This window comes from Nipponia nippon, unplaced genomic scaffold (assembly GCF_047370975.1).
Source record: "Nipponia nippon isolate SJK-2023a ecotype South Korea unplaced genomic scaffold, ASM4737097v1 scaffold_2, whole genome shotgun sequence".
NCBI classification, from domain to species: Eukaryota; Metazoa; Chordata; class Aves; order Pelecaniformes; family Threskiornithidae; genus Nipponia; species Nipponia nippon.
In genome coordinates this window covers 54,700,660-54,772,748 of record NW_028262336.1, presented here as the reverse complement: position 1 = coordinate 54,772,748, position 72,089 = coordinate 54,700,660, and the positions used below count along the sequence as shown (strand labels likewise).

The 72,089-nt window shown below is 36.8% G+C and overlaps 1 long non-coding RNA gene across 2 annotated transcripts; it reads left to right on the top strand.

The window, feature by feature from the left end:
- Positions 1-40,456: 40,456 nt before the first annotated feature.
- LOC148055787 (uncharacterized) lies at positions 40,457-49,768 on the top strand. Of its 2 annotated transcripts, XR_015705040.1 has the most exons (5): positions 40,457-40,481; positions 45,862-45,948; positions 46,232-46,331; positions 46,442-46,514; positions 49,231-49,768. It is a non-coding gene; the product is annotated as an uncharacterized LOC148055787 (long non-coding RNA). The 2 variants fall into 2 exon arrangements; XR_015705042.1 differs by lacking the exon at positions 46,442-46,514.
- Positions 49,769-72,089: the final 22,321 nt, after the last annotated feature.

Here is a 72,089-nt window from a genome sequence, read left to right as displayed (position 1 = left end):
CAGATGCAGTCTCAAAATTGTGGGGAAGGATCACTGCCCTGTACTGTTGGCTAGATTCTTGCTAATGCAGCCCAGGATACTATTGGCCAACTTTGCTGATAGGACAGCTTGCTGACTTATGTACAATTTGTCCACTAGGACCCTTGGACCCTTTTTTGGCAGAGCTGCTTCCTAGTCAGTTGGTCCTCAGTTTACACTGTTGCATAGGATTATTCCAACCCAGGGTCAAGACTTTGCTCTTCAGCTTTATGAGGTTCCTGTCAGCTCATTTCTCTAGTCTGTCCTGTCCCCACTCAATAGCAGCCCCACCCTCCAGAATATCAGATGTTTGTATATATTCACATATGGAGTGAAAATTTTTAATTAGAACTTCACTATCTTATTGATTTATTATCTATGTTATTTAAGAAAAAAAAAAAAATCTTTATTTCCTCAGTGCCTTATTCTAGAGATTTTGTTTGCTTCCTTACCATCAGAAAAGAGGACATACATTTCAGGCAAATTAGACTAGTAGTTTAAATTAGGTAAAAGAGGGTTTAGGAACTGGTATTGATCTATTTGCACCAGGAAAAATATTGTCAGAACAATGTTATCTGAATATTTCTCATAGATATCATCAACAAAATAAATTCCAAATTTCACCCTTCTTCAGCCAGCTCTGACATCTTCCTCTTCCTGGCCTCCCTTCTCTTACCTCCCTGAAGATTTAAGAAAAGGCTTTTTTGCTTATTTAAAAACAAAAAAAAAAAAAAGTGAAAAAAGCCTTCTTAGTTAGTTCTGAAGAAAAGCAGTATAACATAGACAATCCACAAAATCAAACTCTATTGCTGATCTTCCTTTTCTATAAAACAGTACTGCAGAAATTAGAACTTTTCTTTTGAGATACTGACAAATTGCAATACTGGAAAGGCCATCAGGAAAGGCCACCAACACTGTGACTTGTCAAAAGTGTTTGTATATTTTCATTATTTCTCCTGGGAAAAAAAAATGCTGGAACTCAATACAGAGATATAGACAAAACATTGCAATAGTTGCAGTTGAAGTCTATTTACATTTAAAGTCAGATGTCAAAGATTCACATGTGATCTGGCATAAGCTAGATGTTCTACTTGCCAGAATTGGCTAACCATGGTAGTTAACTAAATTTATTGTATACATCTCTCTTACCCTGGAATTTCCTTGAGTACTTAATTTGATATACTAATAAACACCTCTTCTGGACTGGTTTCTGGACAGGAAGTAGCCTCCAAGGTACCATGATATGATTCTATATAGGCAGATAGCCTGAACTCATCCTAATTTCTGTTGCAAACCTTGGAAAGGTAGATGCTGCCAGGTCTTCCGTAGCAGGTGGTAATTCTAACTTTTGTCTAAAACATTAGTGTGCCTAGAAGATTAGTGAGGGTACTCACTCAGAAAATGTAATCTGAGTCCTAAAACCTACTAAGAACTGAACACACATAATAAGGTCCTAAGTATATAAGGAAAAAAAAAAAAAACAAAAACCTTTCATGTTGTCAGGTAAGAAATATTCATGGGCTAGGTAAAGAAAATGTAAAAAAAGTAGGCTTAACATTTAGGGTTTCTCTGGCAAAGAACAAAACTGGGATTATCATCTTTCACAGAATCACAGAATCATTTAGGTAAGAAAGGATGCCTTGAGATCATCTGGTTCAACTTCACTGCTCAAGCAGAGTCATCTCAGGTAGGTTGTCCAGGAGCATGTCCAGTTGAGTTTTGAATACTTCCACAGAAGGACACTCCTAAACCACCCTGGACAATCTTTTTCAGTGTCTGATCACTCTTAAAGTAAAAAGTGTTTTCTTGTGTTCAGAGGGAACCTCCTGTGTTTCAACTTGTGCCCATTGCCTCTTGTCCTGTCACTGGGCACCACTGAAAAGAGCCTGGGTACCAGTTCTTTTCTACACTGCATCTGCTATTTATACACATGGATAGGATCCCTCGAGTCTTCTTTCTCCAGGCTGAAGAGTCCTAGCTCACTTAGCCTCTCATTGTATAAAAGATGCTCTTCCTAATGGAGCCCAGCCTTTAGCCTTGTAGAAATATTTAATCCAGTAATGTAAATGTATTTAAAATGCACATTTTCCTCCCAGGAAAGCACCCAAATTGCCAAAGTCGTATAATTTCCTCTGCTGTCTCACTTTCCTGCTTAACCAGAGGTTCACCTTCATGAGGACAGGATTGATGTCCAGTGTGCACAAGAAGGTTATGAAAAACAAGAGTTCAAGGCAGGGAGTGCTGGAAACTGTGGCTAAAAATCCTTGACGTGCCTTATTTCCTTTCTGTGTGCTCTGGCCACTGTGCTTTTAAGAAAATGTTAGCCCCCAAATACTTCAATAAACACGTATCTGAAGTCAATAAAGAACATTTACACTTCTTATATATTCTCTGTGTTTTCAGGGAATAGGCAGACCACATGTAGTCTAGTGCACTGCGTTACCTTCTTGAGGTGCTTAAGTTCCTTCTACAGCTGACAGATGGATGAGGGCTCCTAATTTAAACCTTGTTGGCTCTCTGGACATGCCCATCTTTTTGTCTACCAACTTTGTATTCACTTAGGTGGTTATATGCAAAAAAAAGTTAATTTTCCCAAAGTCATGTCAGTTTTGCCCACAACAATAATTGGTAAGCATTTTCCCTGTAATTATCTTGACCCATAAGCTTTCTCATTCCTGTTTTTCCTATTTTGTTCTTCTGTCCCACTGAGGAGGGGAAGTGAGTAAGTTTCTGGGTGGGAGTTTGGCTAGTAGCCAAAGCTAATCCACCACAGCATGAAACTCTACTGAAGGAAATAATGTTTTTCTCAGTAATTCAATTCCTCAGTCTGGAAAAGAGATAACTTCAGGGAGATATCCATCTAAGCTTCACCAAAAGCAAATGTTTTACATTTAATGTCATTATTTTATGCAGGCTTTAACACTGCTGATTAAGTGGCACAGTTTCTTATAGCATTCTATTTTTTCTCTGTCAGAGATCTGCTGCATTTTCAAGCAAAGGAACACAGTCACTTGAAGAATGTAGTGTTAACATTTAAATCAGCATACTGGTAGACAGACTTGTACAAAAAATTTAAAAGCAATCTTTTAACAGTTAAAATAATGAGTTTTACAATGGATTTTACAAAGAAAAAAAAAAAGTTTTACAATGGATTTTACAAAGAAAAAAAAAAAGAATCCAGGGTGTAGATATAGAATTTAAAACACAATTAGTTAGGATATTGTTGTAGCTGGGGGGGGGGGGGGAACAAATAGAGAAATCTGTATCAACATGCGTTCTCAAGTGTCTCCATCTGTCTTAAAATAACATTGTTTTAGAGGTGTAAGAGGGCCTTACTATGGTTCATGTAAGCACTTTGCCCCCAAATCCCTCTGCTCCTCAATTTCTTCTTCACTAGTTTTGGCAACCATGTGAAGTTACTGTATTATACTGAGAAAAAGAGAGTGAGAGGAAGGACCCTGCAGAACTGGAACCACATGAGGTTGTTTATAGTCTATTCATTAGTGTTAGGAACAGTAAAAACCAAGTAACTTAATTGCACTCTTCCAGTGGGGTCACTGAAAGCTCTGTGGTTGATCAGAACTATTTGTGTAACCAATGCAAATGGAAAGGGAAACATTACAGGTCATAGCCTGTGCATCAAAAAGTTACTTGCCTGGAGCAAACTTTCACACTATGCGAAAGAGATGTTCAGCCCTGATGTTGGCCATAAGGCACTGGGAGTGTGTGACTGGAAAGAACTCAGTTGTGGTGCAACAACACATCCCTCAGCAATGTGAAAAGTGAATGGAAAAACTCAGAACAGACACATACCAAGCCTGCAAGGTCAGTGGGCCCTGGCCTTAAGTCGGGGAATTACAGTAAAAAAAGTGAAGGTTTTAATACACAAACTGTATGGATAGCAGACAGAAAGAGTTGAGCACTGTTCACTGCCCACTGCCTATGACTCTCTACTATCAATATGTGAGAAAAGAAATTGGTATCTTAGATCTGGTCTTAGTTTTGAATAAAAAAGGAAAGATATTGACAAATGGGATTTACTGATTGGTGCGGTCACTATAAGTAAGGGAAAACAAAATAGTAATTTGCAGCAATTAGGATTAGCACAGAAACAGAAGTAAAAACATAAATAGTACCCTGCCTTGCTAAAAAAGTTGACATCTGGATCATTAGCAAAGTATTAGAAACAGAAGACGTAGAGAAACTGCTAGCTATTTTCTCAGTTCAGGATGGATTTTCTAAGCTATCACTATCAACACAGGGAAGAAAAGGGTGAGATCAGGATGACAGACTAAAAGCATTTTTCCGTCTTTGGAAACGAGCAGCCCAGTCCCTAAAGAGAAGAAGTGGTGGTAATACATGAGGAATAAACATCAAAAATCAAAGAAGGACAGGATGGATAAAAAATCAAGGAAGGATATCAACTAGCATAGGATGCCGCCCTGCCAGGAGCTGAACCACTTGCTACAGTAATTACCCAAAGTATTAGGAGTACAATCACTTTTCCAGTTGGAGACTTTGAAATAAAGCAGATACTACAAAATGAAGTATGCCAGAGCAAATATAAGATCATAAAAGACGATACAGAAATTATAAGGGCAATCAAAATTGGCTGTAATGGAAGGGAAACCAGGGGTTATTTAGTCTAACATGTACACAAACAAGGAGTTCAAGGGTGGAGAAGAACGTTAAAAAGGATTCTGCTTACAGAACAGTGATGAAACATCAGAAAAGATGACAGAATGTGGTAAAGCAACTCTTTGCATAGGTTAATGTGGTTACCTGTGTTAAAATCAAGTATGTTTGTTATCAAGAAAATAACTGGTCCATGGGCAAGAATTCAAACAGATTTTATTGTTCCATTACCTATAACTAGAGATGGAAAAAGTATTGCTTTGCTATAGTTGAGCCATATCGAGAATGCTTCCACAAAAACAGTGTGAAAAAAAGAAAAAACAACCTATGAAATTTAAATTGGGTGAGATCAGGATGAAATTCAAGGGGTTTTTTATGGTTACAGTTGTAGTATAGGTGGGAATCAGGGCTGTGCCTGTGTGAGTATCCAATGCACTCAGTCAGCAGTTCCCTGGGTGGTGGAGGAACTCCACAGAGTCTCAGCCTAGATGAGGCAACAGGCTGGTTTGAGACAGCAGACTAACTGGAGACTGACTGAAGTCCTACCCAGCTCCACAACAAAGTGTTTGACTAATTGTTGTATGTCCTTTTCAAGTGGGAGTTTCAGTTACTTCTGCAGAATGCTTCAGGCAGTCCCTACTTTCTACAGACCAGTTGAGAGACATTATTTATGTGTTTAAATGTGTCGATTACTACAGTCCCAGCAACTCCTCCAGACAGCTCCTGCTGCATAAGTCACCAAACTGTGCACAAGTACTTGCACACAGTCAGTAGAAACCGTTTTTTGCAGATACATAAATGGTCACACAGGACAGTCTTTTGTAGTAAGCAAGATATTTATGATATGTTCTTTACACAGTTTAAGATAACCAACAGAAATATTTTAAGATAACCAACAGAAATGGATCGTAGATCAGTTAGAGTGATCACATAGGAGCACAGGCTGATTGTAACAATCCACTGGAACAACTGAAGGATATGGCAGTCCAAAAGACATTGATTCAGATCAAAGTTCCTATTTAACAGCTCCATTAATCAAAGACTTTTCTGAAATTTTTGGTGTTAAAAAAGATGCCACACTGTTGGTCAAGCACATAGGTCCACGTAAGCAGGGAGATTTAATTAAACATTACATTAAGCTTAGAGAGCTTACATGGTCAGCAACCAAGGAAAAGACTGGGGTAAAGAATTCCTAGTCATCTTAATGTCTGCATGACTGATCCTGCAACATGTGGATTTTGTCCCCATATGGCAAAAACTGGCTAATAAACGAGAATCTCAGCAAAGGGGGAGTGATAGAAAAGCATCAGATGAACAGCAGATGTAAATAGGAATAGCTATCCAGATAAACCCCTAGTCACATCAAAACAAACAAACAAACAAACCAGAAAGAAAAAAAGACACACAAACCCACAAAGGAGATTTGGAAAATATGTAAACCATAGCATATAGGAATTTGAGGTATGTACAAACATTACAGTGAAACCTTCTGTGGACTTTCTAGGAAATGGCAAGGTACCGTTATATCTCTGGAAAAAAGCCAGTTCTACAACGTGTCAGGCAGAAATAACAAAACAAAGAATAAACCAGCCTTGGAAGACACAGTTCCATATAAGGATCTGGAAAAGTGCATAACGATTTTGGCAGGGCTTTTTCACAAGGTCTCACAATGAATCCTTATAAGCAACAGGGCATTTACAGCTTTGGCTGGGGGGTTGGAGCACATAACATACCAGGAGAGCTGGGAGAGCTGGGTTTATTCAGCCTGAAGAAACATGGGCTAAAAGGAGATCTACTTGTTTTTTTTGACTACATAGTGGGTGCTCATAGAGAACATAGAGACAAAATTTTCTCGGAGATGCACAGCAAAATATAAGTAAAAAAAAAATATTGCAGCAAGGGAAATTCTGTTTGAATATAAAGAAATGAATCTTCACCATGAGGCTGGCCAAATACTGGAACGGGCTGCCCAGATGGGATATGGAAACTTCTCCCTTGGAGATACTGAAAACTCAGCAGGACAAGGCACTGAGCAACCTCATCTGTCTCTGTAGCTGGAACTAACTTTGAAGCTGTCACTGCCTTGGCTTCCAAAGGTCCCTCCCAAATTAAATTTGCCCGTGTTTCTCTGGAATGAATTAAAAGAAATCAGAAACACAAGGGAAAAATTGGTGAAGATTCAAAGAAAGTGTGAAGAGTAAGGAATCATACATGTTGAAATAAATAAGAGTAAGAAATTAACACAACTGAGAAAAGGTTCCTAGCTGTAAAGAAAATAAAAATTCTTCCATGTCTACACATTTCAGAGTACCTCTTAATGGAAGCACTCGACCACTTACATGGTAGATTTTTATGTTAAGGTAGACCTTTAAATTTTATTTTAATGGAGCTCAAGCAACATCAGTATTTTCTATCTACAGTTCCTATATTTAAGGTGACATTGTTGTGGAGTCAGAGATACTTTGGAAATATTAATAACTACGTCTGTAAGACATTCACGTAAAGAAAGTGATGTTAACTTTTGTAAGGCAAAGGACCTCCTTTCATGTGCAACTCTGTAGCCTGTCACTTGTAATACTGCAACGTCTTTCACTTCTATTTTGTAAACTCACACCCTCCCTCTCTTTGGCTGCTGTGGCAGTGCTTTACCCCTGTATCCAAAATGCTCATGTCCTCATGACCCTGAACTTGCATAAAGCTTAGTAGATAACAAAGTAATTATTAATAAATAGCCAATAAACATTGTTCACATAAAATTTATGCACAAAGCTTAGTAGCCAGTTAGAGTATGCAACATCTGCACCCACTCAAAACATTTTCCAATCAGTGCCATCAGCGTAATGAGCAAGAGCAGCCAGTAGGGAGATTGATAAAATTCATGAAATCTGGAGAGGAAACACAGAAGACACTCATCTGTGGGGATCACAGCACATGTGTTCCCAGCTGGACACTGAAAAGTGTTTTCCTTTTTCTCTTCTATCTCTTTTCTTTGAGTTGTTGGACTTTTCGGGTATATTTTCTTGTTTTGGGCTTTTGTTGGGAGCAGGGGAGATGGTCCACAAAAGTAACCTAGGCTGTTACTTTCAATGTCTGCCATCAGCTATAGATATTCTTGGTCCTCTACACGTCCATCTTTTCTGTAACAGTAAGAAATAAATCCGTGTTGTATTAGTAATTGCTGGATGAACTAGTCAACTGCCTTTCAGATTTTATAATTGCTGTATGAGAAAGAGACTAAATAAGATCAGAACAAACAGATGAGTTTAATGTCCTTACCACAGATCATCATTGTATCTTGAGTAACTATAAACTTTCTAGAAGCTTGTTCCATAGTTTGATTTTCCTTAGAGCTGTGCATGTATTATTTAACATGAAATCTAAAATTTTCCTGCTTCTTCGTTTCTACTCTTTAGCCTGACGTCTTTCTGAGATAAATTTCAGTAATAAAGAACAGAATTTTTAGTTCAAACACCTATGCCCTTAATGAGTACTTCAGAGTTTAAGAGAGTGAAAAACTCCATTGTCACCTTTACAGTTAAAAAAGAGATTCACCTAATCAGCATGGGGATAATAAAGGTTATATGAGCATAATTAAATACTAGATTGAGTCTTGTGAACATCAGACACCCCAAATGAATTGCGGATGAAAGAAATGTGAGAAAATGTGATTCTCTTCTTGTATGGAAACCAACAACCAAGAGTTCCAAAAGAATTTATTTTTTTAAAAAATGAAAGGGACATTTTGTTATAGATGGCCTATAAACCTGCAAGGGAAACTAACTCCATAATTTCAGTAAATGTTGTAGTAGAGACTAATTATCCTTATTCACCAGTCATCCATTTATGTTTCATCTTGCATAACGTTTCATAGATGGAATATTTGCCTCGGTTCTTTTATAAGGGGTATTGCTTCACACTTTCCCTTCAGTAAGCTGGACTATTTTCTTTTGAAAGCCACAAAAGTTATTGCTATTGAATCCTTAAGTTAATAACATAGAGGGTTTTTGTTTTGGTTTTTTTTTAAGAATCTAAATTATATTAGGAATGCCTCATACTCATAACTGAAGCATTTCTAATTCTCTTTGTATAGCAGAAATGAAGGGTACCTGGAACATGTGTTAACCAGGATGGACTGGTTAGCCATGGACTGTTTCCAGACTCTTGAACTTTCGGAAATGGCACCATTTCAATAACAAAGAAAAACAAATGGAAAAAAATCATCAGTACAAAACATATTTCCTTTGGAAAGAATTTTCCAAATTTTCACATAGAAAAAAAAATCCTCTGGACTTTTTAAAACAGAATTGCTGGGGTCCTTGCAGGTGTGGCAAGTGACCTCTACTTGCTAGTAGACAGCTTATTACATACCTTTGTAGCTCAGGGAAATCCTGGTACTCAAGACCTTCCGGCACTCTTCTTAGCTGCAAGAACTTCAAGAAAACTCATTAATCCTGCAGCGGTCTGAAAGCATTACAGTTCCTGGGAGTGGGACTGATAAGTGAGACAAACTTTGAAAAAACTGCATGATTTTCACAGAATTTTTTTGCAAAATAAATATGTCCTCACTGAATGCTTTCATTTGACTAAATGACCAAAGACATTTTTGCACCAGGACACAGCTGATAAACATTTCACAAGCACTTTTTTTTAAATTAAAAAATAGCAATCAGTTTTTCTCTCAACAGTTGCAACTTCAAATACTGAATTTCAAATTCCTTTTCAGGAAAAGTATTCCCTCATTTTTGCACTTGACTTTCAAAACTGAATTCAGTGTCTTAGCTGGAAATCTGATTTTCTTGGATCAAAAATATGCCCAGTGGAAGTAACTGAGAATTCACCTGAGAAATTGGCATTTTGAGTACAATGAAATTGCAAGAAATATAAAATACCCTCCTTGAAGACCTTATAACATGTCTTTACCATGAACTCTTTTCAAAAACACGTACGTATGCTGTTCATCCAGTATATATTCACTTATGTTTAATAAGGATAATTATTTAGTGTCCATCTATGGCAGTTTGTTTTCTATCAAATGGTATCTCTTGCACATAGACAAACCAAACACAACAGAAATACAACTTTTTAAATTTACCCATTTGCTCAGCTTCGAGAGACACCACTCTGATAAGAATAACTTAGATAAAGTTTTAAAACATGTTTGTTCTTGAAAGGTGCTGTGGGTTTTCTACACCTGTATGAAATGATCTGAAAGAATTGTTGTATGATGACTTTTACAGGATATGGTTCAGTGATCATATCTCTGCCAAAAGTGCTATTCAGGCCCTCAGGCTAGGTGAGGTTATATCTGTTCTTAACTTTACCTTTCCTATCCTTGGCATAACCCAGCTCAGTCTCTGTTCTGTGCTGTGGTGCTGGATCAGTGCTAAGTGTACCTATTCCCTTCATTTGTTCTCACAGATGCTTGTGCATTAAAGTGCTCTCCAGATGAGCCTGGACTCTCTTTAAGCTCTGTGGTTCATTAAAATCTAAGACCTCAGCATGAGCCACACAGAACATGAGACACATCTGCTGAATAATCACGTTTTGAGCTCAACTATGTGAACTTGCCTTGGGCAATTGCAAAGCATGACGCTTGATTATGATAAATGGGAATAGAACAAGTTGTCAAGATGATACCACTGCAGTTGAGGTACACAAGTACACTCATAGATTTATTAGTTTAGACAGTCAATAGGATGGCAGAGAAGAGACTGCCAGATATAGAACCGTTATTTCAGCCTGACAATTCAGCCCATATCATTTTACTTTAAGGAATCTCATTCCCACATTCCAGCAAACCTGCTCCCAAATTGGATTTATTAACACAAGTCAAAATGTCCAACAGTATGAAATAAAACAGTGTATTCACAAGGCAGTTTAGCATAAGATAAGCCAAATTAACCAGCAACAGCTCATATCAGCCCTATTGGCTACTCATACTCTGGTGACTGATTCAATCCCCTGTTGACTGTTTAAGTCAGTTTGCCTCCAAAAGTACACTCCTAAATTGTATAATCCATGAATTCAGGGCTCTTTGGAAGCTGGCCCTATGGCTGTAAAACCAGTAATCATACAGATGTTGAAATGACAGGATGAACATTCGAAAAGAAACAGTTATGGCTAGAAGCTGGAAAAATCAATAGAAATGTCACAAAATGCAACATTTTTTTCAAATATGAATGTCTCCATATATTTAGGAAAAAAATAATAATGTGATAATTTAAGTATTCAAATCTACATTTACTTTAACATTTTATGTGTAAACAAATGTTAATGAATTTGGCAACATTTTATTTTTAAATGGTGTTACGACACCTGCTGGACTCTGCACCCATTTCTGAGACATCATTTGTATTCTTGTTCTATTGAGAAGAGTTAACAAACCTAATTTAGCTTGAAGCAATTGTTTTGTTGTTCCAGTTCAGTGAGAAGTTTTAAGTTTGGAAACTAAATTAGATTTTGGGAAATATAAAGTTCAAATACTGAACATAACAGATTATCAGCTTTCTGTGATACACAGCTATCTGGAAAGAAGAGCCCTGAAAAATAGATTCTAGAAGTTTGTCCATGTTTTCATAAAAAAAAAAAATGCCCAGATCTGATCACTATCACTGATTCTGTCTATACCAAACCCATCAGCAATATAACTTTTGGATAATTTACTGGAGCCATTTGTAAATCATGGATAAGTAATGGATTACCGCTGTGTGTATATGTTTGCATAGGTTGGCTGTTTCTTTTCATAGGTTGAATTTTGGCAGACATCTCAAAATCTTTTAATGTAATAGTACTTTCTAGAAAGGTTTACTAGGAAACATCCCTATGGAAATTGCGCCATTGATCTAAAATGCTTTACCAAGTATAAGTATCATCCTCTCTTCATCAGAATGCAAACCAACTCCTTTCACCTGTCTCTGTTCATGTTCAGGCCAACTGTATGAGATTCAACAAGGCTAAGTGCCGGGTCCTGCACTTGGGTCACAAGAACCCTGTGCAACGCTACAGGCTTGGGGAGGAGTGGCTGGAGAGCTGCCTGGCAGAAAAGGACCTGGGGGTGTTGGTTGACAGCTGGCTGAATAAGAGCCAGCAGTGTGCCCAGGTGGCCAAGAAGGCCAATAGCATCCTGGCTTGCATCAGGAATAGTGTGGCCAGCAGGACTAGGGAAGTGATTGTCCCCCTGTACACAGCATTGGTGAGGCCACACCTCACTACAAGAAGGACATTGATGTGCTGGAGCATGTCCAAAGAAGGGCAATGAAGCTGGTGAAGGGTCTGGAGCACAAGTCTTATGAGGAGCAGCTGAGGGAACTGGGGTTGTTTAGTTTAGTGAAGAGGAGGCTGAGGGGAGACCTTATTGCTCCCTACAACTACCTGAAAGGAGGTTGCAGCGAGGTGGGTGTCAGTCTCTTTTCCCAAGTAACAAGTGACAGGACAAGAGGAAATGGGCTCAAGTTGTATCAGGAGAGGTTTAGACTGGATATTAGGAAAAATTTCTTCACCAAACGGGTTGTCAGGCACTGGAACAGGCTGCCCAGGGAAGTGATTGAGAGTCTCCATCCCTGGAGGTATTTAAAAGATGGGTGGACATGGTGCTTGAGGACATGGTTTAGTGGTGGACTTGGCAGTGTTAGGTTAACGGTTGGACCTAATGATTTAAATGTTGATTTAGATGTTCCACTGATGATGAATGAAACAATTCATTCATTAGTTCTTTGTACTGAAGTTCCCTAAAACCTAATCCTACAGTTTCAGTCATTTCAGTGTTATTAAACCCAGAGATCAACAGACAATGGAAAATTGGAGAGATATGGTTTTGATGGATGGACTGTTAGGTGGATGAGGAACTGGCTGAACGGTAACATCCAAAGAGTTACAGTCAACAGCTCGGTGATGAAGGGGATACCAGCAATGAGTGGTGTCCCTCAAAGTTCTATACTGGGACCAGTACTATTTAATACCTTCATTAAAGGCATAGTGGGATTGAGCTGACCCTCAGCAAGTTTGCAGTGGCATCAAGTTGAGTGGTGCTGTCAGTTTGCTAGAAGGAAACGATACTATCCAGAGGGACCTTTGACAAGCTTGAGTGGGCCTATGCAAGCCTCATGAAGTTCAACAAGGCCAAGTTCAAGGTCCTGCACCTGGGTTGGGACAACCCCCAGTATCAATACAGACTGGGGACGAATGGGTTGAGAGCAGCCCTGCAGAGAAGGTCTTGGGGGTACCGTTGGATGAAAAATTGGACATGAGATGGCAATGGACACTTGCAGCCCAGAAAGCTAATTATATCCTGGGCTGCATAAAAAGCAGCATGGCCAGAAGGTTGAGGGACGTGATTCTCCCCCTCTATTCCACTCTTGTGAGACCTCACCTGGAGTACTGTGTCGAGCTCTAGCATCCACAGTACAAGACAGACATGGACCTGTTAGGATTGGTCCAGAGGAGGGCCATGAAAATCGTAGAGGGCTGGAACACCTCTCCTATGAAGAAAGGCTGAGATAATTGAGGTTGTTCAGTCTGGAGAAGAGGAAAGGGGACTTATAAGAAAAACAGAGACTTTTTACCAAGGTCTATAGTGATAGGACAAGGGGCAACTGGAAGAGGGTAGATTTAGCTTGGATATAAGGAAGACATTTTTTATGATGAGGATGGTGGGACACTGGAACAGGTTGCCCAGGGCTGTGGATGACCCATCCCTGGAAATGGTCAAAGTCAGGTTGGACAGGGCTTTGAGCAACCTGATCTAGTGAAAGATGTCCCTGCCCTTTGTGAGGGGTTGGACTAGATGACCTTTGAAGGTCCCTTCCAACCCAAAACTTTCTATGATTCTATGAAATATCTCAGGCATAGAAAAATTTCTAGTCTGATTCCTCCCCCCCGACATTTCCAATTTTAACTGTGAAAAACAAAGATTTAATCTTTTAAGATGCAAGTAATTAATTTTATTTCTTTTTCAAGCTATGACATTTTAGTTACCTATTTTATATAGGTACTTATCTAGTTACCTATTTTAGTTACCTATTTTATCTAGTTATCTTTTTAATTATAATATCTGAAAATTTTTAACCATAAATAGAAGGAAAACTGCTTCCAAAAATGTCTACAGGCATGTCTGTATATTCTTTTGTATTCAGAGTATTTTCCATGGTTTGGATGCAAGTGTTTACATTAAGTGACTGCTACCTGTGTTTCAGGATGGACCTTCACACCATGGACCTGTATGTCTTTTCTTCCAATAGGAAAAAACCTAGTGTGGAAGAGGGCAAAATTATGTATTCAGTAGGTCCGTTGAACTAGATCAATAGGGGACCAAAGCTTGGGATGCAAAATTACATGCATGTGCCCTACAGTTAGGAAAGTGCCTTAGGAGTTGCTGGCAGACTCATGACAGTAATTACCATCATACCTTCAAAATTCTTAGACTTTAAGATTTACGTTTCAGAGAAGAAAAAAAAAAAAGTCTTGTTTTTAATTAAAGATTTTAAAGAAAATGTCTGATTTCTTCTGTTAGAACTCAGCAGTCATTAGTGTAGTTCCACTGGAAATTAAGTTGGCCTGTTGTGCTCTTCCCTGGCTTAAAAGCTGGAATACTAAAAGCCAATAGATCTATTTTTGATCAGTCGGACAGTGTGAATCTAATACATTTCTATTAACTTCAGTGGTTTTACTGTATTTTTGTATAATGGAGATCAGAATTTGTCTTCTGGTTTGAATGTAATTTAAAAGAATTGCGCAGAAAGAAAAGGCAAGTAAAGATGCTGTCAAAAGGTTAGAAAAATCAATTGGCAGAGCAGAAAATGAAGTAGTAAAAAGGGTCTTAAGAAACCCAAAAGATAAAATGTCATTTTGAAATGAGAGAGGGGAGTTCTGCTGAGAAACTGTAGATCATGGCACAAGTTATCTGAATGAACAGACAATCAGCCCCACGGCTGCTGGAAGACGATGCTGCACAGTTGTGTAATGTAGACTTGTTTGCACCCTTGGAGTAAGTTACTCCAGTAACTTCTGAGTTAATTAACTCTCCTTTGACATGTGAAAGTGCTGAAAAGAGGCTCCCTTTCCATTAAAACACATACCTTGTGTTTTCTTTGCTGTTTAACTAACCATAAATTTGGCAGTCATATCCTTTTCCTTACATGAAGTCAATGATATTATTTAGTATTTTCCTATCTGTTGACATCTGTTGATGCAAGTAATTTTTTATTTCAGTTAAAGGTATTTATGTATTATGTGGAAAGTTATACAAAATCATTTCCTCAGACTATGCTAGAGTATGTTGCATTATAAAGACTGTCATTTAATTATTATCTAATAGCTGTTACAGTCTTAAAGTTTCAAAATTTTTTACATCTTTTCTTGCATATTTTATGAAAGTGTATCCTTATTTTAGATGAGATCTTCTTCAGTATTTTCACATGGATTTGAATTAGGAATCAGCTCTTAAATGCAATCAATGCATTAAAAATATTATTATAACAGTCATTTCCTTTAGTGAAAAAATGCATGTGATCTTGATTTTTAGTTATAATTCCACTTACCAAGACTAGTCCTGATCAATACAGTTTTTCTTTTATTTCTGTAAGCTTAATCAATGTAATTATCATATGAATTCCTTATTGTATTAAGTTCAGGTTTAGATGAAGTTTGAATCTTAGTTCACTTTTATCCGAAACTCTCTTTTTAAATCTATCAACTGGCAGCAGATTCTGGTATTTATAGGACGCTGTCTGATTTTAAGAGTTATTTCCCTTTTTTATTTGAAAAAGAGCAGAACCCTTCCTACTGTCTGGTAGCTTTAGAACTCAACAAGATTAATTGTAGCTGTTGTAGAACCCTTTATATAAAAATACTGAATAATTTTCCCTTCACATAAATTATGTCATCTAATGGAAGGTCTCTATGTACAAGGACCCCACATCATCAGAAAAGGGCATGAATTCCCATCATAGAACCTTCAAGAACTCTTGAAATTAAGAAATCTCCATTAAATTCATTGCCAGTGGAAAGTATTAGCCTCTGAAATATACAAATTCTAGTTTTCATCATATCTATTAGTGTAATTGTCCAGTAACGTAGGACTGTGTGACAAGAACCCTTTAGGGTTAGCAACCAGGGAATTTGTCTGGAACCACTGAATTAAGCAAGATACTAGTAGATCACCTAGTCTGCAGGTAGAAGGAACAACTGTAAGGCTTGTCATTAAAATGAGGTGAATGCATATGTTAACAAGAGAAGGAATTCAGCTGTCATCTTAAGTGTTTACCTAACTTTTAGGGCTTCTTTTTTCTTTTTGTCTTTTTTTTTTTTTCCCCAAAGGTGAAATTGTAGCTGCTTTTTTTCCACTAACTGGATTAAAAGTATGTTTATGGTGTATATCACATGGCTGTCAAGTACCATTACATTTCTGGATGGCTTGTGTTGAACTCAATCTCCATGAATTTTGTTGAAAAATTAAGTTTGGCCTAATTGTTGACTGCACTTGTTGTCAATACGTTCAAAGATGGCTCTATTGTTACTTTTAAACATATTCTGACCATTGAGCAGAAGGGCAAATTTCACTTTATCTGAAGTAGCTGGCAGAAATGTCACTTGAAGTCTTGTGAAAACATTGTTTGAAATTTCATAATGAAAAGGTCATAACATGTTATCAGACACTTTGCAGAGGGAACCAAAACAAATTAAATCCTAGTTTAAAAAAAAGCTAAATTGAATAGTAATATTACCATATCCAAGGAAATGCAGATTTGTGATACTGACATTAAGCAGCGATCTTAATTCAAAATTAATATACAGGCTGTTGTGTTTTTTCCCTACAATAATAAAATTCTTATTGATGTAAAACAAGAAGGAAACTAGAGAATATGAAATAATGTCTGAATCTAAATATACTTTACCTGACATCAAGCAAACAGCAGTCATAGATCCCGCAGTTGTATTCTCAAAAACAAACCCCAAAAACTGACCCATACCCATAAAGATGTTCACTCATTAGATCAAATTCAGGGACTGACCTGTTTACAAGGACTTGCATGTTTATATATAATACTTCCACTTACGTCACCCCAAAATAAATGAAAAGTAAAGTATATATTCTATTGCTTTGCCTACCTCCTACCAGGTTCTGAGGTAAAAGTTTGAAAAGAAATGTTTCTTGTTATTGTAAGTTGACATCACTGTGAAAAATGCAAAATATCTAGAAAGAAATCACATACTAGTGGAGTCACAATTTCTTTAATGACATTAATTAAAGTTTACTATGCCAATTGGGCATACTTCATGTTTATACGCCAGTTTTGACTGGTATGTATATAACAGGCAGGAGTATAACTGGTGTGTAACTATTGTATACACCATTTTTATACACTTTTTTTTTTTTACACTATTTTGAAAAAAAGAATTAAAAAAAAAGAAAAAAAATCCTATCCCATGGACATTGGTTATGCAATACAGAAATCTAATATCAGAGTTCAAATCTGCACTGTACAGCTGAAGTTTTTATTTATATCAGCACTGCCAATGAGGTCAATAGAACAGCCCTATTAATAGGTACACCAACACATAGTTGATGAAGATAAATTAAAGTATTGGTCTTTATTTTTCTTCATTTTTCTTCCTTTGCACATGGTATGGTTTTAAATTAAACTATGTATTGATGAGCAGAGTAGATTTACTGGTGAACACCAGAGACGTTTAAAGTACCATAAATACCTCCCGCCCTGAATGCTACAGGATAGTCCAATGTCTGCAGTCATAAGAATATATATATGCACATTCCCTTTCCACTTTTCTTTGCAAATTGTATTAAAGAATTTTCATTGACTGCTTTATATCTTGCTACACCGACTGCTTTTCTAATACATGTTCAAATACGTGTACATTCAGAATAAAGCTAAAAATGTTTTCCAGAATTGAAAATCTGAGCAGATTTTTCCCTTTAGGTGTAGACAAGGCTCTCCTCTGATATCAGAGCAGAGCTAGTTTTGAATTTACTCTTGACTCTCTCCCAGTTTCTTGCTCTGTACCAACATAAAATTCTTGATGTGTGCAGAGATCAAAAAGCATTGATTATATCGGTTTTAGGAAGAGGTCAGCAGCCTGAGGAGTGCTCCTGGAAATATAAAAGAAAAAAATCTAACTGCAGATCCAGGGTTTCTGAAGAACAAATACTCTCTTCCTTTCATGAGTGATCACAGAGAGCTAGAATCCATTTGAAAACAGTACCAACAGTAATGTTTATGTTTAGAGAACCCAGTGACACTTTTCTACTCAAATGCCAGCCAGCAAATAATGAGCAAACGAAACAACCAATAAGATAACAAAAATCCTCATAGCAAACCAAAATTCATAACACCAGGATGCATTCAACATTTAGATTAAAAAAAAAAGCCTGTAAAAAATCTACACTGTAATACTTTCTCAAAGTTTTTTTCTTTTTACAGTTGCATTGCCTCTATGTGGACTAATTTTATAACCTTTTTGTTTAATGTTATTCCATAAACTTGGAATTTCAGCACCTATACAAACATGCACCAAATAACACATATTGCATTGTATGTCAGTAGAACATAACGATGAAATGTTCAGTACCACTTGTTTCATTCAAATAGTTCCTTGAGAAGCTGGTTAATGTAGTCAGATTTATTGGAGATATAACACCATACAGTGTAAAAGAGATTCTGTGATTCTCCAGATATTACTAGTGTTTGTACATGGAGTCTTGTCAGTGCTTCTTTGAATCCTGCTTCTGTCTCCAGCATGGACTATCTTTTAAAATTTACCTGACTTATCTTTTAACTTATAAACAGAATGAAAACAACAATCACACCTTTACATATTACAATTTATTTTTTTTTTTTATTCCTCTAGTGCTAGCTGAGACCGTACTTACCTGCAGAACATAATTAAGTTCTAACTACAGAAATTTCTTGGCCAGAAATGGCCAAGTGTATTCGGTGGTTCAGTTTTTTTTAGTGATGTATTTCAATTTAATATTCTGAAATAATTACCACCATTAAGATTGGTTTTCTTTAAGTGTAAACTGCAAATTTGGCCATTGTCATCTGAACTGGAAGAGGAGTAAGACCTAACATTTTCTGCAGACTTTATTATGGAGTTACATCTAGAGAATGCATAAATTTAGTGAACATTGTAGAGAGCTATGCTCTGAGAAGCAGAAGTTTATGGCCAACTGGTATTTTGTATGGTCACCTTTCTTTCTTTCTTTATAGCCATTACAGGTATTTTTTCCATGTTCCCAGTATTCAAAAGCATAGACTGCATAGCTATGTCTTCTCTTTTCTTCCTGTGGTTTTCAAAGACACGCTGTTCTGCACTGGGGGTGGGGGGGTGAGGTAAGAGTGAGCTGGTGCAGGGCTCTATCTGGATCTCAATGAGAAAGGACCATCAATAAATGGCTAAATAAAATAACTGCTTTAGTAAGACAGAATAAGAGGAGGAATACAGGTAGCAAGTAAACCTTATGTTCGTGCAGCATTGGACAGAGCCCATTCGGATTTTCCTCTGGCATGCTGTGCAGAGCAGAGCAGATCCTGACCATAGAGAGAAGCTTCCCCTTTTGGTCCTTCGAGCTACTCTCTAATTCCCTCACAAGAAAACAACTCTGTTCCTAAAGGATGCGCTTATGAGAACTTGTTGCTGCACTGTTAGATAACGGCAAGGCCACACAGGTGGCATAATCACCCCTACTGAGTGGGAGCTGCCTGCAGGCTCCTCTGTTACGGTGAGCTGGCTGCACTCATCCTGTGGTGGAGGGATGTGAGTGGCACAGCACGGGCATGTGCCTACTCAGGTTAATTGCTATGTGGATCACTGACTCTTAAATGCGCAATGGTCTCTAGGTTATGATCACTACATTCCAACCCTTGATCCACATACAGTTTACCTTTCCCAAAGATAAGTTATAAGTTACAGACTATATTAATAACATAAAGGTTCCTCAAGCCCTAAATGCAAGTCCCAATAGAACAGACGTGGCATGTTCAAGACCACTGACTCCTTGAATACTGTATCTCCTTCAGTGCTCCCAATCCACACTAGCAACTAACAAGATATTTTTCTGCTTAAGTAGAAGATTAATATAATGCTTATCAATTATTGAATTTTCACAAGCCATAGTATGTAGCAATTATTTGTTTTATAAATTAAGCATGTAGCACTACTCCATAAATAGAAAACAAAGCTTGTAAAACACAGCTACTCAGTAAAGGAAGTGTTCATAATAAATTACATTGTTCTTTCCTTCTGGAGTCCCTCGCTCAACTGTTCTCTAAAGCAGTGCTTGAATCCATTGTACCGGGGAAGTGCTGTTGTTCGGTTTAAACATAGAGACAAAGCTTCGCTGGAAAGGAAGGGTAAGGCAGCCTTCAGTGTGCTGCACAATGTAAGGTTCTTACATACTCTGACAGTGGTAATGTGATTGCACAGACTCTGCTCTTGCTTGCCTTTCCATTCAGATCAGAACTTCTTTCACCTCCCGGAAGGCAGAGCTCCACTTCTGGGGAATGGTGAATGTTCCCTGAGACTGCGTACAAGGACAACGAGGTAATTTGGTCAACTTGCAAATTACATTCTGCAAAAACGTTGTTTCTGCTTTCATTCAGTTAAGACGATCTTCACTTTCTATCCTGAAATGTGTAGTAAAGATAAGGGCTGGCGACCGGAAGATCACGTGCTGTATGGAAAGAGTTAAGGGTCGACCCTCCCTTGTCTCCGCCCCTTATAACATGACACGCCTGCTGCTGGGGGTATAAAGCCCGGGTCGGCTGGAGATCTGGTGGGATAATGTTGATGTGTAGTGTTTGCTACATAGTGGTGACCCTGATGTGATCAGGCAACAGCGATGGAGCTCGCGGAACTCATAAAGGTACTAAAGTCGGTAACAACAAGGGTGCTCAAGCGGGGGTTTGCGGCAAGGCGGTGCTGGCCTGCCGCACGTGGCGTGCTGATGGGGCAGGAATCTCCTGGGAACGAAAAGCCAACAAGTTTAGTTTCGGAGGGGACACAGGCTGGCTGGGAAGGAGTGGCCTGTGGGACACAGATGGAACTGTTGTTACTGGGGGCTGAGCCAACGGAGGAAGGGGAGGTGCAGGGAGACTATGGCGCAGCGGGAACAAAGGAGTCGGGAAAGGTGTTCCCGATACAAGTGGGGAGTTTAGAGCGGCCACCCACGGAACCTTGGGCACCTCCTGCACCGGCGGATCTGCCACTTCCTCAATACCCCTGGGGCGAGTTGCAACAATGTGTGGAAAGGGAGCTGACTGATAGGTTGCTGGATTGGGTCCCAGGGGCCGACGTGGGATCCCAGCAGTATCGTGAACTACGTGAAGGAAGATGGCAGGAAGGAGAAAAAAAAGGCAAACCACCTGAGGACGCCCCATTGTATCCCAGTGATCAACGAGTGCTGGACACACAGAGAGCGGAGCGCAGGACATCGGGGGGGGGGGTGGTAGGGCTCCCCCGGCACTGCCAGTGATACCTGAGCCACCAGAGGGAACCCCTATCCCTGGGGCAATGGGAAATCAAACTGGTATTCCCTCACAGCGGAGGGAGCCTGTACACGATTACCCCATGAGCTCTGATAGCAGTGAGGGCGAAGGGGGTGACGAGGGATCCTCGATTGTTGCTCATCCGCCCCCGCTTCCGAGACGGACTAACGAGGTTTCAAGGGAACTCAAGGCATTGATCAGCCGATTGAGAGGGGTGGTGGCAACTGCAGAAAGTCTTATGACAGGGGGAATGCCGAAAGAGAGGGCAAACGGGACGGATTGGCAGATGATTGCAAAAAATTGTGTCTTGGAAGGAGTGCGATTCCAGGCCCCTCCGATGCAAGCATTTCCTATCCGAGCAGCCCAGGTGGAGGATATGAGTGGCAACCATTAGATGCGAAGTTGGTGAAAGAATTGGTCACAACGGTGAAAAGTCATGGATTAAATTCCCCAGAAACCCAAGTCCTACTAGACTGTGTTTTTGCAACGCTGCTTGCACCTTTTGATATCATTCAGTTGATGCGGGCTGTATTGACCCCCTCGATGATGGTATTGTTTAGGGAGGAGTGGAGGAATCGGTGCACCCAAGTTGTTATCAAGGCGCAACAGGCCAACCATCCCATGGCAGGAGTGACTTTAGAGCAGTTGATGGGTGAAGGGCAGTTTGCAACTCCTCAGGCACAGGCTCAGCGAATGCGGGGGCGCGATTTTGCTGCATCTTTGAAAGCTGCCCAGGAAGCGATACGCATCATTGTGGCTCTTGATAAAAGGGAGCCTCCAGGGGTCCAAATACGGCAATCGTTAAGTGAGCCCTTCACAAAGTTTTTAGACCAGCTGCAAGCGGCGCTCCAGGTTGCTCGACTTCCTGAGCAGGCTAAGGAGGCGATATTGCTTGACTGTGCACGTACACAAGCAAACCCACAAACTGCAGTGTTGCTAAGACAGTTACCCATAGGGACCACTCTTTCACAGATGATTCGTTATGTGCTGGAACAGGTGCAAAGTATGCAACCAGTAGTGGCTGCAGTCCATGCGGCCTGCCGCGGCGCATGACTTACGTGCCATAAGTGGGGGGGGCAAGGACACATGGCGCGACAATGCCCTTCAAAAATAAACACCCCCGGAACAGGGGAAGGAGAGAGAGACCTACGATGCTGGCGCTGCGGGCGACTAGGCCACAGAGCTCGACAGTGCAAAGTGGGGAATCAGCAAAGGAGACCGGGTTGGGGAAACGAGAAGAGGGGATGGCTGAGGGTCGTGCCATCCCCACTTGCCCCAGTGATCAGCTCAACAGGCCCGACGACAGCAGCGCCATGTATGGCACAGGAAGTCTCTCCTTCCCCGGGACCAGCACAGTCGCCTGCGGTTCCAATGATGCAATATCCAACTCAGCTGCCTTGGGGAGATGGGAGCGCGCAATAGAGGAGGCTGGGGATAGAGCCTCGCCGTATGTGGCACTCACCCTAAACATGACCACACGACCAGAAGTAAATATTATAGTTACCCCATGGCTCCCAGAGTTGGGGGGAACACCACGCCTCATATTAAGAGCCCTTTTGGATACAGGAGCGGAAGTTACAGTAATCCCATCACATCTATGGCCAGATGATTGGCCACTCGAACCAAGAGGTTCGCTGCAAGGCGTGGGAGGCATGCAGACCTCGCATCAAAGCAGGAACCCAATGCAAATTATGTTGAAGGATCCGGAATCCGGACAAGCTAGGGTAGCATGGTGTAACCCCGTCATTGCTGAGTTACCCATTGTCATCTTGGGACGATGTTGTTTGCAGAAGATGAATATAGTGCTGCGTACAAATTTATCATAATGGCCACTGCCTGTGTCCGCCCATTAAAACTCACCTGGTTGACAGATAAACCAGTGTGGGTAGAGCAGTGGCCATTGACAGAGGAAAAGAGGGCGGCTGTTCGACAATTGGTACAACGAGAACTTGACGCAGGACACATCGAACCCTCTACAAGTCCCTGGAACACCCCCATTTTCGTGATAAAGAAAAAATCGGGAGCGTGGTGACTGCTACATGATCTACGCGCAGTTAATGCATGTATACAAGACATGGGCCCGCTACAAGCGGGCCTCCCTTCTCCGGCCATGATTCCACCTGACTATCAAATAGTGGTTATAGATATTAGAGATTGCTTTTTTAGTGTTCCCTTGCATGAAGAAGATAGAGTACGCTTTGCCTTTACTGTTCCTGAGCCTAACAATCAACACCTGTGCGCCAGATATCAATGGAAGGTGTTACCCCAGGGCATGAAAAACTCACCAGTCTTGTGTCAAATTGCTGTAGCTGCTGCGATAAGCCCTATTCGAGGAAATTTCCCTACTGTCATCATTTTCCATTACATGGATGACGTGTTATTGGCGTCCAACCAAGAGGAGTTACTGGAAAAGGCATGCGTGCAGCTGATAGTTTGGAGTGACATGGGTTACACATTGAGCCTCGGAAAACACAGGTAGGGCGTGCAGTAAAGTATTTAGGTACTCAACTGAGGCCACGAAGCATGACAGCACAATCATTTGAAATTCGGACTACAGTGACAACACTCCATGCGGTGCAAAAATTAATTGGACAACTATTGTGGCTTAGAAACTTTATTCCAATATCTGAGGCAGAAATGACTACCTTATATCAACTCCTGAAAAGAGGAGATTCCCCCCTAGCTCCAAGGACTCTTTCAAAAAACCATCAGGAGATTCTTAGGACAATTATGGAGAGGGCCCAGCATTGGGGTCTCGCTCGATTTACACCTCAACAACCGGTCACTGCCCTGATTTACATGACCGATACCGCTGGCCATGCTTTACTAATGCAAAATAATGGTGAAAAAGGCTGGCCTTTTGCTTGGTTGTATCAAGGCAAACCAAAGACGGCTTTAATTTCTTGGCCAACATTATTATCCCAGCTTATTCTCCGCTGTCGGAGGCAAACTCAACACTTAACAGGGAAGGACCCGGAGGTCATCGCATTGCCCTGTTCTTTGGCACAGTGGGAGTTGGTACTTCCACAAGTAGGGCTTCTGCAAGCGGCGATAGCTGAATTTATGGGTCGTATTGAAGGTCTAAGACCACACCCCTGTGGGGAGATAATCCAGGTACTCCATTTTTTGCCAGCTAGTGCCATAGTTGAACAACCCACCAGAGGCCGCACGGTTTTTACCGACACGTCATTGATTACTGGGAAAGCTCTCGTTACATGGCAGGAGGATGGTCAATGGACCCACATTAGTTATCAAGATCAAGGGCAATCCGTGCAGTATCTTGAGGCCAAAGCGGTATGGATGGCTCTCACTCAATGGCCCGAAGAGGCCTTGGATCTAATCACAGACTCTTGCTATGTATATAAGTTACTGAAGAAGTGCCGATGGGCACTTGGGGCAACATCGGAGATTGCCGGAATGTTGCTCACCGCACTGCAAATGAGAACCGCTCCTGTCTGTCCTATCCATGTTAATAGTCATAGTTCCATACCGAGTTTTCTTTCTGCTGGGAATGAAGTAGTGGACAGCTTAGCAAAGAGCGTACTGGCAGTTGAAGAAACTTCTAACCTAAGGCGAGCTTTCCACCTGCATGAGCTGCTCCACTGTGGAGCTCGCGGTTTAGCTAGGCTCGCTGGCATTACGTTGCAAGATGCTCGCTCTGTGATTGCTGCTTGTCCTGTGTGTTCCAAAGGTCCCCTCTGGGAGGCAGGGGTAAACCCTCGAGGGTTGCAGCCCAACCAAATATGGCAGTCTGATGTTACGATTTATGAACCCTTTAATCCACGTAAGTATCTGCATGTCACAGTTGATACCTGCAGTGGAGTTATTTTAGTGACTATGCATGCTAAACAAAATGCTCTCACAGTTATTTTACATTGGCAGGACTGTATGGCGCAACTTGGCATCCCACAAAAAATTAAAACAGATAATGGAGCGGCATATGTCAGCAAGAAGACAAAGGACTTTTGCGCGCGCTGGGATATTCAGTTGAGTCATGGCATTCCGTATAACAATACGGGCCAAAGCATTGTAGAACGCGCGCACCACACATTAAAAGAGTTACTCAACTGACTTAGGGAGGGGGAAAAGATAAGCCCAGGAACAGGGGTTCCCCCTCCCCTTGACCCTGCCTTATTTCGGGCACAGCGTCTGTTGACGACGGCACTAATTACCTTAGATCATACCATTCGAGAGAACACCTATAAAACCCAGACTGCAACCCAGGCACATTTCCGGCTCAATGAGAACGAAGGGCCTTACCCTTTGGTTCAAGTACGGGACCTGCAAACCCGTGAATGGGGGGGGCCTTATTCCCTCCGTTGCCTGGGACGTGGGTATGCGTGTGTACAAATCCCGAGAAAGGGATGCTAGAATGGGTACCAAGTCGAAATATTCGACCATATAGACATTAATCAATCTATTGAGTCTTATCTTGACAGGTTACCATTTCCCTATGCATCCTGATGATGTGGGGGAGTAATGAGGGAGCCACGACGAACTACTGGCTGGACTGGGCAAAATCCATGAACATAACGGATGTGTGTCTGTATAAGTCTTACCACATATCGATTATTTTACACACAGCTTCTCCAGCAAGATCCAGAACTACTGGAGCTAAGGGAGGGGGAAATGTAGTAAAGATAAGGGCTGGCGACCGGAAGATCACGTGCTGTACGGAAAGAGTTAAGTGTCGACCCTCCCTTGTCTCCGCCCCTTATAACATGACACGCCTACTGCTGGGGGTATAACCCACCCCCCCACCCCCCGGGTCGGCTGGAGATCTGGCGGGATAACATTGATGTGTAGTGTTTGCTACAGAAATGCTGTTTTTCTTCTGCTTTGCTACAATGGAGCACTAAAAATGAAAACTCAGAATGAAATGTCTATGTTTTCTGGTAGAGCAGACAACCATATTAAAAAGGAATTTCAGCAGTACAGCAGAGTGTACTGATCTGTCCTGAAATGTATGAGAATGTGAAAAAAATGATACAAACTGTGCAAAATACAAGAAATATTTGCTTGATATGCATATGCCTGTCTGAAGTATTTTAAGTCCAAGTCTTTTGTGCACATACACTAACAAACACATATACATATGACCACACATATGTGTATTTATCATGTGACTTCTAAATGTTTTCACACAATAACTTGGAAGAATTGTTATTTAGATAGTATTAGAGGGTCCAAAAAAACTATATGTCCATAATAAGATTACAAGTGTTGAACCGATGAATAGCTGATCTTGTAACAATGAATGTGTTACTTACCTGGATTGTAAATATAAAAGCACATAAGCTCCATTAGGAAATTTTTGAAAATTCCCCACAAGTAGAAAAGGATGTAAGATGAGGATTGACAGTCCAAAATGGAAGTAATGAACCCTCTGAGTTAACAGAAAAATTAGGTTTGCATATCACTTAGGAAAACAAAGACTTGACCTAATTTCATCAAATGATAGCAACAGAACCCAAGGAACACCACCAGAAGCCCAGAATCCCCTACAGAAATATGTAAGACCTGATAAAATCTCACTTATTCATAGCTTTGCTTATCTGTAGTAGAACAGAATCAACTTAATTTATCCTGCAGTTACAGGTAATAAAGTTAGACCTTCAATGACATACTATTATCAACTTATTTGGTCTTTGAAGGTGTGGTGTAGGCCATAATACCTATTTATCTTCAGTGTAGGGATTCTTGCCTTCTTTCTTTATAAATCAATTGGTAAAAAGACAAAAAATATATTTTCAGTTGGCTGGCCCAACTGAGCTAACAGTAGTCCTCATCCAGCATACTGAGGACTATGTGCTGGAGAAAACTGAACCCTGGGAAACCATCTGTACCTCTTTACATAAGTGTCTTCCAGAGTGTACTGGCTTAAGCTGCACTCATCAGTTATCCACTTAAAGCTGTGGAACGTTACATGCAATACTTACACATTCATTAAAACTCCCACTAGACAGAAAGGCAGTTTTGTTATAAATGATGTCCTGGATTCCAAAAGCAAATCTACACATGAAAATATGTCAGTCTATGCAAAATTTGGCCAGAGTTCCTTCTCAGGTAATGAAATTTCAGATTTTTATTTTTGCTAAATCTTGGGCTTTTAAGACTTCATAATTCTATAATAACTACAGCAAGAAGAATCCAGCTGAATGGAAGTATAAGATCTGAGAATTAAAGCTGTGAAGAATCAGTATAGGTGATGCATAGTCATGCACACACAGACAAATTTTTGTTTGAAAAGCAGTAATTAATAATAAATTTGCAACGTAGATTTCTGTAAGTTGTTTTAAAAAACTGATATGATAAGGACCAATATTATTTACATAGTATTAATGAATACAGGACCACAATGCACACAAAGCTTATTTTGCATTGCCTTTCTTTGATTAAAATGTAGAAAATAAAATTGTTGCTCTAAAGACAGATTAGATTCCACCCACTTATTTTACAAATATGAAACAGAATTCCAATAAGAAACATGGCAAAATCCAAGAGATTCATATATAAAAATAGAGTATGAATTATTCCTTCATCTGAATACAGGTTCAAGGACAACATGGCACAATTATCCACTACCTCTGTATTATGTAGTGCTCTACTGTTATTCAATATTGTCCTTACTACTTCTACTATTACTATTATCACTATACAAGTAAAAATTGGGTTCTCTTCTTAGTTCTCATCATGAATTGCTTTGTCAGTCTGGATGAGGTACCTATCTTTATCTATTTCTCCTTTTTCTTAAGAGGAGAAATTATAATAAATAATACCTTTCTTTGGAAGGTTCTTTAAACTCTGCAGGTGAAATGGCTTCATGGCTTGATCTAAAGCCCAGCAAGTTCAGTAAGAAGCTTCTTACTGATTTCAGTGCATTTTGGGTCAGACCACTTATGTAAAAATGAATAATACTGAGCCACCATCATTCTTATGTGAATGCATCTTATTTTGGGAGATGTTACCAAATATATCCTTGAAATTTAATTCATAACATTGTTTTACCCTCGCTCCCTTCAAATTATAACATTTCAGGTTTTAGATTCTGAATCAAGTGCCATATAACTGGCCACAGTAGAGGAAAAAAAGGGAAAGTTGGTTTATGTCTATCTTAAAAGCATATTTGAAATATCAACTGAATTTGAATGTACCAAGCTGGTACTGCTACAAAAAACATCAGCAGAAAAAAATAACTTTTTTTTTTTTTACTGGAGCAAAATCAATTTCAAAAAGCAAAAGAATGGAACACTTTGCAGTGTTGTGTTTCAGCATACACTGACAAGTTAATTTTTCTAAACTGCAGGACACATTGGTCTCAAATAAAGAATTCTGTGCTACTTCTGAAAGCGTCAAGAGTTGCATTACTTTGTGTTACTGGTTTTCTTGTATTACTGAGAACAGAATTATCACAAATAGCCTTCTCTGGATTATAATACTCCAGCTGAAAGCTTGACATGGAGAAACGCAGAAAGAGAGATGGTTCATTATCCCTTTTACTAAAAAAAAAAAAAGTTGAAACAAAAAATAAAAGCCAGAAAGTTGACATTTGTGCTCTTTTCTCCTTTAACTGAACATCTTCACTGACTTAAAGTTTAAAACAGAGTGTATATATGTAAAATTTTTAAAAAGTGAAGGAGCTGCTTATAAAAGGAACAAAGCAAAGGATACAAAATGGACTGTATTTAAATGGTGTAAATTCAGTGGAAGTTCAAAGTTTCCTTAACAACCAAAAAAACCCCAAAACCTTAAAAAAAAACAAAAAAACAAAACAGAAAGAGCTAGCATGTCTAAAAAGCCAGCTTTTTTTTTTCTTTATCTTCTGAGTAATGTCTTTGATAGGTAATCCAGGCCATGTATTTTAATTCCTAACTTTTAGAAATGTTTTAGACCAACAATTTTATATTTTTAGAAACAGATTTACTGAATAAGTATGGTATAAAACAGTTACTGGAAAGAAATAGTTGCTTTCTGAAGGAGATTACTTTCATTTACTTCTGTTTCTCTGCATTAACTTTAACAAGGACAACTAGACTTCCAGCACAGCATATCAAATGAAGGTGGTATGAATTCCCCCTTTCCGTCTTCAAAATAGTTACGCAGTTCTAATCTGATTTTATTTTAGGTAGATATCCAGTTACAGTTTATTAGCTGTGTGAATTTTTAGTTGATATCAGCAAGTGAGATAAGTAATCACAGTTTTAGCATCTGTAAAAGAAACTGTGTGAGACACTGTATAAAATAACTGAACTATATGAATGAAGCATTCTCTTCCATAAGGGAAAATTATTATTTAAAATCTGTACCTATTTCAAGTACATTTTAATAAAATGAAAATAACCCACTGATTGTGGAAATTAACATTTGATAGCAATCAATCACTTTGAATAAAAGCAGCAGAAACAATCTAGGGAAAGATTTGTGGTGTCTGCGTTTGGGCTCTGCATTGATTCTAAATTGCAGTTTCCGGACAACTTCCAAAAGCATTCCTGTGTGTGGCCAAACAGCTAGAGGCATCACTCGCTTGTGTAAAAAGCTTATCTGACTATCTGACTGAACAGAACATATGCAGAACACACTGGGCATAATATCATGCTCAATACAGCTAAGTGGTAAAGGAAGGAAACTTTTCACCTCCTTGAGTGTCTTCACATTAAAAGCACATGATACTAAGACACTGAGGCATAGGTATGCCAATGTTTTTAAGATGAAAATTAAAAAAAAAATGTACTGGGATAAGTTGAATAAGAATTATGCCATAGTCTAGGGCTGGAGATATCTCAGACCCATAAGACATTAGAGTGAGAAATCCCAATGGAAAGTAAAGTTAAATTTTCATACTGCTTCAGTTACTAACAGAACCTTTGCTTTACAGCAGACATAATTTATAAAACACATTAGGTTTTCCCACCATATTTATATAACAACAAAAACAGTGAAAATAACAAATAAACATGTTTTATTAGGGTAAGGAGGAAGCTAAAAAAAAGAAATAACTCCTTAGTATATCTGGATCATTTCCACAGTACTGCCATATGGTGGATTCAGCTAGTGTGCAGCAGAGCTGTGATAATTTGTGATTGTTTTAGGCAGATATGGCAACTGTTTACTAAAGATAACAGCAACTAACCCTTCAGTGAACCCAGTATTATACTGTCAGCATGCACCATCTTCAAATGGTCCCAAATGTTGCAAGGGTGGAGAGTAGATCAAGTGGGTTACAATGATCACAGGTACTTTTTTCCAAATGGCCATGGCCGAAGAATGACTGGAGGTTCCTTTCTGCTTTCCTTGATATGAAGAAAGGGAGGTAAATGCCATATAAGAGTAATCATGCATACACAACATACAAAAGAAGAAGTCTCTAAGTTGCCAAATGCAATGAAATCACTAAAATGGCTCCTAGGTCTGTAAATGTGCGGTGTACCTTACGAAATGCTAATATAAAAATAAATAAATAAACAGCTATAACTCATGAGTGGTTCTGCATAATAAAGCAGCTCTGAAGTACTTATGACTACTTATATAAAAAAGATTTATCCTAACAAATGCTACCTAATTGCTTTATCAGACTCTAGTTCTGTCATAGTTCAAGCCTAAATCTATACTGTTCTCGTCTTGTATTCTTCCTGGTGCTAGAACTAACATTCATCTGACCCAGCAAATAAGATAATTTGTGGAAGTAAACTGCTCAGAAAACTGAACCAAGGCAAAAAGAGTAAAATTTTTTCTGCAAATGGTGATAGTGTTAGTGCAAGGAAAGCAAGCAAAATCACGACATGAATCCATAATTCAGAATTACCTGTTTTCTGGGGATTATAAAATAACAAAATCCTTCTAGTGCATTTGTGTGTCAATCTTCTTAAAACAGTATAATCACAGAATCATGGAATCACTTTGGTTGCAAAGGACCTCTGAGATCATCAGGTCCAACCATTAACCTAGCACTGCCAAGTCCACCACTAAACCATGTCCTCAAGCACTACGTCTACCTGTCTTTTAAATACCTCCAGGGATGGAGAGTCTCAACCACTTCCCTGGGCAGCCTGTTCCAGTGCCTGACAACCCGTTTGGTGAAGAAATTTTTCCTAATATCCAGTCTAAACCTCTCCTGATACAACTTGAGCCCATTTCCTCTTGTCCTGTCACTTGTTACTTGGGAAAAGAGACTGACACCCACCTCGCTGCAACCTCCTTTCAGGTAGTTGTAGAGAGCACTAAGGTCTCCCCTCAGCCTCCTCTTCTCCAGGCTAAACAACCCCAGTTCCCTAGCTGCTCCTCATAAGACTTGTTCTCTAGATGCTTCACAAGCTTCGTCGCTCTTATTTGGACATGCTCCAGCACCTCAATGTCCTTCATGGACATTTGGGCTCCTGAGGAGCCGAAAACTGAACACAGTATTTGAGGTGCAGCCTCACCAATGCTGTGTACAGGGGGACGATCACTTCCCTAGTCCTGCTGGCCACACTGTTCCTGATACAAGCCAGGATGCTATTGGCCTTCTTGGCCACCTGAGCACACTGCTGGCTCATGTTCAGGCAGCTGTCAACCAACACCCCCAGGTCCTTTTCTGCCAGGCAGCTCTCCAGCCACTCTTCCCCAAGCCTGTAGCATTGCATGAGGTTGTTGTGACCCAAGTGCAGGACCTGACACTTAGCCTTGTTGAACATCATACAGTTGGCCCCGGCCCATCGATCCAGCCTTTCCAGATCCCTCTGTAGAGCCTTCCTACCCTTCAGTAGGTCAACACTCCAACTTGGTGTCATCTGCAAACTTACTGAGGGTGCATTGGATCCCCTCGAATACAGTTGAGGTTCCCAGATTTGAAGGGGTAGCAGGGGCCATAAAAAAAAAAAAAAAAGAAAAAAAGGAAAAGGATCTTGTTTCCTCCATATTTGCTCTTTTCCATATTCAAGTTTTCATGAAACTTCCATGTAGAACATAAAAAGACCAACATGTTAGATAATATTTATGTTCTGTTTATCCTCACAATCTTCATGTGAATAAAGATAAACCTTCTAATTTCCAACAAGTATTGATACCTCACCATATAATGATGCTGCTAACGAAGACTGTTCCTACTATTAGTTTAGTTCCTAACAGCACAATATTAAAGGACAGAGTTAGGACACCTAGGAAGTGGGCTTCCAGTTTGAAAAGGTCATAACATACATCAGCTATGACTCAGTGTAGTTGAGCAACCCATATACAACATCTGATGCATACAGTATATGTCTGTCCTTCACAGAGTCTGTTCACACACTGCTCCCCAGTCTTTCAGACTATGAATCAAAGTCATTGAATATAATACCATTTTGCTAGATCAGTGGTTTTCCAGCTTTTTTGATTTGCAGACTCATAAAATATTTCCAGTGAAGAAGCAGACCTCTGAATAGCAAATTTTAAGCCAGTCAACAGTAAGCTTATTTTTCTTAGTTGCTTTTCACATTTCTCTTGGCTTTTGCTGATTAATCCAGAAAGTAAATATGTAAACCCACTGTGGCTGATGTTGTACAGAAGCTGAAGAAAAATCTCCCCCTAACAAAGATATTGTAAACTCTGCGTTAAGTTCAGCAAGGTGATAAAGACATGTGGAGAGCAGAGAATCAGAAAGTCACAAGGCAGTAACAGCTGTCTGGCTGTGGGTCAGTGCATTCAGCATCAGGACAGTAGCTATTCTGAAGATCCTGTTTTCTTGTCAAAGAATGACCTTCAAGAGGAATTTCAAGCAGATCAATGATGTGGCTTTACAGATATTTATGGGAAATCTTCCCAGCCAGAAGAAGTAACAGGAATATATTAAAATTTGTTTACTTTACATTTACAACATAAATGCACTGTATTACAATGTAATTGTTTTAGCAGTATGTCTTTTAGTAGCAATAAGTGTTCTAGCACTTCTTATTGAATGTTTGGTATTTAAACACTAATTCAATTGCCTTTGCAAATATTTTCTTTCTAGCTGTCAACAGGAAGCTCAGCTCAGTGCACCTTTTGAATTAAATCAGGCAATCCCTGTCATTTCACTTGGTGCTTTCCACAGGATTTCTTGAAGAATTAGGCTTTAGGTAAGGAATTTAACAACTTAGGGACTCTATCTCTTATTAAAAATCTTTCGTTTGGTTTTGGCTAAAAATTCAGTACTTGAGCTTCAGATCGAACTAAATAAAATCACTACATTTTGTTTCTTCTTAATATGTTGAGCATATTCTTTGATAGTATGTTTCAACCACGGCCTTGTCTTGAATATCACAGCTTCTATAACCAGACATTTTGGTGACGTTAATAATCATCAGGGAACATGATGACAAGAGGTTCCGCTAGTGCACATATTGGCAAAAGACAGGCCTTAATACAGGTACTTTGCAGCTGTTCTGTAGTTTCCTTAAGTGCAAGAGCTCCTCCCAGAACGAACCAAGACTCTGTGATTACCTGCCCTGCTGATCCTACTTATCTTTAATGGGACTCAGGAGGTCATAATAGCAACACCTTGATGTTCAGTTTCTTTTCTTTTATGTATGACAGCTTGTCTCTGTATTCATCAACCATACAGTTTAGATTCAGGAGAGAGCAATAGCTTGTGTCTTCCTAAAAGACAACCTTCTTGACTGCAATGAAATCGGGAAAAAATGTCCTCCATTTTTGTCAGTAACTTTTTTCCTAGTTCTTATGCTTAACAGTGAAGCCTAATTTCTCATTTGGATTTCTCTGTTTTCTGTCCAAACACTGCATTTTATTTAACTTTTTTCTCCTAGATGAAAAGCCCTATCTTATCCCACTTTTTCTCATGATAAACGTATCATGAAATGTCTGTTTGTTTATAAGTCCACTGACTTACTTAAGCCTAGATGCAGTGTCTTTTATCAAGAAGTTCTTAACTGAATAGATCTGTGACATAAACAATGGCATAAACCCATAGAAACACATGGGAAGCCAGTGTAATTTTGTAGAGAAATAATATATTCAGTAACTTGTGTTCACTTGTGGTTTGATGTGATATTTTATGTTAGACTTTTTGCTCTGTAATTACCTGAACTGATATGCATGCACTTCCATAGGGTTTTAAATTTATTTTTTCTCTTAGGGCTTCCATTGCAAAGACATTTAAAACAAAAGTTTGATTTTACTTATTTGATTGAAGTCTATAAATTCTCTGTCCTTTTCAGTAGTTTTAATAAACAATCGAATCCATTCAAATTTTTGTTTTGTGCTCTGGGATTTTTCAAACTGTTTAAGAAACTAACAAATGTCTTCTCTGGTATGTCTGAAGATGCATATTATCTTCAGTATTTGCTTGTCATCATAGGGAGAAACGCCTTGGATTTTTTAATTTCCTTATGCGCTTGCTAGAAAGTATTCAAATTAACAAGCCTAGGGAAGCCCATGAATACCTTTACTAGCGTTAACTGGCACAGTGGAGCAAATCACCTAGTTTAATTCAGAATTCAATGCAATTTCATGATGCCTTCATTGCTCTGTGTTTGGGACAATTAATTAATCAGACTCAGCTTAAGTTGTTAGCATGAACCGCCTAAATAGGATTTAAACTGATTATAAATTTTAAAATAGAATGTCATTACCTGGGTGGATCTTGCCAGAATTTTTATGTCTATGTTTGAATTGCTAATGTACAATTAAAGAAAAGAAATAATTAAAGTATTAGAATACTATGCGTTCTGAGAATTATTTATTACTCCTTGAGTAGCCTTGCTGATATAGTTAAAATAATGATAATTTTCCATTAATAAAGGAAGAAAAATCAGAATTTCAGTATCACATTTCCAACATCTCTTTATTCATGAATATACAGCACATATTGAGCTACTTTGAAGAAAAATCATAATGCATTGACAAAATGGAAAAGAAATGGAAAAAATACAAACAGCAAAGGAATGTCATCCATTATGCTATAAGGCCTACTTTTTTGCTAATACATTTGGAAATAATAGTTGCACAAGCATATGTATGATAAGGGTCTCTCAGAATGATATGACCATGTTTTTAACTACCCACGCATACCTCCCAACACACACACACACACACAGAGACACAGAGGGATTGTAAGGGATGGGATGGTAACACCACCCTCTTGTGTTGTATGAAGCAGTGGATCTAATCAAATCCGGTTTAGTAAGTGTAGGTTTTTAAGCTGTGATGTGCATGGAGAATGTGGCAGAATCCTGAGCTAAAAATAGTTTCAGATGAAGCTAAATTAGAAAATGTATCCCAGCGGCACAGGTAGCTGCAAACGGCTGCTCAGTACATAGGGTGAATTCAAGACAAAGCCCTTCCTGAAACACTTGGATGTCAAGCCCTCAGCACCAGCCATTAGCTGTTTTGTTCTACAGATGGACAGTGCTTGTCAATATAGGCATAACCATTCTTGTTCTGCAGCCAGTCAATAGACTTCACACATACACAAATATACAGCTTCCCTTTGTGTCAGCAGCCACATTTTGGAGTGCACAGAGAGAGAGCATCTGATGGCCATGTCTGTATTGGTAAAGCAGAACACCCTTTTCTATATTATTAAATTGTAAGAAGAACCCCTGGTATAGTTTTCTTGCAGGTCAAAGAGCACTTCCCAAGGCTTTGTGAGAGTGTTTCAGTATTTAGCTTACAAATTCCTGATACGTGGTTTGGAGGTGGGCAGGCTGGTTTAGAGGGCAAAAGCAAAGAAACAAGTGCATTCAGTAACATGAACACGGACAGTCCCATCCCAGATGGCCTCAGTGCCAGTTACAGGCACAATTTTTGTTCTAGTTAAGGCCCTCACAACCCAGTGAGGGGCTGTGACTGCACCTGACATGAAAATTTTATTAAAGACATATTTATTCCAGATATATAATGTACAAATAAATCATTGTAGTTTCTCCTCAATTTTCATGTTCATACGGCTTTCCTCCTTCAGAACTTTTGACAACTTCACAGAAAAAATCTATTTTTAAGCACAGGTGGTGTGATTGCCAAAGTTTTTATTATATTTCTGGAAACAATTTGCTGGTAGATCTTTCCTTACAACCGAATTTAAAAAAAAAAAAAAAAGAGATTGATGGATAGAAAGAATCTCCTCCCCAAAATGTCTTTCCATTCATTCTCTGAAATCAACTAACTACTTCACATGTGTATGCAGTCCTTCAAGTGAAGCTCACAGAAGCAGAACTTTTAAGTGCAAGCCATTTCCTTAACTGCCTTGACCAGAGGTGTGACACTGGCATCATTAAGGAGACACAAGTTATCCTGCACCATTTGCAAATACTACTACATATTTACATTTAAAAAACCAAACAAACAACCCTCCTTTCCCCAAAGGTTATATACAGGCCAAATGCTAGGAGAACTAGCATTCTGTCTCATATTTTAAAGGCACTAATGTTGTACAGTTAAATGATTCACTCCATGAACCAGTATAAAGCTGAGTTCTTCCTTGTGGAAAACATTTCAATGTTTTATTGTTGTTGGATGCTCTACTAAAAATATAGCCGATAAAAACAATACCACAAAAACAATACCATATTGATACATTGAACTAAAGCCATCTCCACTTGGAACTTATTTAATTAAAATAATCCTCTTGCATCCCAAGATTTTAATATCCAAATCACTTATGGTTTGTATATTAAAAGGATGAAGGAGATTTGCTTATTGGTTAATATTGCTGCTTATTTGCATTTTGCCATGTTATTTCTTTTTGCTTTTGTTTTCCCTCTCCTCTACCGGTTAAGTATAGAAACATTCAATAAAAGTCTACATGTGAACTGGTGTTTACATTTCAGTTTTGCAGAGAAGGACTTAATGTAGATAGATGTATTCTTCTGTCTTTGGCAAATAGCAGAGACAAGATATTAAACTGTGCAGACCATGTATATTCCAAATATACTTGGCCTATGTACACAAAACAGTGTCGTCAGAAAGATTTCATTTTGTGTCCTAACACTGCTTTTAATTCCAATCTAAGATCTCTATTACAAAATTTAACCTTATAGAATCATAGATCATTGTGATTGTGATTTTAGAAACTTATTTCCAACTAATAATTAAGAGTCAATATGTAAATACTAATTCTAAGGAATGTGTTGCCAGCAGATAATATGGAAGCAATAGTAATCCAAAGGTCTCGAAACAAAAAGGAAAAGCTTTTTAAAGTCAGAAGGCCTTTTGTTTTGTTTTAATAATAATAATAATAATAATAATAATAATAATAATAATAATAATAATAATAATAATAAATCTGTGTTCATTCATTCAAGGCCTCCTGTGTTTTAGCCATTATTAATTTGCTCTGAGATACAAAGATGAAGTGATTTGATTATGAAACAAGCATTTTAGGTCTTGTAATAGTGCTGGTTTTCTATTTCAAGTAAATCTTTCATTTCTAATGCATTCTTGCTTTTCCTCATCGATTTACATAGCACAGAAGGATAGTTTCCTGATGTTACATTGGCAATAAATAATATATTTGGGCATCATTATTTTCATCAATACTACAATAAAACATGAATGACACAATGATGAAATCAAGTAAAGCTAAGAAGTAATGACCAGGAAAAAAAAGAAATCGGAGTCTCAAGTACACAGTGTTAAATACCTCTCTTCTAGTAGATAATGAGAATTGTCATTGACCTTATTCAAGTCACTTCTCACATTTCAGGTACTTCCTCATTTAACAAGTTGGGTCAATTCACAAGATTTAGTATTGACTAAGATATCTGTTGTTGCAAATGAACGATCTCTTCACTGCTAAAGCTGACAATAGAACTGCTTGTATTTCTCCAATTTCAGGCTTAGGACCCTTCAGTTACCATTTTTGACTACATTTACAACACTGAATTGTGGTATCTGTTTAAAACATTAATTTCATTTGAAAATGCACCTGTCCTTTACCGCGATTCTTGAACTGCTAAAATATTTAAATAAATATTTAGTTTAAGACATGAAAAACTGGTAAAGCACAAGTATGGCCTTCATATCATCAACTTATTTTCTTTTTTTTTCATAGTGTGACAGAAATCCTCTTAAGTGAACAAAAAACCAAAACAAGTTAACACTGAAGCAACATTTACTGACTTGAATTATGGAAAGGTGAATTAAAAACCTGCTGGAAAAGTGTAAATTTGTATCCTTTTCCTACATTTTCCAGTTGCCCACCACAATCATTGGTCAAATAGGGACAAATGTATTTGGAGACAAAGGCAAATGCATAGATGCCCACCCTGTCCATAGTCCTAGAGTCTTGCAGTTCAATGTTTTTAACATTTGCATAATAGCATCCAAGATGAATAATCTTACCAATCAAATAATACAGAATTGTGTGTATTTTTTTGTTTGAAAAACAAAGATTGTGCAAAAGACAGAATAAAAAATACTTTAACTGCAATCCAGTATTTTCCAGAAAGCATCACTGAATAATTTTTCTGTGCTTTAAGAAAAGTCATAATTGTTGCGAGTCCTTCCTAGCATGGATGGTAATGCCATAGTGAGAATGGGCAAATGAGTCAGATTTGATGCCTGACTATAAAGGCAAATGTTAAGCACATCTTGATGCAAAATTCAGTCCTTGAGTGGCTCACCTTCTGGCTGTTTTTAGCAGCTAACTTAAAAGCAATTCTGAGCTCCTAAAGTTAGAAGCTAATGTTCCTCATTTGGTCAATAGAAGGAAAAAAAAAAAAAAAAAAAAAAGATGATGATGTGTCCAGAGAATGAGCCTAATAATAAAGGCAGGTGCTTAAATTTAGAGTGTAAAGTCTCCCTGCCATTTTACAATTTCTGTTGTTGAGTTTAAATTAGTTTTTTGAGTCTAGTCATCTACATAGCTACAAGAACAAACTCTGCTGACAGTTTAAAAAACCATAGGCAATCTGAAGTATATATTCAAAAGAATTTATTCTTAAGGAAGAGGGGTTATTTCAGAAACCTTTCACTTAATTCTTCCGTCACCTATTCTTGTTAACCTATTTGTTCCACAAATATTTTAATGTTATTTTTTCTAGTACTTCAGAACATATAACCTTGGCCTTACAATTACAAGGTAATACTATCTGCCTTCAGCTGCAGTAGTAAGAAATGCAAGACAAGATGCATGTTCTGTTTATTTTTTAAACCAGTTATCTTTACTACTCTTATTTTCATAGGTATTTTGCTATTTCAACACAGGCAGTACGGATATTTTCTATTACACAGAACATGGTGTCATTTCTTTAAGAACAATTGAGGAAGGAAATATACGAGAGACCAGAAGGTCTGAATGAATTAGATTTTTACTTTAGGAATCTGATATTTTGGGCAGTACTATGTAGTAAAATGGCCTGATGTTATTAAATCTGAAGTTCCATTGGACTGAAATTATAATATCATGCACTCACAAATGGGAAAAATCTGAAGTATCTTCAATGAACAAAAAAAAAGTCTCTGGAACATTTTAATATTTAAATCAAAATTTCCTTTCTAGGTGATTATGAAAATGAACTAAAAAGGAAATTGGTGTGCTGAGTATTTTAGGTTCTGCTTTTATTTTTGTTCCTTTTGTTAAGGGAAACAAAGAATTTTGAGAAAAATAGTGCTGTTATTGCCTCACTTGTTTAAAAATGCGATGAAAACATTTTTATTAGACTAAAGTCATTACTGATTCACTGTTACTTATTATTTATGTGGGTAGGAATATTTTATATAAATAAGTTTGAAAGACTCATTTGATTGTCAGTGTAGAGCTAAATAATGTAAAGTTAGTGTATTACTGTTCTGCAACAGTCAGATGACAGTTTTCTGTAAGCAGTTTATCCAGCTGGTGGATAAACCATGGCTCAGATACCCTTAAACTGCACCTGTGTGGTGAAACACCTCACTGTCTTGCTGAACCTCTTGGCAGCCTGTCCAAGTTAGACTTCAGTATTCACCGTCCCACCGTGTAATCTGATGGGTGGTTTTTGATTCAAACTACAGGTGCAGAACCTAGGATAGGAAACGGTGCCTCCTCTCCCTTGTTCTGGATGAATGTGTGTCCTGGTTTCAGCTGGGACAGAGTTAATTTTTTTCCTAGTAGCTGGCATAGTGCTGTGTTTTGGTTTAGGATGAGAAGAATGTTAATAACACACTGATGGTTTAGTTGTTGCTAAGTAGTGCTTACACCAGTCAAGGACTTTTTCAGCTTCCCATGCTTTGCCAGGTGCACGAGAAGCTGGGAGGGGGCACAGCCAAGACAGCTGATCCAAACTGGCCAAAGGGCTATTCCACACCATATGATGTCATGCTCAGTATATAAACTGGGGGGAGTTGGCTAGGGAGCAATGATCACTGCTTGGGGACTGGCTGGGTGTTGGTCAGTGAGTGGTGAGCGGTTGCATTACTTGTTTATCCTGGGTTTTTGTTCTTTGGTTGTTGTTGTTTTCCTTTTCACTATTATTATTTTATTTTAATTATTAAACTGTTCTTATCTCAACCTGTGAGTTTTCTCACTTTTACCCTTTCTATTCTCTTCCCCTGTCCCACCAGGAGGGGGAGGGTTAGTGAGTAGCTGTGTGGAGTTTAGCTGCCTGCCGGATTAAACCACAACAATGGGAGATGAGGAGTGAGGAGGGCACCTGCCTTGGGTTACGCACATATCAAAGACAAAGTTGTTCTAAACCAATTCCCTTTCAAGAAGATTATAATAGGCAGCATTAAATAAATGAGGGTCTGCTTTTATGTAGAAACAGGACAGATGTTTTGTTGTGACTTGGAGGTTGGTTCTCTGCTTTTCTTGTAGCCCAGTGAATATGATTTTGCTATTACTTCTGAAAGTCCCCAGGCTTTGTATCAACCTAATAATGAAGGACTTGGCTCAGGACTTGCCAGAACAGGTCTTGGTCTTAGCTGATTTTAGATTGTTTTAACTCCAATGCTAATTTGCTTAGGTGACAATAGTCTAAATTTGTTTTAGCTTTAGTTTAGCTTTGTGCCACTTCATGGTTGTACTTACCTGTTGTAGGTAATAGATCACAAAAATAACACAGTTATTCAGTGTGGATTTAACTGTCTATGACCCTTGAATAAAAGTGTGGTGTGGAAGAGTACAGACACATGACAGCAGAAGACCCAGATTGTAGACTATGAATCAGAAAGGTCAGTTACTGCTTGTTAAAGGAAGGCAATCTTGTGAGTCAGGCAAAACTGATTTTAAAGATAATAGAACAGAAAACTTAGTATAATGTGGAATTTGAAATCAGTGAAGAAAGCACATCCAAGCAGAGCATTAGAAAATGTATGGAAATAACCCAAGCAACCCTAAGATTGAGGAGGAAGAAACTCCCACCGCCAACCTCATATAGCTCTTGGCAAAGAGCACAGGATGCCAGTGACCAGGGGTAAGCTGTCAGCCACCCCACGCAGTGCTCAAGGAGGATGTTCCCACTCAGCTTGCTACTCAGGTGGGCACTGGAAGTGTGAACTTAACCCCAGAGAAAAGGGAAGACACTAGAGAATTTGTGTGTAACAATTTTAATGGTATTACTACTGAGACCTTTCAGCATCAATTAGATAAGTTTGACTATGAGTATCTTTATAATTGGATAGATAATACTAATAGCCTATTGTATATTTGTAGTAACATATTCTTAGCTCTTTGCTTAGAATGCGTTCATGTTTTGACCATTAAAAGATTGTGAATGAAGCATTATGTTAAACCCATACAAACTAATTCTGTATTTAAAAAGTCTTGGATGTGACTGTTCGAGCTCATAAAAGTCAAACCAGTGCTGAGTCTCTAACTGCCTCTGCCTAGGACCACTCCACCTAACTCTCTTAAAGACAAACTTGTTGTAAAAACAACTTTTCCTGAGCAGTGTGGACACAAACCAATCAGTGCAACAGCTTTGTGGCCAGGGATTGGCATTTGTTCCCATTTTGTTATTGGCTCTGTCAGTAGAGATTTGTTACCTGTTGTCTATATCTCTCCAAAAACATGTGGGTAACGTTGCATTAGGTTACTAGCATACCCCCCTAAGACCTACCTCATGCTCTCTGTTTAGCTTATCAGAATGTTAATGTCTCAGATAAAGAAAAACTGATCATATGAAGGACCTCATAGCCGAGGTCTGGTTTTGGTTACATAAAACAACTACATTTGAATATAATTGCTACTGCAACAAATATTGTCATTTCAAATAGAATATGCAGGGTATTTTCAGGGAGTTTTATGTTTCAATGGGTTAAAATTTAATATCTTATTGGAATTTTCTGTTGGAATGGTTTTGTGTGTGTAGAATTTAAATTTTGGCTTTTTAAGAAAAACAACAGTTTCACTGGCATTGATTTGTTCTTCTTGGATCAACTGGCACAGTTATAAGAATAGCTTTAAAATAAGATATCAGAGAAGAGGACTGTGACATACCTACATAATGCCTGATTGCAAAATAAATGCCAAAACAATTATTTAAATAATGGAAAATAAGGATGGAAAGTACATATTATGGTCCTCAAATCTGTACCCCTGGCACAAGTGGTATTGAACTACCCTTAGGGTAAATAAAAATAATAATTGAAAGATAAAGATATATATATATATATAAAAATAGAAAATGAAATACTAAAATAAAACAGCAAAATTACTAAAGTTTTGAAAGAAAAGGCTCTGAAATTTTACTCCATTAGTTTACTTTTTTCCATTTTCTAATTTCACAAACTACACTTAATAATTGATTAATTACAGTACTAATTAATGTGTAAAACTTCTGGGTACTAGAGTGGTGACAAATGGAATAAGTCTATTTTCATAACTATTAGGTAAACATGAGAAAGACATGAAATCAGAGAATTGGTGAAATATTTTGAACTGTAATGGAATGAGGCAAAGATATTACTGAAGTAAAGGCATGTGATTGCTGTCATAGACTACTATAACTGAAGGCAGACAGGGCATAATTTGAGCATGTTGAATGGTTGTAACTTCGTGTAATACAGGAGCATTTACAGTACCTAATGTCACTGCTCCTGAGCATGAATGCTCAAAAACAAGGACAATGAAGTTCACATATCCAAGCAATAACAAATTTGAAGTCTGTTTTAACAAGGTTTTCATTCTTTTCCGTGTCCTCTGAGGACTGTTGTTCTGGTTTAGGTTAGCATTTTATTATGCTATGTGTTTAACTGTGTTATTAAATTAACTAGCTGATCTTGTTTATTTAGGTTGATGTTTTATTTGGTTTTGGATTCAGTATTGCGTTCTGCAGAAGAAACCCCAATTGTAATTTCAAAGTGAATTTGCCTCTTCTTCTTAAAAGTAGTTCTTTACACTATATTTAATCTATAACAATTATATTTCTTACTGAAGTCAGACATTCTTCTAATGAGTTATTTATCATGGTCTACAGCTGTGGTTACCAAAGCAGTTGCCTCCCTAGTCAAGTGGAAAACCAAACTAAAATTGCATAGTTCACATTTGAGATTCACATTCTTTTAACATAGTTCCTATTAGCAATTCAGAAACTTTATTTTCTTCCCACCATTAATCAGTGTTCCATTGTTCAGCTATTTTAGAGACAATTAAGGACAAAAAACTTAAAGCTACATCAATAACACTACTTGTACTTCCACTGCTGGTGCATTAAAGTAGATATCCTAATGGGTTACCATTCTATAATAGTTGTAATCTTGATTTTCCCTGAGAAATCATATGTAATAATAGTATCATTGCAGTTTTTTTCCAATGTAAGAGGCAACCAATGACATATAGGATTAAAGAGAAGGTAAGAAGCATTAGAACTGGCTGACATAGCACATCCACTCACTCATCAAGTCACAGTCATAACTTTGATCACATTGGATTGGAGCTCCGCTCTCTTAAAATGCCAGAATACTTCCACTCCATAAAGCATTCCTAACTCTTTCTTCAGCAGAGTGTATACTTTTTCCCTTAAAATGGGAGCCCTGAAATTCAGCTTTTACTGAGTCTATTTTTAAAGAGGATCATGGTTTAAGAGAATTCACATGGAAGGAAATTCCCTGAAGTACACAAAGGATGTGAAGGTTCTTTAACCATGTAGTGTGCATCCAAAGACATCTATTATATTTGCAACAAGACTGTTACTTCTATCTTTCCTATGGACCTTTAAAAATTAAGTTTGTTTTATCTAGTTATTTTCACTATTATGATAAGCCTAAGATAAAGATTTAGAGTCTAGCTGGCACCACTATGTAAGTTAGACAGAATTTTATAAATGTGCATACTAGCAGATAAAAAAACCCAACCAAATTAATTTACAGAGTATTTTGGTTTGGTAACAATAAAACCAATCATGATTGTTGAAGATCTTGTGGTTTTTGCTTTCTGAGAACATCACTGGCTGAAAAAAATCCCTTTTTAATTGCTACAGCAAACTCTGGAGAGGGACATATAGTAACATGTTTGTGCAACCAAATTATAAATCAAGTACCTTATGTGGAAGTCTGATCTCTGTGGAAGAATTTAGAAACATAAGTATAAATTTTTCAGAAAATATAAAGTATATTGGAGCCGCCTTTTGTTCAACCCACTATTGTCTGGACAAAATAATATAGGAGTAATTCTACCTGATAGCTGACACCAGAACAGGTTTTGCAAGGTGCGAACAACCTTATACTTCATTGAAGATGACAGAAATGGAAAATTTGGAAGAGTTCTAAGAGAACAACAACAAAAATTGTAGTCTTTTCTTCCTCACTTTTTCAAAAGATAATGCTGAATATAGGAGGAAGAAGAACAAGTGGATGATATAAAATAGAAAAAAGATAAATAGTTTTATTCATTTTGAATAGTACAAATAACTGTTATGGAGTTTTTTCTGTTTAAGCTTATTCAGGTTAACATCTTACCGTCGCTCTCTAGGAAGTAACACTTTTCAGTAGTTACAGTTTTGTCTGATAGTGATAACACATTGTCAAGGAATCCCTCTTAGCTTTTACTGAGTTTGTAGCCATGATTTTTTTTAGTATAGTCTTACTTGGTCTTCTACTAGAGGGGAAGGAGAAAAACAAACAAACTTGTTCAGCTTTGGTTGGACTGTACTTTTAGGAGGTTAGAAATGGTAATTGCATACTTGCTTCTTTTCCTTACAATTATAACTGCTACGTTATGGAATAATAATGCCCCCACCCCCAAAAAAAAAATTAAGGCTTGTTAATTTCTGTATGCCAAGTTACATTTTCATAGTCATGATATCTTGCTGCCCACATGGAAGACTTGTCTCAACAGGTACAGTACTTGACAAATCAGATATGAACTACTAACTCTGTTCCACTTCAAGCTACTATATTTATGTCTTTGCATCAAGGTTGCAGACAAAGAAAAAGAAGGAAAATATCAGTTGTTCCAGACATTCCTGATTTTGTTATCACTTACAAGATAATTTCTTTTCTATTTTTTAACTTAAATGTATTTTGCTTTTTAAGAAGCTTTTTATACAAGACTCCAATTAAATTTAAAATAATTAACTTCCAGGGCACTAAGCTTCCATTTAAAACAATCCATATACAGAAGATCTTCTGCAGCATAAGTAGGCTTAAGATCTGAATTCTTCAGGAAAAAAAAGTGAATAATAAACAGATTTACAGTATGTCATCAGTATGTCATCAGTTTACTTTATCCCAGTATTGATTTCAGTCTATTAAACTGTTCCTCAGCATTAAGCCTACCTTATTTCTAAAGCATGCTGGTAACGATAGACAGCTTTACCTGTATTATTTTTTTACTTTACAGACATGAGCATTTTCTGAGATGCTTTTGCTGCCTGATTCTTCAAACAGAAGATGTGGATGTGGAACTCCAGAAGAACCAGAAGAAATGGTATGGAAGTTGCACCTGATGCATTTAGGCTCTCAGTTAGGATATAGTAGCTCATTTCCATCATTGAATAAAATTCCGTCTAATGTCTTGCAAATAATTTGGCTAAATTCACAGATATCAGTCTTTGCACCCTGACCAAAACATTGGCTGTGGTGAATATTTCAAAGTGTAGGGTTACAAAATGCTACCAAATACATGACATTTTTCTCTTTATTAGTGTTTTTTGTGATTTTTTTTAATAATCTCAGAAAATTTGCAGTTTTTTCCCATTGATATTCCCTAGTTAAAGAATGAATGGATTAAAAAAATCTCAAACTTTCTTGCAAATTGGGAAAACACTTTTACCAGGAAAAAAGAGTGATCAAGCTTCTGAGAATTTCACGGTAAGATATAAGTAGTATACAAACTATGGGTTTTTTTCCTGCTATTAATGATGTAAATTATACACTGGGTTTTTTTTCTTTTGGTTTTTTCCTCCCTTCGTTTCCTCTAGGTGTGAATCACTCAGAAGAAAAAACAAAAAAGCCTTTTAAAGTTTTAGGGAGATGCACGCATAGGGAAAAAAGGTAATAAAGTCATTGTAGAAAATACAAAGTCTTATGCTTCCTAGTCGATTTGGTCAAATATCCTTTAGTTAACCCAAAATAGCCCCCCTAAAAACACAAAACTTTGTAGTTCAAGGAGCTCATTTTGTATCATGTTATTTCAACAGATTTTTTTTGTTTGTTTGAATGAAAACCTGTAATTTTTCTTAAGATTTTCTTGGTCAGAGAGAGAGAATGAATACTCAGTTTATTCATAAAAAGTTCAATCTGATTTTTATCTGAGGTATCTTTTTCTGAGTCAGAAAAAGAAAAAGGGGAGATGGGGAAGATGGGAGGAGAAGGGAGGAAATTGGAGAGGGAAAGAGCAGAAGAGAGAGGAGGAGAGGAAAAAAATATGTGTATAAATCATGGCAGAAACAGATGCATTCAAACCTGGCAAAGACATAGCTAAGCACCATGAATGTTCCTGCTTGAACACTTCCTGTGAACATGATCTATTTTTTGCAACTTCTGTGACTGGTTCCAGTGAGCAGATTTAGTAAAGGCAGTATCATACTTTTCCTCTTGCTGCTCTAGACCTTTACAGCCTGATGCTTGGTGCCAGCTGTCTGAGAAGGGTGGGCAGTGTTCCCTCCTGTGCCAAAAAGTGCTCCACAGAAAGCAAATCGCCTCCCTGCACTAGTCTTCACTACATAATGAAAAATTATGGCAACAGTAACAATTTTCTCCAAAAAGACATTTATAAACTCCAGACAGAGGCAAATGACCTCTCCTAACATTAACACCAAGATGACTCTATCATCATAAACAGTCACTCCTGCTATGTACAGGTAATGGTAAGCTGCTGCAGACAAATACCAGCTTGGTTTACCCAGTTTGCCCAGGAAAAGAAACCAGGGATATGCTTTTGATTGCCTAGGCCCCACTTGACAAATTCAAAAGGGGACCAGCAGTTTCCAACTGCCTGTTTGCCTGACATACTCAAATTGATCAACAGTTCAAGGGTAGTGCTGAAAAAGTCTTTCACTATCTTTACTGAGACAGACATGGTTTTGATATAAATAATGCTATTCCCAAGAAACTCTTCAATACTTATAGGACAGAAGGCGAGCAGGAAGCTGCAGAAGATAAAGGCAGTATTCTTTAAATGAAACAATCCTTAAAGTTGTGTACTCCTAGACCAGTTTGCCTTTGTCATGCACATGTTTCTATTTCATGACTTGTTGCTTGAGTAAATTGGACAATAACCATGGAAAGTTATGGAATCACTATTATATGTCACTGATGATTCAGATCAGCACTGTATATTTAATAGTAACATGAAAAGAGTAGTGTGAAGCATTAATTGATAACGATAATTAAGAAATATAGATTTCTTCAATTAAATAGAATAAGTAACCAAGAAAACCTCTGCAGTCCAGAGATATAATTAACCTTGTTTTGAGAGACAGTGTCTGCTTCAGTAGATTTTCCCTTTTGACCTGACTCTGTCTCAATTGCGAAACTATTTTGGTCTCCCCTGTTAATATAAAAGAAACATTTGAAAGTCTTAATCATTTCAGGTAACATTGATTTCAGGTATTCATGCTGCTAACTGTTCATAGCAAACTAGTCACAACTATCAGAAACAAACGAAAAAGAAGTGCCAAAAGAACAAAGAATATGAGAAGATGAAAGAAGCATCAATTTAAGTACTGTATAGAGATCATATTGTAATGCGTGTTACCATAACTTGCTGAGAACATGCTAGGACCAAGACTGTGGCCAGCTGTCATTAAGCTGGAGCATATCACCAGACTAACAAGAGGGAAAATCCAGTGCTGGACTAGGCATAGGATCAACATCTGTGAAATCTGTCAGAAAAACACAGTATGGAATTGAAGTTAATTTAATACTGAATGATTTGGTGTCAGGTTGTAGTGACAGTGAAGACAATATCAATCTTACAATTTGGTAGCACAAAGTATTTTAAGTGCCTTTGAATGGCACAATCATCATGTTGCTTCTTAGTATTTCTGGGACAGCAACAGGATTCTGAATTCACCTCTTTGGTTCTAACAGTGAAATTAGACTTTTGGTGAACAACAACAACAGCTTAAAAAGTCTCCTTGACATTCAATACACCCTCCAAAACATTTCCAAAAATACTCTGGATTGTAATATATTGCACATCTGTGACAAAAGAGCTGGTTATTAATTTTACTTTATAGGATGAATAACCCCATGTAGTAATACCTTGAACCACAGGGTTTGGGTTTTTTTTTGTTTGTGTGTGGTTTTAGAGAGGTAGAGGAGTGGAAATCATGTTTATTGTTTAACTATGCCTGAATTTCATTTAAGGTTTCTTTAAATTCTCCTGTTTTTACTAATTTGGTTACTACGCAGTAGTTCTGTTGACCTTTTATATTTGCTAGTGAAGAAGACAAGTTTTACACCCCCTCTCCTTTTTATTTCCCCAGGAATTTAGAAAGCTGAAAAAGATCTGTACACAAATTCAGTTAAATGTACTCTGGTGTGAAAAGTGCTCTATTTTCATAGACACCTGGTGAACCGAGTAAGGACAAAGCTAATTTTTTCTTCATTTCAGAGAATGATTTTAGATAATATCCTTTGCTTGTTTTCTGAAAGTACAACTGAAAAAAAAGCTTCAAACAAGCACAGTAAGAGTTTGCTCTTTTATGGAATACCTTGTATGTATTAGATTTGGTAACAGATTTTTTTTTTCCTTCCTCTCTAGCTTAATACTTACACAGGAGAGAAAATAAAGAAGTGCCATGTTGAAATGCCATGATCCACAGTCTCTAAGTTACTGATCTGTGTAGCTTCCTCAAGTAGCAGAACAAGTCCCTCAAAAAACAACAAACTGAAAGGATTAGTCACGCAATCCAATTTTTTTGTACACTAATCTTTGGACTGAAGACATCCCAAAATATTCCTTAATATTAAAAAAATAACAAGACAGAAAATAGGAGACAGTCTTAAGAAATTAATGCAAAAAATAAGAATATGTAGGCTCATCTAGTGAAATAGCTTTCTGCTGTGTAGTGAATACATCTTGTTTCTGGGCATCAATGTATTACTTGAGTGTGTGTGGGGGGTGTGTGTTTGTGTGTAAATCAGTCTCTCATTTGGTTTTTGGTGTTTAAAAAACACTTTTTCCAGGTAATGAAATATTCCTAACAACATGCATGTGTCAATACCTTGTTATGATTCCTCTAATGGTTTGATTTATAATTGAATTTTATTTGATATACCCAGTGGTTCAAATCACTGATATTTACATACAGCATTGACTTTTTTCAATGTATTATGTAATTATATGTAAACATAAATTGAATTTACTTCACTTCTTTTATTGCTTTAAAATTAAGCTGTTGCTAAAGAAAATAAATTTTGTCCTTTATATAAAGAACTGGATTTATAAATAACTAATTACAATTCTAATAGTTATAACAGACCAAGTTATTGATGAGACAGAACAGTAACTTTAACTTTGTGTTTTCAGGAAGTTGAACAGAAACTTTTTGGAAGAAAGTGATGTTATTAATTAATTTGTGAAATCCACTTGTGTCTTTCAATACCTGTCACTGTCTGGCTGTGGTGCAACACACAGGTAGATGGAAAAATATTGTTTGAAAGAGAGAAGCCCACTAGGTAGTATTTAAATACCCAGGGTACTCCACTACAGGTGGAAGAATTAATTGCTACAGACCCTTTTCCACAGCAGTCACTTAAAATTTAAAGCATTGCTATTACTTGTTTTTTCTTTATTAAAACTCTCCTCACTCACAAATTTATGTTCTTCATGGCCAATTTTTCCCTCATGTACTTCCAGTTCAGGCTTTGAACTGTAAATGGAGAGTAATTTGGGAACAATCGGAACTGGGCAAAGCAAACATGGAGATGTTGTGGGGATGAGTTGACATGTAATGTGACTGTACATACTACAGCGTACTCAGCTTCTACTGTAGTTCCCTTCCCCTCCATCTATGAACATCTCTTTTGTAGGATCTTGAGTACCTATGAAAGCCAAGAGTAAAATAGAATTAAATTTCTTGTCTCAGGAGATGAAAGTGCAAGATAATAACAGTTCAGTAGCCTGTCATCCTGATTGTCTCTCTCTTTCAGAATTATTTCAGTAATTTCATTCATTAATTTTGCAAATAAAAATTCCATAAGCACAATGATACTGAAGGAATTCCAGGTGTTGTTTAATATGCATATTCAGTTCACCACTGGCTGAATCTTACCCCATGTTCTTCAAATTCAGAGGGGTCAGGATGTTCAGATGTGTTTTACTCCCATTAAAACAATCAGCAGGAAATTCTAAACTCCTGGTTAAAGAATTTTTCTCATTGACTATTAATATAATAATGTTACATTTTTTTTTTTTCCTTTTATTTGACATGAGGGGAAGCGTGACCTGACTTTCCCTGTCAAGGAAAAGAAATAGAAATTTAAAAAAAAGAAAGAGAAAAAAAAGCTCCTCTTAGCTTCCCTTAGAGGCTACCCCAGCCTTATTTTTACTGTCATCAGCAATTTTCCCCAAAGACTTTTTAGAAAAGTAGTAAAAGGTAGTCTTAGCTGCTTCTGTCACATTTATGACTTCACTTGTTATTTGATTTCTTTTTTAACCTTCTGCATTATGGCTTTTGTTTCAGCTTCTGACAAAGGAGAGGGAGAAAGAAGAGATAAGGTTGGCTTGCAAGTCTGAGTATTGTGAGGCTTGAATTCAATGCATAAGGGTGTCTCTAAGAGTATATCTAGGTTGATTAATGTTTTTCTGTCTGTAGTATGCTGAAAGAACTCAGCAGGAAATTACGTAAAACTGGTGATTTTTCACTCTGAGTTTTCAGATGGGAACTGAAGCACAAAATAAAATTGGAAATGTTAATTCGTCTGACCCTAGCAAAAACATAGAAATCTAAATAAGGATTACAAATAGAAACCACAAAGTTTCACTACATATATATATATATGTGTGTGTGTATCTATATATATAAATGTATTTTAGGTGATAACATGAAAGAATGTTGAAATGTGATTTGTTTCTCTTTGCTAGGACTTTGATAGCAAAATTTCTCGTTCTAGTCTTCATATAGATACCCATTCAGCAAATCATTTATGCACATTAAAACTTGCCTTCTTATGGAGAAGACCAAGGCCTAAATTTGACCTCCCTCCCCCCTCCCTTTTCAATCAGGGACACAAAGGTAAAGTTAAATTCTGATTAAAATACTGGCAGATATTATTCCTGGAGGTAATAAAAGGTTTATACTACAAATTATTCTGTTACACTGCTACGGAATGACTATGTATCATACCAAGAGCTTCTCATGATAAAGTTTACTCCAAAATTTAGCCGCTTAAAAATGAACTTTAAGTTATTCACTTCTGATCATTGCAGAGGTGATCATCCCGTTCTAAAATGAGTTTGACTCAGGTGTCTGTATGCAGACACCTAGAGCCACCTAAGATGCTGCTGAGTGTGAGATGTCAGCAAGTGGCTGGTTGTGACACAGGACTTCTGGGGACCTTCTCAAATATTATCTGGAGGTCAGGACAGATACCTCAAGGCATATCAGTGAACTAGATGCGTATTTGTAGGCAGATGAACTACAGCCTACCTATCTTGAAGAGTTTGTATTAACTGCCTTCAGGTAATCCATATATCTTTGAATTATCTATCATTCTGCTATAGACAATGTAGTTACTTTGAATATTGTATGATGTTACTAAAGTTAGGTGAAATAAATCCTTGTGAATTCTAAATATAATTATTGAATGGGATTTTCAAGTACTGTTTATGTCTAATGCGAATAAGCCAAAAGGACTCAACAAGGCAGAATGAGACTCAGTTCTCTTTCTATCTAGATTCTAAATTAGAGACTAAACAGAACAATACCTTAAATCAGAGATTTAAACATTATACCTAGTCTTCAATGCACAGTTCAACACATTTTAAGAATATTACTTTAAACAATCACAGATACTGAAAGAGTTGTTTTGGCTAGTCCCCAATTCCAACTAAATGCACATATAAAACTACATTTTACTTCCTCACAGTGTAGCAAACAATAGATTTCAATGCAATTCTAACATAAATTGACTTCTACTGTGTGTGATATACCTGTTATATCTTTCCAAAATAAAGGAAATTAATTATATCATTCTAAATTGTAAAGCTTTAGGCAAACAAACTTTCACAAACCTTTCTTTCATCATTATGTTTGGTGGACTTTTTGGATAATGTCACTTTTTTCTTCAGAGTAAGTATAAAATATGTGACTTTCCACAAGACACGTTCAGAATACACTTTAAAGGGTGAAATTATCAAGAAGAAATATAATCACACATACATATATTTCTTTTCAAACAGAAACTTTTCTTAAATATTCTCCATATGTAAGAACTGAAGTAAAAATGTATTTTGTTATACCTCACAAAAAAAACATAAAATTTGGGAAATTTAAAACTGCTATGCAACTGAAAATATTTAACTTTAACCCCAAAACTGTATTTCTTGGAAGTCACTATTTTTTATTTTTATAAATCAAATATAAATGTTAAAATCCCGATGGTGATATTTAGTCATAAAAAATAAAAGTTATTATAGTGGAATAGAAGTTAATTGTACAAGGTAAATTAATTACAGTGCAATGCAGAAAAACTGCAGGCAACAGAACTACAGAAAAATAAAATCTAGGATCACACATTGTTAGAAGTTAACAGGATACTTGTACAAAAAAGAGCATTTGCTTAGAATCTAAAAACTAGGTGAATTATATAAATTTATGGGGGGAAAATTATTCTATTTTACTTGTCATTAAATACAGTTTAATGCAGAAAATAAAAGACCAGAAAAATCATATATATGCACATGCATATACATAAGTACATCAGGGAGAGTTGAGCAATAAGACAAGAAAGGAGATTTAGAAAACACAACCTATCAGGAAAGATGAAAGGAATTGCATTTGGGTGCTTAAAGAAAGGGAAGAATGGGAAAGTTATGAAGAAAATAATGACTAATTGTTCTCTTCACCCATGAAAGATAGATAAAGAGGATATCAGAGGTAGGGGTCCCATAGCACAGAACTGTGTTTCTGATACTGTGAGAAACTTGCAGCCATATCTATAGTGAGGGAGGTGAAAACTAGGAAGTCAAATTGCAAAAATGGCTATGCATGAAGAAAAAATAGATTTTGTAATAAAAAGTTGTCTTCAGATGCCATACATTAATCAATATGAATTTAGGAATATTAGGTATTGGATGATGATTTCAAATTGGTGATAAAGGAGCAGGACATAAAGAGAGAGACATGGAAATTTCAGGAGTAATCAGGCATTTTCAAGCCACCGAAGTCTTTGCTAGAGGTGCTGAAATCCCTGTGCATTCATTTGTTTCACATGCTGTGCGCAGAGTGGAGCCTGAGGGGAGGGCTGGGATTCTGTGCTGTAGTCCCAGGCATTACACTCTTCCAGATGCTCAAGATGATATGGAAGAAGCAAAGTAAGCTAAATAGTTCTGTGGTATCTCTTGTACCTTGGAAGCACACTTACCATATTTGATAGAATGGTCTCTTACCTTCCAAGTTAATCAATCATCTTGTGAGAAAACTCTCTTTTTCCCTGAGAAACTAGGCAGTTAATGCAGCTTTGGAGACTTGCATCAACTGTGATATACTCTTCCTCCCATGAGTTGTACTTCTGGTATTTTTCAGTAAGACTGAATCTGTTAACCAAGGGTAGAAATTGCTACCCACATTCAGAGACTGCCCTGCCTTAATAGAATATGAGGATATAAGCTGGCTATAAGTAATTTCTGTGAGAAAGAATTTCAGGACTGAAAGAGCCAGAAGGAAGCAATGAAGAACGAATGTTAATAAAACAATCTACTAGTTAATATGTTCTGAACTAGCTATAATGTATACTATAGCCCAGTCTTTTTTCCTAGGACTGATACATACTATCTTAAATAGTCTTCAAAACAAATGAAAAACAAAACAAGACTAACAAAAAAAGGAAAAAAAAAGAAAAAAAAAAAAGAAAAGAAAAAACAACAAACAAACAGAAAGCAGCTTAGGAAGCAGGGATTGCAATTCAGAAGTCCTTGCTTGTAGGTGAATACATTAACCAAAAAATAAAAGCATATTTACATATACCCATTCTGTTTCTGGATCCATGATGCTTGTACAGCTTCAGCAGATCAATCCATAAGATGCTTTAATTTCTATCTGTACAAATTAGAGCATGACCTATTCTGAGTCCCTAACAATATAGAGAGTACAAAACAGCCTTTTACTTTCTGCTAGTTCTGTGATTGTTATAAGGTCCTATGAAAAGTAGAAGCTTAGATAAAACACAGTCATTGCAAGGCTTTGAGTCTATTTGCAATTCTCAGTAAAGTCCTGCTGCCTAGACCTTTAAAAGTACCTGTATTTTTATTGTTCTTTTTCGGTAACTCTATGCTATGGGTCTCCTCTGCTCAACATGCGGAAATTATGGTTTGTTGTGTGCTGTCAAAGCTTCAGCAACATGTTCACCTGAGACCACTCAGGGGGATCAGTAGCTAAGAGGAGTTAGAGCAATGTAGTTTATTTATAGGAGCTTGTTCTGAAACTCTGATGTAGCAAACAAAATGAGTAATAACATGAAGATTTAAACGTTGGGGATTAGATTTCCTAATTTTTTTAGAAGCTCTTCACAGAATTAAGTTCCTTATTTTCACACACTGCAAATTATTGGCACATGCCATGACATCATGAGCAAATAAAAAGAGATAAAACTCCTCTTTTAACAGTGGTCAAGAGAACAGCTACAATATGCTTCTTTTTTCTTTTTTTTCTTTTTTCTTTTTTCTTTTTCTTTTTTCTTTTTTCTTTTTCTTTTTTTCTTTTTTTCTTTTTTCTTTTCTCTTTTTTCTTTTTTTTTCTTTTTTTTTTCTTTTTTTCTTTTTTTTTTTTTTAGCATTATCTTCAACTTCATGTTAGTAGGCAGCAGAGTAAAGACTGAATTATACAGTTGAGTTAATTAGGAGTTGTTAGCCAGTAGGTTGGAACAGATGCTGTTTATGAAATATACTCTGGTAGGTATAGGTGTGAAAAAAATAGTTGCAGATTTCAGGTATTCATTTTCTGTAGCTACATGAGATATATGCTACGTTCTATTTCTGCCCTGTCCTTTCATCTTACTCCAGTAATTTGCATTCCTGACTACATTTTGTGCTAAAAATAGCAAGTCCCGGGACAGACAAAGCCTGGAGAGAGACTTGACAATTGGTTAGATCTGATTATTATATTAAAATGTTAAAATTCACCTCATTACCCAGCGTACTTGCCTCAATTATTTATCCCATTAACCTGAGGCTAAAGATGCTGCGTACGATACCAGTTTCTCTAGAGGTTAATTTCAATGGATCTTTGTCAAGGTTAAAGGGTTGTTACAGGATAGGCTGCAGAAATGCCACTTTGAGTACCAGCCTATCACATTTTCTTTTTTTCCTTTTTTTCCTTTTTTTTTTTAATTCAATTTAAGCTTCAGAATGTACTATTAAAAAGAAATGTCTCCCTGATGTGTTCTGTTATAATTTTAAGTATTTTAAAATGTTCGATAGTACAAAGTCATTGCAGAGTAAAATTTAAGCAGTGAAGCTGGAAAACTAGTGAGAATGTTCTGAGGGTTTGTTGTGAGGTGCTGATGTTACCCTGTTGCTATTTTGTAAGCATATTGTTTGCCTGCTCATATGAGAACTTCGGCTCATCAGAATTCCAATGTTTTCTTATCCAAGCATTCCCAGCATTGGCTAACATAACTTATCTTTCTTAAATTATAGATTGTTACTAACAGAAATACTGGTTACTATTTGATGCACCAACCCTAATATTAGAAAAAACCTGGAGGACCTCCCCTAAAAGAAAAATAAAGTCATTCTGTACTCAAGAATCCATACATTTAAGAAATATGAGTTATGTTAGAAGTGGTGGGTATTTGCAGACTGCCATCTGGTCAGGAGTGGGCACCTGAACAATGATAACAGGATGCTCAGACTCTCTGCCTAGGAGCTCCTTGTGTCTGGGGAACGCAACCTCATCCCTCCTCCACCATCCTCCAGACCACAGAAGCACTAGGGTCAGTACAAGTTTTGCTGTCCTGATTTAGGGTGCGCTGACCAAGTGCAGAGTGTCTCAACAGATGCCCCCGATACCACCAAGCACGTAATTCATATATGTCATTATGCCTGTTTTCCATTTCTCAACCCTAGCTTCACCATCCTAGTACCTTTCTTTCCTTGCACCTGTCTCCCCCCAGATAAAGACCCCACCTCAGTGGCTTTTTCCTCACCTGTCCTAGTTTTGCTACATTTGTTCCCAAATTTGGTATTTCTGATATTGTTACCTGGGGTATGTCAGCTTTATATTTAATTACTGACAAGATTACCAGGGCATGCTGGCCTTGCAAGGCTCTGCTCGCCAAATCTCCTCTCCAATTATCTGTGAATTTGGACCATTTCTCACTTAACTCCTCCCCTCTACCTGCCTCTGCAATCCATTCCTAATGGTGCTCTTTGTAATTTTTGTCAGCTTCTCACACGATGTTTGTCACTTCCAGTAGTTTTCCATGCCTTAATTAATTAACCTTAACCCCAAGTCAGGGCCTAGTTTATTCGTTAGTCATTTGCCTGCAGCACTAGTAAAGCCTAAATTAAAATTCCATTGTTAAAAGAAGCATACAGAGCAGCTTTTGTGACCAAAGGTCACTTTAATCATTAGAAAGCAATATAAAATTAATAAATATCTTTCACCTACTGGTTTAGATGGAAGGAGACATTAGAAAAATTTTCTACGCACAATTAGAATCACATTCATCATTTCCTTTCAAAATAGAAGTAGACACAAAAGCAGAAGAGGAAGAAGAAGAAGTGGAAGAAAGCAGAAAGACAAATAGAAGACATAAGAAAGATAAGATTTAGGAAAGACAGGAATGCGAATGTTTCTACTCAGGAGTTAGGAAAGACACTTCTTTCTTTGTCTCTAGCTGTATAATAAACCATATTAGTTCCTTTTTCTGCCTATTTACTGTGCCTGCAACTAACATATCAAGGCTCATATAACCAGACGTGCAGTTAAGAGTTTCTTCCGTGGCTCTCTTGTCTTGCTAAATAATTGAAGTCCCTTTATTTAACAAGGCTTTTCTTGCAGTAAAGTATAGAAATTGTTCCAATAAGTGGTGGCCTGATTAAATTGTCCTCTGCTAATTTGTTTATAACAGGGACAAAGAAGGTGGCTGTTAGGCTATTGTGACAAAAGGCTGGTCCCCATGCACCCTGAGAGGGGCAGAGGGAGCCCCAGCAGTCCCCTGGGGCAGCAGAGCCTCCCCGTCCCCAGTGTCACAGGAGCCCCGGGGAGCCCTGAGGCTGGGCCAGACCCACTCGGACGCACCAGAGAGAGAGGCTCCATTGGTCAGGGCATCGTGTGGGAATGGGGACAGAAGGGGCTGGTCAGTCCCTGTGCACAGCTGTGCCTGCACCAGCCAGCACAGCCTCTCCTGTCTTCTCTAATTAAACTCCTTGTCAGATGGTTTTCCTGGACGAGGGGAAGGAAAGCAAACATGCACAAAGAGAGGGGAACTGTTTTTCTTCCTAGTTAGGAATAACTAGTCTGTTCCAATCTTCCAAAATACTGGACTTACTTTCCTTCTAAAGATTTAAGGACATTTTTCACTGAAAAAGCATTTGCTTTATACAAAAATCACATATAGAATATGCTTTATGTGAGAGTTAATGCTAAACAATTTTAAGAACTTAAAATAATATTTACTTGCCCAATTCCATTTTAATTATTGAATAATTGAATCCATCATTCTTGTATTTTCCAACCAGCATGAAGTGGTTACTAATTAATCAAAAGAAGGCTATGGAGTCCACTTTGAAAGCAAAAGATAATTTCTTAATTTTTAATATAAAATGAGATGATTTATAGTATTTATTCAAAGGCAATCAGAGCCCTATCTAAAAGCTGATGAAGGCAAATGACTGTATCAGTTGATTTCAGCAGGTTTTCAATCAAGCCTCCAAGAACAAGAAATGATTGTAAGTGTCTGACTGAAATATGAGTCAGGCATCCCTGAAAGATTTAGTATAGAGTCTGAAGAGGACTTGAAAAAATTTAAGTAGGGTCTTTTTCTATGAAAAGTTAATTTGAGGGTGAATTCAAAAGCATTGCAAAGTGTCTGAGTCAAAGAAGTAATTGTTAGATCTAAGAAACAGACTTAAGTATCTATAAGATAAATGTTGGAAATTACAGAGTGAGATTCAGCTCTGCATTCAGACACATGAGCATGAATTTGTGTCTATGTGAGGTGGGTTACCTTGTCATAATGAGCAGAGAAATTGTCACTGCTGTCAGTAGGGTGAAATCCCCTTTCCTAAATGTAATCACATGCCTGGCCTCCTTCTGCTCCTGCAGAAAAGCATGGGTGTCCTGTGGGTCGTGTATTACATCAATGCTTACTTCATTTACCACTTTTCTGGGATGTCCCTTGTATTTGTGCAGCAGCATCACACTCTGATTAGAGCTTAAGGGTCTTGCAAGATACCCAAATGTCAGCTAGAAGATGAGTTGAATAGGGCTATGGACTCCACAGACTGTACTGGCTATGTTGTCATTTGAGATCTACATGGGAGCTTAGACAAGTTTTTGCAAGCTGTCTCCCATCCTGAAAGGAAAGTTAATACTGAGCAGTGTGTTCTGTGTTAATGTGGTTATACAGCTGTTTCATTAATTAGTGCCCCACTGCAGAGTGATGTTCCTGCCTGTTTTATTTCCCTTTGACAACATGGATCCAGCACTCCTGTCTGTGCAATAGCTATGCATCAAATGGGAGGAATGGACACGAAGCTCATGATAAGATAAATATAACATATTTCTACGTTGCAGAAGTTTCATTTAGATTAGTGTTATAATGAGTAGAAATTCTGGCTATCAATCAGGGCTTAACTTAAGCAATCAAAAATGGCAAAAATCCATTGTTTTTTACATGTGGATATGATCCATTGCACCAAAGATAAATGGTGCAATGATCAAAACGTGATAGTCAAGATACTTGTCCAGACAACTGTATATAAAGTAGATGTTAAAGTATTTCATTAAATGTCTAAAGTTTTCTGGGAAACATACTCAGGAAAACAATTGATTTGTTATATTCTTGAAAAGGAAAATCTGACACATGGGGAAATTCCCATGTATTAAAACTTCAAATACAGACTTCTTTTTTTTCAGATCTGTATTTATTATTCCAGATAGACACTCTACTAAAACTGGAAAGATGCTGAAGTTGGAAGCTCATTAATATGTGATCTGAATACAAACTGCCATTCTTAAATAAGGGATTGAGTCTGTCTGCCTACTGATACTCCCTGAGAACAGATACAGCTGATTAACTTAGCTTGCAATATAGCATTACTGTGCTATTGCACTTGATGAAGTTGGCTGAAAAAGTATTATTTTTCATCCTGGGAAACCTAATACTTACAAAAAAAAGTTGTTCAGGCTCCAGGAGATTTCTGTAGTACAGCATGCTTCAGCTAAAAATCTGGCAAAAGAAATGGGGTGTCTCTGAAATTTAGAGACTGCATTGATTTGTAAGTTGTAATCTACACAAACCATCTAACTGGAAGAAAATGATAGAATTTCAAAACTAACTTTTTTTATACTTCTAAAAACTGTAAGTTAGATACTGTGCTTTAAAAATGAAAATGGTTCAGAGGGTTACTAAAAATCCTGAGCCAATTATTTTCTTTTATAGTATTTTAGTGGCTGGCAGGTAGTGTATTCTATTAGGAGACTACAGCAAAATGTTATTCACATTTTAAGTTTGACTATCAAAATCTTTAATCTTACTGTTGTCCTGAGGATTAGGAAACATGCTTAAGGACAGCATGCCTAAGTATGGAATGAAAACTGAGACACTGTTAGAATTTTCATACACAAAATATCTGTTTTCAGGTATTATGTTATTGATGTATTTAAAAATTTGCCTTTGTTATTAACATTTTAATTATTAGGTTTTTAATATGGAAAAAATAGGGAAAAATAGGGAAAAAATTTCTACTGACAATTATTATCTAATACAGTGATGACGAGTTCTCCTTTTAAACATGTCCAAATGTTTCCAGAGTCATGGTGATCAGGCCTGAATCACAGTTTCATAGTAAATCTTAAACATTTCATACTGAAAAGGTAGACCATGTTCTAAAGAGATTTTTGTCCAGCTTCTGCAGAACTAGAAACTCCTAAGTTTCATCTTTATGGAGATATTAGATACAGTATCCACATCACATGTTCAATTGGCAATTCTTGATTAAATATGAATAAAATTATTTTTCAGAAGAGTCTCTTGCCCCTTTCTAAACCTTACCATCTTGGTCTGTATGTTTGAGTTTTATATCTTATGTGTCACAATTGCACAGAAAGTTTTCATCAAGAAAAGTTATTAAATCATTCCAGAAAAACAGAATGTTTGTGAGGTTTCATTCTTTTCAGTTCCAAATCTCCCATAAGAGATTATCATCTTATGTAATTTTCTTTTTATTTTAATATTACCAAATCATTCTTTTTATTACTTTCAGTCGTAAAGAAGAGAGTTTTTGTTTATTTATTTAAATAATTTTTCTTTAGCCAAGGCTTTATTTTTACCAAGTTCCATGCTTAAAATATTTATGTTTTAATGCCCTAGGCCATAGTATCATTTGGTTTGACAGCAATACAACTTCCAAACACATTTATAGGTAAATTTCCCTTGTATATTTGAACCAAACTTACCTACTAAACACAGGAAGAAAGCTGAAATGCTTTAGTCTGTCACTTCTGAGGTGCAAAGGTTTCTGTCACTCAGCTATTTTCTGGATGAATTCTTTCAAGATATTATGATTAAGACCTTTCTGTTCTTCCAGCTTCTGTCCAACTAGCGTTAATTTGACACAATTCTTTACTGCTGGAAATAACCTGTCTCTTGGTCCTTTTCTAAAATACCTTTCATGTTTTGGCACCAGGAAACACATCTCTACACCTCACACTGAACTAGAAAGATAAGCCCTCTTAAGCCCTCTTAAGCCCTCTTAGTGTTTTGACCAGAACAGCTATTTCCAGTCACACCTTTAACTTGAAATGGTACTGATATAATTTTTTTTTTTTTAAAAAAAGGAAGGAAGAAATAACTCCAAAGCAAAGAAAAGGTGCTAGATAACACGGGAGTGCAAGGAAGAAAAAAATAATGGTTTTGAGTGTTATTCTAATGTTAAGAAAAGAACTAAGGAAGAAAAGAATATAAGGAATAAAATTTTCTGTGACTCTGGTCAAACTCTTTTGTTGCATACATCCTGCGTAACAAAATTCAGCCGAGGTCCACAGGCCAGTTTAAATAGCTGGGATTCACATGATGTAGGCAACAACAAAAGTGTGATCATCATCGCTGTTCTGTTAATACTCACTATTACTTTTTTTCTTCTCTATGCAGTTAACTAATAAATGAAATTAGGGCTACGCACAAGCATTTACTTTATTTCCACAAATACATTTAAATTTCTTTTAATTTATACTGTTAACTTAATTTCCTGGCTTTCTAATGCCTGCTTTGGGGACTAGTTTAACATTCTTGTAGTTTTTACATCTTTAGCTACCACTAACCCCACCACAATACTTAAACTTTTTCTTATCAATGAAGGTATACTAGGTTTACATGTAAAAACAAAAGTTTGATACAGTATGTGTACTCACATTTGTCTGACAGTGTTTTCCAGCAATCTTAGTAGCATCAGAAAAGCAGCAAAACAGTGCCAGCAAATTGGCTGGAAATTATCTATGGCAAGAAACTTGATAAAATGCTAACCATTTTGACCATTAAGTCTAACATGGACATCATTGGTACTTAAATTATGCTTAAAATATGTTACAGAAATAATAAAAAGTCATTATTAACACTGGGTTTTCAAATGTCTCTTACTGCACTGATCAAATTTCCTTCCAACAAAAGCTGATGCCTGGAGGAGACTGTAAGAACAAGGCAAGCATACTCCTCTAAGTATTCTTGGTTCTCTAGCCTTTTGCAGACAAACTGCTGTGGTTTTAGTAGACATGAACACTGGCACTCCATGTTTATTTCAGTTTCAAAATTTGGGCTATTTTATGGTTGACACATTCATATCTCTATAAGCTTCAAGAAGGAGATAAATACAGGGAGTAGAAGAGGAATGCAGTTTTTCAAAGACATTTGTATGTATTCTCAAAGCCCTTTTCACTGAATCATGTTTTTAGGTATATCATTATGATAAGTAATGTTTAAAAAATTCTTATAGAAAATCATAAATAGAGCTATAGGAACAAGAAGAAAAGTAGCAATTAAACAAATACATATATGTGTGACAAACATAGTAAACTCTTAACATAAGTTTCATGATTAATTGTTAGGGCTTTTGATTTTTTTTTTCTCCTTTTTCTTCTTGTATGGCTTTAGCAACTGAAATCAATGCATTCTGCTAGAATCTCATGTTCCATACTAATGCTTAAAACATTAGTGGAAATCTTGGCTATGAAATATTAGCATGACTGAGACTATTAAAATAAAAAATGAAAAAAAATGTTTTATACTACAAGTTTATTTTTTTTTATCTAGCTTCACAAAGTTAAGAGCCTCCCTCCTGACTGTTGTGTGTATCTGAACACAGTCCATTATGCAATACATACCACTGAAAAAGTCTTTGTTAAACAAAACTCCCTCTTTGCTGCACTGGTGCCTAAGACAAAATCTTTTGTCTTTGTCAAAATTTCCATGCTCAGAGATGTCATCTGTTTAGAAATTCCTAACATAGATTAGAGAATTCCTCTGTCACCCTGAAATTTAAGGTGATTCTCTCAGCTGTCAGACCCTGAATGATTTGTATTACAAACATTTCACCTTCTATAACATTAACTCCATCTCAAAAAAAAGTGAACATTTTTTACTGAAAAGACAGAACAAAGTTATCCATCAAAAGAGCAGTTATTATGAGGTCGTCCTCACATAGGAAAGACAGTATAAACACTTTCAGTATCCAGCTTTTGAGATTTTAAATATAGTGACGGCTTTGACATTTTTAAGCTCACCCATCTTCCCCTCCAACATACATAGATTCATCAATAACTTTGATTAATTTGCATCAATTTTTCAGCATTATTCTATTAAAAATTTGTACTAATAAAACATTTTATTTCCATATTACTTGAAGGACTTTTTGTTGTGAAAATTAATTTAATCTAAAAATATTAAAGTTCTGAGATGAAATAATCAAAGAATCAAATGCAGCATTTGGTTTCCACCTAAATTACTGTTGGTGCTGTTAGTATTCATTTGTCACTTACTTCCAAGACATTACGGTAAGGCAGCAATTGCTAAGGGACTACCTCTAAAAATAAACCATTTGAAGAGTTCTTTTTAAATTTCACTTACAACTTCCTAGTTTGACACAGACTTAGACATATCTCTCCAATATGTTTCCTGTTTCTTAAAGTCTTAAAGTCAGTTAGGAAATTATCCATCAACATATTATCATTATTTTAAAATTAGTTTTAGACAATACTAAAACAGTTTAAAAAGAAAAAAACAGTCAAAATGTTTCATCAGGCTGTTTTACATCTTGGTGTTAATTTCTAATTGTTAGGCTTTGTAAACAAAAGTGCATATATGTGGCCATTTCAGATGTGATATTTCTTGTTTTATTCACTTATTTGTTTGTTGTTAAATATACTATCACTGCAGAATAAAAAGTAATGTTTTTCACAACATTTTTCTTTAATTTTTTTGGCGTAGATTTCTGCATCTGGAATTAAGCATATCTCACAATTAATTACACAAGAATTTATTGATATAACATTATTTTATTTAAAAAAATTGCTTCAATAAATAAATGCAGTAAGAATATTTTGAGATTAACTCTCTTTTATTTTGAGTATCTCTACCATTACTGTACCATATGTGACACATTTTAGACCAGGGATCCTTACTTAACAGCTCTATTGGGATAAAACTTCAAATAACAGTCATCCTCATGTTAAATGATGTGGTAGCCCACTTAGAAGGTGTCCTCTGCTATAAATTGTTTGTAATATATAAAACTTTAAATAGTGCTATATGTACGTAGGCTGAGCATTCTGATGTTCCCCTTACACATTATGAGAGCTCTGGGCAGAGAACTATAAAAGGTGCTAATAAATCAGAAAACCAACATTGGGAAGGTCACAAAAGTACCTTTTAAAATTGTGTTTGCTAAAATATATGAGGCATTAAAATTTGAATTCTACATTCTTATGACAATGCCTGTAATGAGAACAGAAAATACTATGAGCCTAATCTATTCTCCTGACAATTTAAATATAACTGTAGTCCAGTTGTTATCTTGTACTTCTTCTCCAATTCCAGAAATAGGGAAGGTCATAAAGATAGTGACAATACATTACAGAATTTAAAACCCTGACATTTTCCTAAACTGGCAGACTAAGAGAATGTGTGGATAAAATGATATGGCTTTCTTTGGAGGAAGTGATTTGGAGTAATAGTTGACCTCTCCATCAGTTATTTTTGTGATTTTTTTCTTTCTCTGTTCATTTTAGATTATATTACCAAAACATGTAGCTCATTTAGCATTTTTAAATTAAAACACAAAAATAAACATAACCTTTCTGTGATGGTTCTCTTTACATCCCAAGGCCAGAGCTCTAAGAGTTAGTTTTGTTGCTGTTTTAATAAAGGACAAATCTTGCTTACCCAGTCTTTAAAATATTTTAAAAGTAGAGGTTAAATCTAGGCTTCTAAATCTTAAACGGACTGGGATAAGCTCCCAAAATTAATACTTTGAAAATTGGTCCTTTCTACTAATATGTTGCTTTACTTCTGAGGCAACTTCATTGAGTTTCTTATATCTGAACATCTATAAACTCTGAGGAATTTTTTTAGTGATATCTATTATCAACAACATGGATTCATGCATTCACATGACACTAAGTAAAGGGATATAAATTACAGTCCCTACAGATTATACACTACAGACCCATTTTTTCCAAATTATACAAGTTCAGCAAAAATAATTTCTCCAAGGTCTGATCTTGTCCATCACCACTGCTTTCGGGTTTACTTCTCAATAAGTACAGGCTGTTTCTGAACAGGGTTGTTACTATATGTTTATGAATAATGAAACGTGTATGCAGAGAGCAGTTGTTGCTATCCAGCTGTTTGCAAGACAGGGTCTAACCTGCAGAAGTTGCTGTGTTATGATCACTGTTATTGGGGAGCTAGATAATGTTAAGATAAATATAAATGAGTTATAAAGCTATATATAGCCAAGCAGAATTGTCGCTCCTCTGTAAGCCAAGTTCTTTGGAGCTCACTGAGAAGGTTAACACACTATCAGGACCTTTTTAATGACATTTTAACTAGAGCTGTACTCTCTGAAGAAATTGCATGGCTGAATTATCTTTTGTGACCTAAGTTCTCAGCTATTCTGAACTGTGATTGTTCTACGTATTTTCTTGGATTTTTTTCTATTTTTTACTGAATATTTTTGTTGTTTTAGATGTGTTTATCAATTTTATTTCTAAATTTATCAGGAGTGAAGGTACAGCAGATTTGCAACAAGAGCTACTCTGAAGCAAAAGGATAATTTCCTCACTACTACTCTAATGCCATTATTTGTCTTCATTTCCTTGTTGTCCAAATCCGGCTTTCTGAGGAAGTAGAAGAGAATAGGGATCATCTTAAACAGTAATATTAGTACCAATTAATTTATTTCCAGAATACCTAAAACCAAATCTGCAATAAATTTCCTCATTTAGCCATATGAGTTTTTTCATTGTATGGAATACTAGTTACGACCTGTAATTACTTCTAAATTATAACTGTGTGTTTAATATTCTTTGAACTTTGATTGCAGTCCCACAAAGACTTACACAAAGGAAAAAGCTTAAGTACATTAGCATACAGCTTCCTTTATACCATTTAGTTTTCAGGGTTAGAACCATAAAGTATAATTTCATATAGAACTACTATTTAAAAACCAAACATACAAAAATCCTTAATATTCTTTCACAGTTTCTTTAGCACTTACTACCATCAGTAATTTTTTCAGATTCATGACAGAAAGAAAAGTTTATTCTTCAGACATACTAAAGTTTAGGACTTTGCTGCAAATTTTATTTTGAAAATATAGATTGGTGCAAAAATATGTCTTTAAAGATGACTGGTCTTATCCTCACTTAACTCAAAACTTTAATTTTTTTTTCTTAAAACTCCCTTTGGGATACAACCAACAAAAACTGTATCAATGATGTGATGGAATTTTAAGTGCACAATAGAATTGCTTAACATAAATGTATTCTAAACTATTATTTGAAGATAGCTTAAAGTCTGTGTTTCATTGCCCACAGGGGATAGATACAGCGAAATCCAATCAAATACTTGGGAAAATTTGTTTTTCAGAAGATCTGACTGATAGAGGTTGCATTCACAATAAACCCATCTTTGTCACAAATATCCAGGTTTGGATTCCAGTTACAGTGACTTTGCAAACCTATTTGCAAAAGCTTTCCTTTGATTTCAGTTTTGTTGCTTTGCACATGGAACTGTGGGTAGAAGAGTTTCACATGACTGAAGACTATTAAATTGTCCTTGCTAATAATACACAGTTCTTGCCTAAGGCTTTGAAAATTTTTACATGTTGGACTGTCATGTCAAGATACCATAACGTATTGGAACATTATTCTTGTACTTTTTTTTCTTTTCTATTAAAAGGTTAACTTTTTCCTGTCCCCCCTGTAAATCATGGTTTCAAAACAATTGCTTTAGAAAACCTGAGAAGTAAAACCAAAATGCCAGTATATTTCTTAAGAACTCCCTGAAATATTCATATTTCATTTTCCTGTAAAATCTGCATCACATACATGCACACAGTAAGTGGTTGGGATCAAAGGTTTTCTGGGTAGTCATTTGGGTTAACCTCAGTAGTTTGACTAAGCAGTATTACTTGTGAATAATATGGTTGTTTAATATTCATTTCAGTAAAATCCTCCATTCAATGAATATAACACCTGTAGGAAACTTAGAGAATAGAACTTAGATAAGAATGTTGTCATTTCTTTGATATCTCAGTGTAAGCTATTTGCTCATCCAGATTATTTTTCTGAGGTATTCATCACTTTTCTGTCTGTGTAGCCATTAGGACTTTCATGCCATTATATGAAATGTTGGTAGGTCTGTTAGGCAATTGCCTGCTGAAAGTTTAGGCTCATATATTAAAAATTCAGTATGTTGTCAGTTAATAAGATATTCATCAAACAGCATATTTATAATACTTTGTTACTAGGGCTTCAATGGCCAACAAGCAGAACAAGAAATAAAACAAAAGATGATGTAAAAGTGACACTTGTTTTTGTGAAAATGTGTTTTTAATTTGTTATTCAATTATTGTAATAAAAATAAAGGAGTTACAGAATGTTAAATGCATTTCATTTTCCTTCAACATTCTCTCAAACTTTTTTGTTTTCTTATAAGACCCAACAGAGGATAATCAGCCTACTTCTTAAGGACAGTTTCCATGTACTGACACAAATTAAACAAGTACAAAGTATTAAGATAAGTACAGAAGTTCAAAAGTGCCTATGAGAGATTCATGTAGGCCTGTTTCCTAGGGAGCTACCCCATCTAGCTGCCTGTCATTCTAATTTGTGCCTTGTTTCATATTCAGACCATAAGATCTCTGGGAGAAAAAGTATTTTCAAAATCGTATGTATATGATATGAAGCAAAACAGTCTGTGGGCATGATGAAAAACTAGAATTAATTAAATATTTCCATAGATGGTTAACTTTTTTAAAAATTATATTTCTACACATAATATAAAGTGACACAGGTGAACCAAACAGTAAATAAAACTATTAATTGAAATAGGTAAATTTTTCTATTACATTCAAGAATACTGTTGTTTTGGAAGCAAATGGACATCTGTATTTAGAGTCTTATGCTACTTCACATATATTACATATGTTCATACTAAAGTATGGATTTGTTTTAACACTTTTCTGCCAGACGACTTATTGAGCTTCACTATGGCCCACAAACAGTGATGTTTATAGTCTTATCACTGTCAGAATGTACGAAAGAACAGAAAATCTCTTCCTTGTTGTCACAGATGAGTGATGCACCACCACATTTGTGGTTCAGATTATAGGACAAAAATATAGGACAAAATGCAATGGTAGAATGTTAATTCATCCTCCTTACAGATGTAAAATTGTATGTTTTGTAGTCCTTGTCAGTATGCTTCTTTTTTGTTTTAGCTGCTGTCTTTCTAGATACAGAAGTTTATCTTTCTCTCTCTTCCTTTCTTTTTTTTTTTTTTTTGTACAATCAGTTACTTTTCAGAGCACAACAATCATCAAAAAAATAATGAGATGGTACCTCAAAGGATGACATTTTGATGTTTTGTGAGGAGGACAGGTTGTTCATTAGCTTCATATTCAATACTATTCTTTCCTTTCTTTCAAAGTGTACCCATGCTGCTCATAGCATTCAGTGCTGGAATGAACTTCAGTTTCCTGGTCCCAAGTTGAGACAGGGTCTGCACAGAAAGATGTGTACTTTCCTTTTTAACTCCTGTTTTAGATCTACTAAATTATTTAATTTATTTGAAAGAATAGTTGTTGCTCACTATACAATGTCATAACAGCATTAGTCGCCGTTTTAGATGATGAATAAATATATTCTTACCAAATAAATATCATTGCATAAAAAGAGGATATTGGGCGGAAAGCAAAAGCTATTTATAGTCATCCTGAACGTAATTTTCCAGTACATTTTTATATCTTTGGTCAGAACCAAATGCCTTTGCAATTAATAAGAAGTTCATTATCTTCACTGAATTCTCGGTCCAGTCCTAATCAAGTTTTTGTTAATGAGGTACACATTTGACCATTTTTCCTTCAGCAGTTTGATGATTATCATTGCTTAAATTAGTTGTTCTTACTGAATGTATAAGCTTGTCATCATCTGGTGCTTATACAGTAATTCCCTCATGACTATAGCTTTTTCCAGAGGAGACACTGTAAACGTCATATCCAGCCATTCTTGGTTCCTAACACCTCCCAGATTTCTCTGATCTGCTATAGCCCACAAGGAGCACAGAATTTGGAATTCTGGACAGACACAATGAAACCCAGTTTCAAAATATTGACAGGAAAAAAAGATCCCATCACTGTGAAATTTCCAAAGTTAGATTTTTAGAGTAGTAGTAGTGCTGTTAGAATCATGACTGTGTCATAGCAGATATTACTCTCTGAAGATTTAACTTCATTTTCTGAATGAAATCTATGAAGCATTTGCAGATTTGACTGAGTTTAAAATGAGATATTTTGAATACTTCAAAATTAATATTTAAAATTCACTTTCTTTAAGCTTAAACAGGAAAGAAGAAATCTCACATTTCTTGTAGGCAGTTAGTCAACGATCTGCTCAGTTCATCTGTCTCTAACAGTTCTTCTTCAGCTTTACGAGTAGTGAGATATTTAAGGAAAAAAAAGAACAGGATCTTCCTTCCCCCCCCATCTGCCCACCAGAAGAAAACCCCAACAATCATGGAAAGTTTATTCAGTGGCAAGTTTGCTGCAGTATTGCAGACATTCCCTAAATAACCAAAAGTTTTCACTGTTTTATCACCTTAGAAAGACTTTGAGTGACCAATGTTATCTATCACTGAAAAATCTATGAAGTCTTAAGGAGAAAGAGAAAAACCTCAGTAGCAGTAATGTCAAATACCTGCTCTCAGAGTTGTAGGGCAGTAAGATGCATTGTATTGAATTAGTTCTTTAATGCATCTTTGTATTCCTCTGTATTAAGATCACCTTTACCAGAGTCTTGCTGCTGGTTACAATAACCTGGGAGTGAAGAACAGCAGAAGAGGAAAGCTGGGTGCCTGTTTGGGGTAGAAAATTCATCTCACTGAATGTGCATACTTATATCAGAGCTGCATACAGTAGGATTTTTTTCTGGATGATCAAGAAAAGAAAGTACGTTGAAAGCTCCACTCATCTTACCCTGAAGTAGGTGTCTAAAATAGGTCAGATTAATACCTCGTAGGTGCCTGTTGAGTATAAAGGCAAAGGGAGTAGCTCCAATGTAGGCTTCTGTACTTAGAAACTGAGGATGTTCTTAAAACAAACAAACAAAAATGACCATGAAACACCTTAAGCTGAGATACTGGTATAGTTTTACTCTCATCTTTCTAACACGAGTACTGCTTTACTATAGCCTCATTTGATGTCTAAACATACTTTTTTCCAGCAGGTATGATCTTGATATTTTGAGGGAGCTTTCCCCAGAAGTCTCAGCTTTGATTTTGGTTATGTTATGCCTGTTTGGATTCTATTTACAAATCATTTTATGTTTCCTGGTTCTCCATTCCCCATTCCTGTTTGTCCTTTGTTAGAGAGTGAATTGCAGTTGTACTAAATGTTACTAGCTGTCTATTTCCTTTTTCTTTCTTTCCCTGGGTGTGTACTGCGAACAAATGTAACACATTCTGCCAGTGGCATTGGGGAGAACAGGAGCTGAACAAGATCCTGTGAAGTATTCTCTTTGGAACAGATTGCAGTTCTGAAGTCAATATATTTTATGAAGCAATAGTACTGAAAAGAATTCCCTCCACAACTAAGCTCAGCCTTCTTTTAAGTCTGAAAAAGTGGCCTTTTTTCCCATATGAAATGTTATATTCCTGCAGTCTTCTGTATGAAAACATCCTCTTGAGAAGAGGACATGTACAGGGTAACAAGGATCTGTGAAGCAAAATGAGATTTTCACTGCAAAACAAAAGTTCATTTTAATTTCTTGCAGAAATACAATGAAAAGAACATCAGCCATTTGTCACCATTGCAGTTTTGGAAAACCAGTTTACAAGAAATTCACAAAAGGTTAATTAGCTAGAGTGGGAGTGATTTTGACACTTATCTGATATAAATCAGCAACGCTACATGAATGTGTGCAATTCATCCTTGATCTAGAAATCTTAAGCAGTGATGAGCCAGATTTTTACCAATATTAAGTCATAAAATGTTCATGATGTTAAACTATAACATTTTACAATAACATATATGTTGGTTTTGACAAAGTCATTTGTGTCTAAAAACCAAAATAGGTCTTTCCACCACCTTAAAATAGCCCAAGACTCAGGTATTAGAAAGATCTTTCACTAGTTATGAAAGGTCCAAACCCACTGAACATGCTTTTATGGACTGAGAGTAGGCATAATGATATGATCTGAATTATTAAAATGTTTCTTTGAATTTCAGCTTCCTGTGCTGCAGCAGAGTTCTCTAGCTAACAAATTTCAACACACTGGATAATGGGGGAGGGCGTGGTGGTGGTGTGTTATGGGATTTGTTTGTTTGTTTGTTTTTTTAGGGGGGGATGTGGAGTTTTTCACCACTTTGAAAGTTCCTCTTTTGTGCACGACAGGCAATGGTACAACAGATGCAATCTCTTTCCTAGGACAGGACAGTTTTTCTCCTTCTATGTACTCCTA